Source organism: Lissotriton helveticus, chromosome 2_1 (assembly GCF_964261635.1).
Source record: "Lissotriton helveticus chromosome 2_1, aLisHel1.1, whole genome shotgun sequence".
Lineage (NCBI taxonomy): Eukaryota > Metazoa > Chordata > Amphibia > Caudata > Salamandridae > Lissotriton > Lissotriton helveticus.
In genome coordinates, this window is record NC_136059.1 from 1575856867 (window position 1) to 1575928955 (window position 72089).

The window sequence follows — 72089 nt, forward strand, 5'->3', positions numbered from 1 at the left end:
CCCTCCCTGTAATTTAGCCATGCTGTTGATTAGACACTAGCTTTGTTGTAATTTGCGCTAGTCGTGCGGCTAGAATTTTGGAGTAGATGTTTGAAGCTCCATTAATTAAAATCATTGGGCGGTATGAACCTTGGGGCATATTATCAAGACAGGCGATAAAATTATCACAGTTTTAGCGGCAGAAAACTGCTGCTAAAACAGCGATAATGAGCTTGATAATATGCTCTATGGAATTCCAATTGAAGCCCATGTTTGATGTCCTTCACATTCAATTGGAATTCCATAGAGCATATTATCAAGCCCATTATCACCATTTTAGCGGCAGCTTTCTGCCACTAAAATGGCGATAATTTTATCGCCTGTCTTGATAATATGCCCCCAGTTCTACCGGAGGTTTGGTCTATTTCAGAAAAACAAGAATTTTGGCAGAGGGCCATGACGCTAGGGGGAGCCGTTCCACTGTAGATTTGGTTAAATAGTGCGGGCATATCGTCTTTCATTTGGGGTGCAATAATTCTATAAAATTCTGAAGGAATTGAATTGGCCCCTGCAGTAAAGCCCCTTCCAGAAACTCCCTCTCATCGGTAGGCAGTTTCTGAATAGATCTCCTCCCAGGTTAAAACACCTTCCAGAAATTCTCTCTCATTGGTAGACAGTTTCTTTAAAGATGCTCTTTTCAAAAACTCTTCTGTCTGCATTGCACTATTTTTAATGTTTTCAACTTAGAGGGATTTGTAATACTTCCTAAATGCATCACTACTCTCACTGGGGTCGGAGACTAGCCCGGAACTAGGGTCTCCAATTTGTCACACCTCACTAGTCATGCTTTTCTGTCTTGCTCTTGGCGCCAAATGGTGCCCTACTTGCTCACTACATTCAGATGTTCTTTCCTTCCAAATCGTGAACTTCTCTCCTGCCCTGTTAGCAAAAACTCACATTGATTGCTGCCCTAGCTCCTCTGTCCCTCCTCCCTGTTGCAATATTCTAACCAGATTTTCTTCTGCTGCTGTTAGGATTTCTTGTTGGGCTTGCATGTGTTGCTTCTCCTCCTTCCCTCGATTCAAAGAGAATCTCAATGTCTCCTCCCGTAGGCATGCTTTAAATGTGCCACATACCACATAAATTGACTCGCTGCAGATATTCTCTTTAAAGAATATTGAAATCTACTTACTAACCTGTCTACAGTAATTTCGTTTGCAAGCAGGGCACGCTCAAAACTCCATGTTGTTTTTGTGTCCCCCCCTGATTCCCTGAATTTTTAAAACTAATGGGTTATGGTCTGAAAGAAACAGCGGGTATCGCTCAATTTTACAATCCAATATAAATGCATTTGACACCCCAAAAAATAGTCCAATCCGGCATGTGAGTGATGCAGGGCTGGAAAATAAGTATACCCCTGCTCAAAAAATCTCTTACTACTCCTCATATCAATAAGTCCATGATCCTTACCGACCCCTTCTAGTGCTTGAAATACTTTGGGTTTTTTACCTATATATTTTTTTGATGTGCTCCCATATCCCAGTTAATGGGTAGATTAATATTTATATCCCCATATAACACAATTGGTAAAGGTCGGTGAGTCAGTTTGTTAGATATCTGCTCAAAAACATAGGGATCGTCAAGTATACTGCCATAAACCGTGCACAATGTAAATTTGTCTCCGATAATAAAGTGGCATACTACAATAGCCCATGTGCCTTGAGTATCAGTCCGTTATTGTGAGAACTTTGGCCAATTGCCTCGAGCTAAGATTGCAACCCCCCCGTTCATGCCCCCTGTGACTTCCCACCTATTTGTCTATAACGAAGTGTGTTTAAAACATCTCTCTCTCTGAGCCTTCTATATGTGTCTCTTGCATACAAATAATATCTGCTTTTAAAACCTGTAGACCTATTGAAATTCTAGCTCTTTTCTTAACATCGTTCAATCCGCAAAAAATAATAGAGGCAATGCACACCGTCTGTTTTTCTTCCATTACAGCACTTTACAAACCGGAACATGTCTCTTAATTACTAAGATTGTTTGGGTACAACACCAGGTCATATCCCCCCTCTTAACATTCTTCATGTCTCTTAATTCTTCTCTTATGAGCATGTGGGACCCCTTCTTCCCTCCCCCTTCCTCTCCCATCCCAACCCTATACCAAACAAAAAAAACGCCCATCCCTTCAGAGCCCAGCCCCCCACCCTATCACCCTCTCCTAACATGTGAGCTACCAGGCCTAGCCTACTCAAAGACATCTGTGGTACCAAACTCGCCACCCCTCCCCACCCCACCTCCATTATTCCCACTATTAGTGCCTTTATGACTATCTATCAATATCCTAACAAAGACTACTAATATCTTTTTTTCCTCTTCTTTTTCCAAACTATTCTCCTCCTTGAGCTAATTCCTTTTCCTATAGTTAGCCTTCAAGTTTTCCTTCCCTCTTTGGGGTTTATTGCCTTTAGCCTTAGCTCATGTATCGGAGCCCTCCCCCCCGCAATTCATCTAAATACTCCTTGGCCTGAATCTCAGAAAAAAGCTTTGTGTACGCCCCTTAAAAACAACTTTCAATTTGGCTGGGTTTTGTAGATATACTTCTGCCCTTAATTTCTAAAATGGTGAAAACATTAGTCTTAACTGCCACCTCCGCTCCACTGTGGAGTGAGTAAAGTCTGGTTTTACAAAAAAGGACACCCCCTCAAACTCTCTTTTTGTGTAAGGGTGCACTAGATCATAGACACTCAACAAAAGTTGCCAAATACACCAGTACTGCGCGGGGGTATAGGGTGTTACCAGCTTGCTGCTTTTGAGCATGAGGGGGAATCAATGTGCTCGTTTTAGTTCTTTCCCAAATCCCAGTCTATGAGCTCTGGAAAAGCACCCTTTAGGAGTTTTTTTACTTTATATCCTCTGGAGTTCCCTCCTTTGCTGCCTTCAGGAAGCCCCAAAAGTCTCAAGTTATTTCTCCTCTGCATATGTTCCTGCTCTTCTACTTTCTACATCATATCAGTTAACTTGGGGTCTTGGGATATCCTCTGGTCTTCAGCTCCGCCACCTCCATTTCAAGAGTCATTCTTTCTGGTATCTCTCAGCAGGTTTTATTTATCTTTCATACTGTCCCCTGTAACTTCTTTGAGGTTCGTCGGGCCCCACGACTATCAGTTCTGGCAACTGCCTGCATCTGTTTGATAGAAGCCAAAATAACCGGTGGGGAGGGTACTACCAAATTAGGGGTCTCTGGTCCTCTTGTAGTGCCAGTCGATTCTGCCTAACCTTCGGAGCCCACTTCTTCCAATCTTCCACCTCACTGATCGAGCAGCTGAACTAAAGACTAGTCCCATCTCTATTTTGGAGTAGCTTTCCGGACTGATCTATCCTGTCGGAAGCTCAAGTTTTTACTACTCCATGTGTGTTTTTTTCTATGGCGTGAGGACTTCCCCCACTCCCCTCCGCCAGATCTGCTCTTTCTTCTAGTTGTAAATGCAGATTCTTCCAGGAAGCTCCTGTTGCCCATGTCTGAAAGAGTGGGCCCAAGGATTGAATTTCCGGTATTGAGGAGTCTGACTCATCAGTCAGGGAAAACAATGTTTCCCCCAATTGTTCATGATATTGTGCAATCAACTAAAACTAACACTGACTTACTTCAAGTTGAGGTTGCAGCAATCAGAAGTGATTTCAAGTCCTTATCACTTCGTGTTTCGGCTGCTGAATTGCGAATAAGTGGCGTGGAAGATACGGCGCAGCAGCATTCTAAATCAATGCAACAGATGGAGCGCTCCATGGCTGCGTTGAGGAGAGATCTTACAGAACAGGAAGATCGTAATAGTAGAATCAATCTCCTTATTTTTGGTTTGTCCGAGGATGCGGAGAAATCAGCGCCCTCATTGTTAGACTTTTTATATCAATGGATTCCTTCTGTTTTACAGATTTCCTTTCAGAAAGAACTTGAAATTGAACATGCTCATCGAGTGCCTACCTTTCGGCCCAAATCTTCATCTCACCCTAGGGCAGTGATTTTGAAACCATTGCGGCATCAACACTCTGAACAAATTTTAGCTCAAATGAGGAAGATCAAGGCGGTTACATGGGAGGGACACAGGATTACTATTTCCCAAGTCTTTGCAAGGGATACTGTTATCAGACGGAAAGCTTTCCTTAACCTGCGAAGAAGACTTATCGACATGAACATTACGTTTTCCTTTGCTGGTCCTAAAAGATTTTGTATAACTTTTAGAGGTCGTACCCAACTTTTCTATGAGCCATCGGATCTTTCGACCTTCCTGGATAATCAGATGGAGTCCCAGATGGATTCTTCACCTTCTCCTGGTCCTTCTGGTTCTTGAATATTGTTCTGCAATGTTGTTCTTTCTTGTAACCCTGTTGGATTGTAGGTTTGGATGTAGGCTAATGATATGATCATTAGACTTCTAGTTATGCATATGGTTTATGATGTGTTCCGTGGTTACCATGTTTTTCACCTCTTGCTTTGGAATGGAGGTTCTGTATCTTTTTGTTTTCTTTCTTCTTTTGCCTTTCTGGTTTCTGTTGTTTATTCCCAGATTGTTATTTTTTGCCTAATTGCTGGTGTTTTGTTATTATGTCTCTCACTTCAAGTGTTTCATTTCTTTTTTCATTCTTATGATTGCATTATTACGTACTGGTAGTATTTCATTGTTCATTTTCGATGCTCTCTATGTTGTTCTCTCTTATCTCTTTTTCTTGTCTGTTTATCGTTTGTATTGTAATTTAGTTCTATGTGTGATCTGATGTTTTTCGGTATTATGTTTTTTCCGTTGTTTATATTTGTGGATATTCCTATTTTTCTACAGTGTTTTCTACATTAATTGTTTTTTTTTATATCTGCCTCTATTTATAATGAAGTGAGTGTATCATCAGTTTTCTGTTTCATTTTTATCTTCTCCCTTTTATTTAGGTTCTATATTTATTCTTCTGTATTGCTTAGTGTTTTGGATTAATATATTGAGTTCTGGAATTATTTCACTGTTGCTATTTTTTCTAGGTTTGTGCAATATGCATATTTATCTCTATGTTCATTATTGATCCTATATGTCTGTTTTTATTTGTCTTTCTGTGAGTTTCCCATTTATCTCTGTTTTTTTCTTGCCTTCATTACTCTTATCATTTTGGCTTTATAATTCTTGTTCTTTATCAGCTGTTTCCTCCGTGTTCATATATTGTGATATATGATTAACTGCATTATGCTATTTGTTCAAGGTTTGTGAGATATGAATCAATATCTTTTTAATTCTTCTGATCATTTTCATGAATTTCTATTTATTGTTATTCCTTGTTAAATTTGGTTTATGCTAATACTTTTAATGTTATACATTGCAAATTAGTTTTTATCTGTTCTATACATTTATATCTTTTTGGTTCTCCTGATCATCCTGATGAACTTATATTTATTGCTATTCCTTGTTAAATTTGGTTTAGGCTAATACTTTTAATGTTATACATTGCGAATTGGTTTTTATCTGTTCTATACATTTATCTTGTTTCTCTTTCCACTGTTTGCTGGTCTCTGTTTTGACCGACTCTGCTTTTGACTTTCATATTACTGAATATTCTCATGAATATCTGTATCGTAGGTTTGTTAATCTCTTATGTGATTCTTTCTTATTCTTCCTTTTTCTCTCTTTAATGTATAGAGTAATGGATGTTTCTATCTTTTTTCCTTGTTGGCCTTTCGGCTTCCCTCTCCATATTCCCTCCGCGTATGGCTTTGGTCTCTTTTAGACTTCCCTTGGTGGGTCTCTTTTCTCTTGTCTTCCTGTTTCTTTTTTCTGGTTTTATTTCTTCTCTTTCTCTTTTCCCTCTCTTTCCCTTTCCTCTCTTTCCTTGGATCTCCTGCTGGCGCTTATTATTTGGGGTATCTTTGTTCACGTTGTGTTTATGTTGTTTTGCAATTATTGTTTTTGGAATATCTTCTTTATTATCAGTGTTTAGTGAGTTTTTTGTTCTTCTGTTTTTAGTCCAGGTTTAAATGTATTGTCGCTTAATGTACGTGGTTTGAATCACCCAGTGAAACGGGCAAACATGTTGGATCATTGTAAACATCTCTCTACTGATTTAGTCTTATTACAGGAAACACAAATATCATACAAAGAAGCTTTGCTGTTGAGGAAAGATTGGGTCCTTGATGTGGTATGTTCGGATGCTTTTGGTAAAAAGAATGGAGTGGTAGCTTTGATTTCTAAAAATTCAGGGCTGTCTGTGGTTTCTGCGGAGCATGATTCAGAAGGACGTTGGTTGCTGACCCGTCTTTCTAATGCTTTTCTCAATCTCTATGTTATGAATATTTATGCTCCCACCAGTGATGATCCATCGTTTTGGGTTTTATTACTAAGAAATTGTCCGAGGTTCCTCACAAGGGTAATCTGATAGTAGGTGGAGATTTTAATTTTCCAATGGACCCGATTTTGGATAGACACTCTGCTTTTAAATTTCGTCCCCCTAGAGGACACAAACAGATGGCCAATATGTGTACTCCTTTTAATCTTCAAGATCTGTGGCGACTACACAAATCTACTGGTAGTGACTTCACTTTTTTCTCTTCTCCTCATTCTAGTTTCTCTCATATTGATTATCTTTTGGTCCACTCAGCTCTTTTACAGTTTTCGTCGTCCCCTTACATTCATCCTAACCTTGTCTCCGACCATGCTGCTGTTTCCTTTTTGCTCCTCAATCTTGCCGATAAGAAAGAATCTCGTACCTGGAGGTTGAATACAGTAATTTTGCATGATCATACTCAGGTTGCGGCTTTGAATGAGGAGATTGATCATTTTTTTCCGATAATGAGGATTCGGTCAGTTCTCCAATAGTTTTGTGGGATGCTTTTAAGTGTACGCTTAGAGGACAAATTATTAAACGTATGGCAAAGAGAAATGCTGATGTTAAGAAGGAACTTAATGATCTTTCAGATCAAATCAAGACGCAAGAGTCTCTCTATCGTACTTCTAAAAACAAACAATTATTACAAATTATTAAGAACTTGAAGTATTCCTACAATACTATTGTTACTAAAAGAGGTTCAAGCCCAAAAATCTAAACGTTTACTTTTAAAAAACAGCGCAGGGAAGATTTTAGTGGCGACATTAAAGTTTCAGGACTCTAATATTAGGTCATCCCAGATATCTTGCATTACTGATAGCTCTGGTACTAAGACATTTCAAACTAAGGATATTCTTGAGGTTTTTCGTGAATACTATAGTAAATTGTATACTCCTCTTAATCAAGCTTCATTTGCTCAATGTCAACAATTTTTATCGACGATCCCTATTCAGACTATTTTGGATGCTGATGGTGTGAAGCTGGGTGGTCCGATTACATCTGAAGAGATCGTTCATGCTATTAAAGCCACTCGCTCTGGAAAAGCTCCGGGTCCTGATGGCTTTACCATCATGTTCTATAAGACTTTTCTTCCATCTGTCGTTCCTCGCCTTAAGGTTGTTTTTGATACTTTTATTTCATCAGGTTCCGTTTCGGGACAGCTGCAGAGGCTACTATCATGGTGATTCCGAAAGAAGGTAACGATCACTCGGATCCTAAGAATTTTTGCCCAATATCCCTCCTTAACATGGAAGCGAAACTCTTCGCAAACATTTTGGCCAAGCGTTTGGAATCTTATATTCCACTGCTTAATCATCCATCCCAGACGGGTTTTGTTAAAGGTAGATTAGCTAGAGATAATATCCGTACCTATTGCCACATCATAGGGGAAGCAAAGCTTTCTACCCTTCCGACGGCTGCTCTTGCCCTCGATGCCGAAAAGGCTTTTGACAAGGTCTCCTGACCTTTTTTACATGCCGTACTTTGTGCGCACAATCTTGGTGATTCCTTTGTCAAGATGGTCATGTCCTTATATGCACATCCTAGAGTGAATATTAGAGTTAATGGTGCTACCTCCTCGTTTTTTATTCTTTGTCAAGGTACTAGACAAGGATGTCCGTTGTCACCTCTTTTGTTTTTATTGTCAATTGACCCGCTTCTTCGGTTAATTAATCTTCATCAAGGTATTAAAGGCTTTACTTTTGGTTCACATTGCATCAAAACAGCTGCTTATGCAGATGACGTGCTCAATTTAACTGATGATGTCGCTACAGCAATTCCTGCTATCTCAGATACTATTAATCTTTGTTCTAGGGTTTCTGGATATACCCTTAACAAGGACAAAATGGAGATGTTTCCTCTCAACGCTTATTGTTTTCCAGCACATATGGGAAATGCTGGCTTTAAATGGCAATCAAAACAGATTAAATATTCAGGGATTTGGTTTCATAGTACTTTATATGATACAGTAGCTTTTAATGAAGCTCAAACTTTACTCAAGATTCGTCAACTGTTGGATAAGTGGTCTCCTAAGTATATCTCTTGGTGGGGATGCCTTCAAACTTTTAAAATGATGATTACGCCCATTATTAATTTTGTGTCTTCTATGCTTCCTCTTAGATTGTCTTCGTCTTTTTTTCATGACATTGATTCCCTCACCTCTAAGTTCCTTTAGAGTGATAAGAGAGCTAGAATGTCCTATACATTTTTGAGGAAGCCCTATTATATGGGTGGTTGTAATGTTCCTGATTGGGAGAAATATCAATTAGCTTTCTAAGCCTCTCAGGGGGCCCTTTGGTTCTCTTCAGATCCTTGTCATGTGCCATCTTGGGTGTTGATTGAGCAAGCACTTTCTTTCCCTCTACCTCCCTCCTCTTTCTTAACTACATCTACGTTGTCTACTTCGTTCTCTCGAGCTATCATCTTAGACACCATTGCAGTGGTTAAAACTATTGATAGGAAAGTATCTACTCCAATACATAAGTCTAGGTGGTCCTCTTTATGGCGCAACTCTAAATCAAAATTGTTATTGATTCCAATGACTTACTGGGCTAAAAAAGGAATTACGTTGGTTCATCATCTTTATGATTCCAACAATGATCCATTACCTTGTTCTTCCTTAGCCCAAAAGTTCTCTGTTACTAATTTAGATTTCTATACCTTTTTAAAAATAAAAGTTGCTCTTGCTCAGCTGCGTCTTGATCCAATCTCTCCTACTATATCTCTTTTGCAGATGTGGCTTAGATCTGGGCATGTAGCTTCTAAGATTTATAAAATGTTGTCTTCCAATCCACCTGTCCTAATTACAGTTACTCAACAGAAAGGGTTACATCATTTTGATCCTGATCTTCTCAGACACTTGGCAGCTAATTGGGAGGCTTTCTCTTCGTAACAAAATTGCCCCTTCTTTAAATTAATCTAATTTTTTTTCTCTTAATCTTTTACATTGGACGCCAGTTTGTTTACATTATCTCAATCTTAAAGATGATGTTCTATGTTGGAGTTGTGGCTTATCTGCAGGTACTTATCCACATATGTTTTTTGAGTGCTCCTTACTCCAGCCTTTTTGGGATCTGGTCCATAAACATCTCATGTTAATATTTAAGATTCAATTTCAGCTCTCCTTTGCAATGATTTTGTTGGGTCCATGGGCGTCCCCTATACCATTACCATTGGGCTCCTTAGATTTGCAGTTATTAGACCTGCTACTGATAATTGCGGTGAAGATTATCCTTATGGAATGGAAATCATTTAGATCCAATCCTTATCATACTTGGTGGGCGTGGGTATCTTTTTTAAGAGGAGCGCATACTTCTGTAGATAAGGCCCATCTCTCTCCTTCTATTTCTAGTGGGGTTTGGAGAGCTCTGGATGAATATATGGATTTGGCATCAAATGGGTTGGTGGCACAATATCCCTTTGTGGTGTCTCTCTGATTATTCCATTTCTTTTCTTCGTTTTGTAAATGTTGCAGGAGCTCCTTCCTTCCTTCCCCCCTCCGCTTTTTTCTTTTCCTCCACTCTGTGATTTCTTCTTTTCATCTTTTCTCTTTATGTCTCTTTTCTGTGTTCCTTCTTTCTCTTTTTTCTTTTTCTTTATTTTACTCAATTTTCATCAAAGTGGTGCACTTGACTGTCATTATGGTACCTCTGTATTATTCTTTTCTTTTTGTACTAAGTTTATGAAATTGATTGGAGGAACTGTATGTGTCATATTCACATCTGTTTTTATTGTATTTCTCTTTTTGATCGACTGTATCACTTTCTTATTGTCTTTAACTATTGATATGCCTTTTTGGAAACCAATAAAATAATTGAACAAAAAAAACCCCAGCTATCCGAAAAAAAAAAAAAAGTAAGATATCATTACAATTCCTAAGGATAATCTCACTTTAACCTTACGTTTTCTTTACTGAATTTTCTATCCTTTTTTTTATCATAAAGTAAGGTGTCTATCTCAATGTGTGGCCCTGCTGAGGCACTGCTCTAAATCCCTTTGCTGGTGCCCAATGCCCAAATTTGCATGGCTGAAGGCTCGCTACGTCATAGGAAAATATAAAAGGTGTTAAAGTATGGCAGACCTACTAGCAAACTGCAGCTATAGAACCAATACCAAGAGGGCCCGGCACTACAGCTGCAGGGCATACAGGTTCGGCTAGGAGTGCTTTAAAAAAATGGCAAGTTCTTCTGGGGCCATGGTTTCAATGACTCAGAAGACTTACTGGCCCTCATTTTGAGTGCCCGGCTGGGTAGGCAATCACTATTTTACTTTTTAAACTCCGATACCACAGGGGATCTGAAATTGAAAGGTATGAAAATGATCGCCTATTACAAGTTGTGGCCTTTAACAAATACATACTACATCACTTATAGCGTGTGAAATCCATAACATTCATAACAACACATAACTTCTCAATTTACATTATTTATCACAACACAGTGCAGGGTATATTAGCATGTTATAGTTAGTGTTGTAAGGTTAGCAAGTTGAAAAGTGTGTGTAATGAGGTTTGTATTGGGGAAATATGTTTTTCCAACTATAAATAAGCTTTAACCTTTGTTTTTTTCATTGCATTGCAATGCTTTTAAAATAATTTAATAAAAATGTGTTTCAAATCTTAGATTCCAGTGTCACAAGTGAAGAGTTGTTATGTAGGGTGTCGTACAGTACAGTGGAGGAGAGTGTTGTACTGTCTATTGTCAAAGACTGGAGTACTGTAGATGGAATTGAGTGGAGTAGAGTAGAATGTAGTAGCATATTGTAAAGTGTAGTAAATGATTATATAGGGTAGTGGCATGGTGTCTAATATAGTATAGTCAAGGGATCCAATTCACAAAGGTAAACTTAGACATTTGGTCTAAACTCACACCAAACGTCTAAGTTTACAACTTTGGGAATTCACCAAAGGCATTTTCGAGTACTATATTTATGTCTGCACTTGGGGTGCTGATCCGGCCCAAGTGTGGACATAAAGATAATACTCACAAATACACTTTGTAAATTTGTAAAGTCTTAAACATAGATTTTTGGTCTAAGTTTACCTTTGTGAATTGGACCCACATAACGCAGACTAGAGCAGCAAGTTGTACAGTGGATTGACGTGTCAAACAGTAGAGTAGGGTGTCATAGACTGTCATAGAGTGGAGTAAAGTTTTAGTGTGGAGTAGGGTGAAGTATAGTGTCACAAATTGGAGTATCATCAAGTTGAATGTCACAGAGTACAGTGGAGAAGAGTGTTTTAGAGTGGAGTGGCTTGCCATATAGCGAAATGATGTCTCATTGAAAAAAGCTGATCGGTATATAATTAAGCATCATACAGTGTAGTATAGTGGCATGGAGTGGCTGGTTGTGGAGTGGACTAGTATGGCATAGAGTATAGTAGAGTGCAGTAAAGTGTTGTAGAGTTGCATACAGTGGAGTGGAGTAGAGCATATCACAGTGGTGCAGAGTGGGATAAAGTGTAGCAGAGTAAAGTATAGTGGAGTAGAGAACACTGGAGTGACGTGAGTGTAGAGTGGAGCAACATTTCATAGAGTGGAGTGGTGTGTCATAAACTGAAGTGGCATGGAGTGCAGTAGAGTAGAGTGATATAGTATACAATGGAGCAAAGTGTCACACATTGGAGTACTGTGTTGTACAATAGAGTGTGGTGGGGTGTTGTACAGTATTGGAAAGTAATATAGACTAGAGTAGAGTGGCATACAGTCTAATTGATTTTTATAGAGTGGAGTGGTGTACAGTTCAGTACAGTGTTGTAGAGTGTGGTAGAGTTGATTGTCATACAGTGCTATAGAGTACAAAGGCATGGAGTGGAGTACAGTGGAGTAGTGGAATAGAGTGGAGTACTCTGTCAGAATAGAGTGGAGTAAAGTGGGGGAAGTGGCATACAAATAGTTGCGTACATTGTTGTATAGTGGACAAGAGTATTGTAGAGTGGAGTGGAGTAGAGTGTTGTACATTGGCATTCACTAAAGTACTGTCTAGTACTGTGGAGTGAAGGGGTATGGACAGGAGTAAAGTGTTGGAGAGGGGCATACAATATAGTAGAGTGTTGGAGAGTGCAGCTCATTAGAATACAGTAGTGTGTGAAACAGTGGAGCTGTGTAGAGTGGATTGTTGTATAGTAGCATAGAGTGAGGTAAAGGCTCGAGCAGTGAAGTAGAGTGGATTGTTGTAACGTATTGTGGAGTAAAGTACAATAGAGTGTATTGTTGTATTGTAGGATAGATTGGAGTGAAGTGTACTGGCACAGCAGAGGTAGTAAGCTGTTATAAATTGGAGTGGAGTGCAATGTCGTATTGAAAAGTGTTGCATAGTTGAAAAGAGAGTTGTACATTGGAGTGTACAGACATAGGGCCCGATGTAGGTAGCCCTTTACCGATCGGAATCGGCCGAAAATACCGATTTTCGGCCGTTTCCGATCGGTAAAGGGCTATGGAGATGTAGGGGCACATTTTCGGTAATTTTACCGAATCGTTATCATTACCGAATCGGTAAATTTACCGAGTCGGTAATATTTACAGAATCGGTAATGATAACGATTCGGTAAAATTACCGAAAATGCAATGTAGGTAGCCTATGTACCGGCAGCACATGGCTTACAGAATCGGTATTTTACCATGGAATACAAATCCATGGTAAAAAACCGATTCCTGTGTACATGCACATCTGTGCATGTACACATGTGCCATGTGACAGACAGACGTGCCCTTAGGGCATGTCTGTGTGCCACATTGCACACATGGCCGTTTTGGGGGTGCTAGAGGGTGTCAAAGTGACACCCCCTGCACCCTTGTGAATTCTTTAAATACCGATTCGGTAAATACCAAATCGGTAATGCCTAATCATTCCTATGGGCTTCAAAGCCCATAGGAAAGAATGGGCATTACCGATTCGGTATTTACCGAATCTGTAATTTAAGAATTGTTAAGGATTCGGTAACGAATCCAGATGTTGGGACCTACATCCCATTTACCGATTTTGGAATACCGAATCGGTAGGATTCGGTATTTCAAAATCGGTAAATGGGATTTACCTACATCGGGCCCATAGAGTCTAGTCTAGAGTTGGACAGTGTAGTGTACATAGATAGAGTGGAGTAGAATGTCGTAGAGTGCCATGAAGTGCAGTAGACATTTATAGACTGGAATTATATAGAGTAGAGGAGAGTGTCATAAAATAGAGTGGAGTTGCAAACAGTGTAGTGGCGTAGAGTGGATTACTGTAAAGTAGTTTAGCATACAGTTGAACACTGTAAAGTTGAGTATAGAAGAGTGAAGTGGCTTAGAGTGGAATCGCATAGAGTGGAGTGGTATACAGTGGAGTGGCATAGAGTGGAGTAGGGTACAGTGGATTAGCATAGAACGAGGTGGCATAAATTGAAGTGATATAGCGTAGAGTCAAGGAAACTGTTATAAATTGGAGTGGAGTCTCATACAGTAGAGTGTAATGCTGTGTAGTACAGTGTTAGAAACTGTTGTAGTGTAGAGTAGAGTGTTGTATAATAGAGGGTACGGGCATAGAGTTGAATGTACACTGGACAGTGAAGTGTACAGAGATAGAGTGGAGCAAAGTCTAGAAGAGAGGCACAGAGTGAATATTTGAAGAGTAGAGTTATACCGAGTGGAGGAGAGTTCACTTAGTGACATAGATTGGAGTAGAATACAGTGGAGTGGCATAGTGCCATACAGTGGAGTTGGGCAGAGTGTAACAGCGTATATTGTGTAGTATCTTACAGTGCAGTGGGGTAAAGTGTAATAGCCTATAATGTAGTAGCTTACAATGCACTGGCATACAGCGAAGTTGTGTACACTGGAGTGGAATACACTGGAATTGGGTAGAGTGTAATCGCATACAGAGGAGTGGCATACAGTTCAGCAGAGTCCAATGAAATACGTAGGATGGAGTGGGGTAGATATAAGTTGCATAGACTGGAGTGGCATAGAGTGGAGTAGCAAACAGTGGAGTGGCATACTGTGGAATAGCATAGAGTGGAGTAGCATACAGTGGAGTGAAGTAGAGGGGAATAGCATATACTGGAGTAGGATACAGTGGAGTGGCATAAAGGTGAATAGCGTAGAGTGAAGTGGCGTAGATTGGGGTGCCATACAGTGGAGTGGTGCAGAGTGTAATCGGGTATACTGTAATAGCTTACAGTGGAGTGGCATAAAGTGTAATGGCATATAGTAGAGTAGCGTACAGTGCAGTGGTGTACAGAGTTATGTTAGGGGGATTTGCATAGCACCCTAGTGCCACCTAGACACCAGTATAGTGGTTTACACTGGAGTGGCATACACTGGAATGGGGAACAGTGTAATAGCATACAGTGGAGTGGCATACAGTAGAATGGCATCCAATGAAATAGTGAAGAATGGAGTGGGGTAGAGTTCAGTCGCATACCCTGAAGTGGCATAGAGTGGAGTAGCATACAGTGGACTGGCATAAAGTGGAATAGCATAGAATGGAGAAGCCTACAGTGGAATGAAGTTGAGTAGAATAGCATATACTGGAGTAGCATATAGAGGATTAGCATAGAGTGGCACACAGTGGAGTGGCATACACTAAAGCGGCATAGAGTGAAGTTGTTTACAGTGTAATAGTGAAAAGTGGAGAGCCATTGAGTGGAGTGTTGTACTGTGGAGTGGAGTGGAGCAGAGTATAATATTTTATACTTGTGTAGCGTACAGTGGTGTGGTGTATAATGGAATGATGTAAAGTGGAATACAGTGGTATGAGGTAGAGTAGGGGTAGAGTGTAATAGCATACAGTGGAGTGGCATACATTGGAATGGGATCTAATTGAATAGAGTACGATGAAGTGGCATAGAGTGGAGTGCCATAGAGTGGAGTGCCATACACTGGAGTGGCCTCTCGCCCCTGTATTCTGCCTTGTGTGCCCCGCTCACCTTTTGCCGTTTGCCTTTTGTTTCTTGCCTCTGTAGTCCCCTGAAGCCTCTGTACTCCCATTTCCCCCCCTCTGCTGCCCTCCCCCTACCGGCATCCTTTTTCAGCCGCCGGACGACCCAGCCGCCGCTGAGCCGCCCTCTGCCCTCTTTCCCGCCACTGTCCTCCGGCGACTCCGCCCCCCCCTGCCCACTGGCCGCCCCGCTCCCGCCACCCAGCTGACCCGCCCTCCCGGCTCCTTACTTATGACGCCCCGAGAGCAACCGTGCAGCGGACGCGCGCAGCGGGAGCACCGATTGAGCGCCGAAGGTGCGCCAAAGGTAAGCCCGTCTGCGCCCGTCCGCGCCTGGACCGCGCCCAGCGCCAGAACCCCTGGCCCACCCGCCGGACCTACAACTCCACCGAACTCAATGCACTCAATGCCGGCCGATTCCCGGGATGCTACCGTGCCAACCCGAGATGCACCCACGGACCCTTCAGCTGCCACTCCTGCAAGTACACCTGCAACCGGACCTACACCACACCAGCACCCACCAAGCCGAACACCAGCAGCAACCACCTCAAGTGCATCCTGCTCAATACCCGCTCCGTCCACAGGCACGCCATCGAACTTTGGAACCTCCTCGACACCACATCTCCAGACTTCGCCTTCCTCACGGAAACCTGTATGAACGCCTCCTCAGCACCCGACATCGCCATCGCCATCCCGGACGGATACAAGATCACCCGGAGGGACCGCGCCAACCAGACGGGAGGAGGCCTCGCCATCATCCACAGGAACACCATCCGCATCACGACCAACACCGACGACACCCTCACAACCGCCAAACACCTGCACTTCCAGATCCACACCGACCCCAAGACCACCCTCAGAGGCACCCTCATCTACAGACCCCCTGGACCACGCACACAATTCAGCGAAGACATTGCCGACTTCATCAGCCCGCACGCCCTCCCCTCCGCCGACTACATCCTCCTCGGGGACCTCCACTTCCACCTGGAGAACATGAAACGACCGCAACACCACCACCGTGCTGGACAACCTCACCAACCTCGGTCTCAAGCAGCTGGTGACCACCCCCACCCACTACACCGGACACACACTCGACGCCGTCTTCTCTTCCAGCAAGGACATCGTCTTCAGCCACGCCACCGGACTCCACTGGACGGACCACAGCTGCGTCCACTTCGGCTTCAGAAGAACCACGACCCACCACCACCAGCAACAGGTTGCACGCAGAAGCTGGAACAAGATCACAGCCAACCAGCTCACCGCATCCCTGAGCCAGGACCCACCCACCAGCTCAGCGAACCCCAGCCAGGCCGCCAACAACCTCACGAAGTGGATCAGCAACTGCTCAAACGACCTCGCCCCACTGAGGACCCCGCCTAGCTAACCCGGCAGCAAGAGAGCATCCTGGTTCACCGACGAACTCAAGAGCTCCAAGAAGAACTGCCGATCCCCCGAGAAAGCATGGCGCAGAGACCCGACACCAGACAACATGACCGCCCTCAAGCTCGCCACCCGAAAACACCACCAACTGATCCACACCACCAAGAGAACTGCTTTCAAGGTACGACTGGACAACAATGCACACAACAGCAAGGAACTCTTCACCATCGTCAAAGAGCTCTCCAACCCCAGCGCCGGAAACAACGACATCACCCCATCGCAAGACCTCTGCAACTCCCTCGCCTCCTACTTCCACAACAAGATCGCAGACATACACAACAGATTCAGCACACAACCAACGCACCCCACTACCGCACCGACGCCCCCCACCACCACCATCCGCGCCTGGACCCCGATCACCACCGAAGACACCATCCACACGATGAATTCCATCCACTCCGGATCCCCTACCGACCCCTGCCCTCACCACATCTTCAACAAAGCCAACGCTGTCATCGCACCCCATCTGCGAGACATCATCGACACCTCCTTTGACACAGCCACCTTCCCGGAGAGCTGGAAGCACGCCGAACTCAGCTCTCTACTGAAAAAACCAACAGCGGACCCCACCGAACTCAAAAACTACCGCCCCATCTCGCTCCTTCCGTTTCCGGCCAAAGTCATCGAGAAGACCGTCAACAAGCTGCTGGCCGCCTTCCTCAAGACGAACGGATCCCTCGACCTCTCGCAGTCTGGCTTCCGGGCCAACCACAGCACCGAGACCGCCCAAATCGCAGCCACTGACGACATCCGAGCCCTGCTCGACAACGGAGAAACAGCGGCCCTCATCCTCCTGGACCTCTCCGCGGCGTTCGACACTGTCTGCCACCGCACCCTAGTGCAGCGTCTCAGCAACGTCGGAATCCAGGAGAAGGCACTAGAATGGATCATCTCCCTCCTCGCCGTAAGAACACGGAGAGTCCGCCTACCACCGTTCAGATCAGAAGCCACCGAAGTCATCTGCGGCGTTCCTCAGGGCTCTTCGCTCAGTCCCACCCTCTTCAATGTCTACATGAGCCCCCTGGCAGCCATCGCACGCCAACACAACCTCAACATCATCTCCTACGCCGACGACACCCAGCTGATCCTCTCCCTCACCAACGACCCCGCCACCGCCAGAGCCAACCTACACGAAGGGATGAAAGACGTAGCCGAGTGGATGATGGACAGCCGTCTGAAACTGAACTCAGACAAGATGGAAGTTCTCATCCTGGTCTCCTCACCCTCTGCCTGGGACGACTCCTGGTGGCCCCCCACCCTGGGCAGCGCACCCAAACCAAAAGACCACGCATGCAACCTGGGCTTCATCTTGGACTCCTCCCTCTCCTTGACCAGACAAGTCAACGCCGTCTCCTCGTCATGCTTCAACATCCTGCGCATGCTGCGTAGGATCTTCCGCTGGATCCCCACCGAGACCAGGAAGACGGTCACCCAGGCCCTGGTCACCAGCCGACTGGACTACGGTAACGCCCTCTATGCCGGAACCACCGCCAAGCTCCAGAAGAGACTCCAGCGGATCCAGAACGCTTCAGCAAGACTCATCCTCGACATCCCCCGTCACAGCCACATCTCCGGACACATGAGAGACCTGCACTGGCTCCCGGTCAACAAGAGAATCACCTTCCGCCTCCTCACCCACGCACACAAAGCCCTACACAACCAAGGCCCAAGATACCTCAAAAGCCGCCTCAACTTCTACACTCCCACTCGTCAGCTCCGATCGACCAGCAACGCCCTCGCCGCCGTCCCCCGCATCCGAAGAGCCACCACAGGAGGAAGGTCCTTCTCCTACCTGGCCGCCAAGACTTGGAACTCCCTCCCGACCAACCTCTGCATGACCCAGGACCACCTCGCCTTCAGGAAGCAGCTCAAGACCTGGCTGTTCGAGCAGTAGCGGACCCCCCCCCCAAGCGCCTTGAGACCCTCCGGGTGAGTAGTGCGCTATATAAATGTTCTGATTGATTGATTGATAGAGTTGAGTAGCATATATTGGAATGAGAGTGAGGTGGCATTTAGTTGAATAGAGTAGAGTGTAGTGGTGTACAGTAGAATGATGTAGAGTGGAATTGTTATAGTAGAGTAGAATCCAGTGGAGTAGCATACAGTGGAGTGATGTAGACTGGAGCTGTGTACAGTGGCATTGCTTACAGTCTAATGGCGTAGAGTGGAGTGATGTAAAGTGGAGTCTTGTAGAGTGAAGAGGCATACAGTGGAATGGCGTAGAGTGGAATAGAAAATAGTGGAGTGGCTAACGTGGTTTTCAGATGTATGTGAAATGTAGCAGCAATGTAGATAATTGTGTGCAGAGTAACTCAAAACAGCGAATTAGGCTGCCTTGCATTTCTCCAGATATACCAATGAACGCAGGGCCACGAATGATGGCCTTGCATTCCTTTGGCCATGCAATACCATATGTGATGCAAGGGTACTGCAATCCCAAAATATAGCTAAGCCTTAGTTTTATTTTGGGCCTTGGTATACCGTGATAACTTTGCAATATACTGTGGTACATGGTGATGACAAGCCAGTATATCATTGGGAAATGGCTGTGAGAACCAGAGGGCAGCCATGTTGTTTTTTCTACACTTTGGCTGTGTTCAGTGATAGGTCCTTAGATATAGGCAGGTAGTAGGTCCCTACCTATTACCACTTCATTAAAGTGAAAGACGTGGCCATTAGGGGCCACGCGGGTTACTTACAACCACCTGCTATGCCTTCCCAAAATGAAGAGTCGGTCAGACAGTGGAGAATACAAGCAGCTAGTTTATTAGCAACACTCTGCAGAGGAGTCCATCATGACCAGCACCCTGAGATGTCTGCCAAAGGGCTGTCCTCCCAACAGTCTACAGTGTATATTCATTCCTCTCGTGAAGCCCCCAATCATGCCCACAATGAAGAAATACCAGCCTGAGCATGAACAAAGAGGCACAGTAGGATGATCTAACACTTGCCAGATGGGTACACGTTATCAAGACTCCAAGAGCAAGGTGCTAGGTCTCAGCATCTCCTAACGTGGGAGCAGAAGCTACACATTCAGATAGGCATGCAATGGCAGAATAACCTATTCATTAGCAAGTCGAGAAAACAGCCTTGAATAAAAGAGAAAATATTAACTAAATACAGTGTTCTGCTGAGGCAAGCAATACGTCAGTGAGGCCTATCTCAGGAACAGTCTAAGTAGCCTAATGGGGGTTATGAAATGCAAAACGGAGTCACACTTTCTAACTGAACCCTGCAAATTATGGGGATACCTCAGTGGGTTGCATAACATGAGCACTAATGTCGTCTATTTAGCCATGCACTGCTAACCTAATGTATCCTGAAACTAGTGCATTGCGGGGGTGGGGATTTCAAACCTAACAGACCCTCCTTTTAGCAGAAGTGGCTTAATGCTTTATTTGGCTATCCGGTACGGTCTTTACAATTTTAAGGGAAAAGAAAATGCATAGGTACCCATGTAGCAATGAAATAATGATAGGAAAGAAGGTAACACACTCATTATGATATTTCAACTAATATTCAAAAATTCCCTCATCTATAAGCATGAGGTCCTGGATACCCTGCATCATCATAGTAGAGACTTTATTATAACGTCTTGGAAGCCTCGGAGTAGGGGTCAGCTTGCTCACACAATGAGTGCAACATGCTGGAAGGCAATAAATACACAAACAACTTGTAAAGATGACACCTGCGATAGCTACTAGGACTATTAGAATCTTCCAACCCCATGATGTCAATAGACTCCAGAGCCACCCCAAGAAAGACTATTATCCTGATGGATTTCTAAGGCAAGTCTGTGTAATGTCTGTAGCGCAGACTATATTGTAGGGGCGCTATCAGGGATGTGTGCATAACAACTACTGCCAATGATGCAACAGGGTCCACCCCTATCAGCCAAACCATTTGATTTTGAAGCGCAATGAGGCTCGTAGCCTGAAGCTCGACTGTAATATTGGTCAATATACTTAGAGTAGTAATAATGGCTCCCTCAACCACTCTGTCCAAGCGCCGGATATTACAGCTATTAAACATGAGACCCCCAAAAGGATAGAATCCCCTTCATTATGTCAGTGATTTGCTGTAAAGAGGTATCTGTCTGATCAATATCGTCTGCAATGACTACTCTCCTGAACCGGGGTGCCAAGATACTCCTTCACTGTAGACTGTGAGTCTTGTGGTAAATGGGAGGGTCTATATAGATTTGGGGAAGGAGGTAACAGAGCTAGCACCTCCCAGACCACCCTTCAGGGAGCCACACATAATCACGATCACCACAAACAAAATAAACATTAAGGTGGTGGGATCAGGGGCGGACTTTTGGGCATCCTCAACATGGAAGTGGTGTTGCATCTACTGTCCCCCACCTCTATGTCTCCCATCCCATGGACACAAAAAGGAACCGGTACATCCACCAATGCCAAAGGTTTAGGCTTATCTTCGGTGACATTGCAGGCTTGGAAGGATTGGTAATATTCTGCTACATTGAACTGCGAAAACGTGTCTCAATGCATCTCTGCTCTGTTTGCCTTTCTACCATTGTCTGCGGCCCTGAGACAGGAATTTAAGAACACTCAATCAAACCGTCCATCTCCAGGGGAAACACCAGGTGGAGACCTATGATGAGAGTACACATTGATTGTCAAAGAACGGGAACTAGTACTTCGTTTGTCCAGGGAGTCAGCTTGCAATTTGGGGCAGATCAAACTAAGTAAAGTGAACCATCCCTCCCAACTATGATCATAGGATAAGGGCATACGTGGCAAGTTCTCACTTCGATGTGTGACAGAAGGTAATAACCCCGACCCAACATTCCATTGTATTATAAATAGCATGCGTTAGGTGCCACGCTTGAATAAAAACATTATCGTTGTAGGACTTTTGGTGTTCCTCTATGTGAGGCAATAAGGTACCAAATATGTGTTCAGGAGTTTGAGTTTGAGTTTTAAATTATTTATAAAGCGCGCGTACACCTGACAGTTCCATGGCGCTACAGTATGTTGAGTCCTTGAGAAGCAAGAATGACAGGGGGGACTTGTGAGGGATTATTGGGGGAAGGCTTTGGAGAATAGAAAGGTTTTTAAAGCCTTTCTGAAGAGCGTGTATTGGGTGGAACATCTGAGTTGGGCTGGGAGGGAGTTCCAGAAGATGGGGGCAAGGGTGGAGAACTTAGAGCCTCCCCATTTATTTCGGCGGAAACGGGGGACCATCAGCAGATGTTGAGAGGAGGAACGGAGTTCTCTGGCGGGGGCATAGGGTTTGATCTCTGAAGAGATAAAGGCAGGAGAAGAGCCTAGCTGGGCCTGGAAGACGAGGCAGCCCACCTTGAACTGGGAGCGTTCGCGAATGGGGAGCCAATGCAAGGATTTTAAAAGGGGAGTGACGTGGTGGGACTTGGTGAGGTTGTAAACCAAGCGGGCAGCTTGGTTCTGAACCAGCTGTAGTCGTCGTACATTGTAGGCAGGCATGCCGTGGTAGAGGGCATTGGCATAATCCAAGCGAGAGACGACCATGGCGAGTACAATGAGTTTTAGGGCCGTGAAGGAGAAGAAGCGGGAAACCTTGCGGATAGTGCGGAGAGATAAGAAAGAGGAGGAGACCACCGAACTCACCTGGGAGTGCAAAGTGAGTTGATCATTGATTTTGATACCGAGGGTTTTAACAGAGGAAGAGGGGGGTGGAGGGGGCCCAAGGGAAGGGGGCCAGAAGAGAGGGGACCAGGGACTGGAGCAACCACCTGTCAAAACCAGCTCTGTTTTATCAGGGTTTAGTTTCAGGTGGTTGTGATTCATCCAGTCCCGGATAAAGATCATTGTAGATTGGAAGTTAGATTTAGAGTCAGGAGAACGAGAGAGAGAAAATATGAGCTGGAGGTCATCCGCATAGTTATATACGGAGACCTCCATTTGTTGAAGAGCGAAGATGAGGGGAGCTATGTATAGATTGAAAAGTAAAGGGGAAAGAGAGGAGCCCTGGGGAACTCCACATAACACCTTCCGAGGTTCAGCCGAGAAATCGCCAAGGCGGACCGCTTGGGTGCGATCACTTAGGAAGGAGGACAACCAGACCAGGGCCGAGCCACCGATCCCCGCCGCCCCGACACGGGAGAGTAAGATGGAATGGTCCACCGTGTCAAAGGCGGCGGAGAGATCGAGTAGCACCAAGGCCTGGGGGATGTTACTGTTCAGTCCCTCTCTAAGGTTGTCAAGTACTGAGATCACGACTGACTCGGTGGAGTGAGCCGGGCGAAATCTGGCTTGGCTGGGAGCCAATATACGGTTTTCTTCCACGTAGGTGGTGAGTGCTCTGGGGACATGACGTTCCAGGACTTTCCCTAAGAAGGGGAGCAGGAGGTGTTGGCGTAGCACTTATCCAAGCATACAAAGGATATTTCTCATCTAAGAAGAACAGTGGCCCAAATTCAATCAGCAGGGAGATCTAAATTATCACCACAAACACTATCTTGCTCTTGGTGGACCAAGAGGACCAAACAGGCCCATCTGAAGTGGGACATGGAGCTGTAAAGGGCTGCTACTCATCCGGGATAGGACAACCATAGTGATACATTTTGAAAACTTCAAGGGCCACTTATATGTGTCACAAGGGAAAATAAATATTCACCGGCTATAGCTACTATTGCAACCACAACACTAGAGGGGCAAATGTCTTCCAGTGTCCTTCTAGATCCTCACTGGCAGGCTCCGTTCATCAACCATGCTGTTATGAAGTACTCCCATGGGGGAGCAGCGCAGTTGCAGCCCTTGCTGGAAAAACAAATTCTCTTCTTTCAGGATAGGGCCCTATCCCTCCTTGGCTAGTACCCACAACTATCCTACCCAGTGTCTAGGGCAGTGCACCAGTACTGTTCACCCTAGTCTAATACAGGCACCATAGGCACAGCACCTATTCCCTAATCTCAAGTCCTTCCCTAACTCCTAGACTCCTCGGCTGGTGAACCGTCCTTCTTTCGGGCCTTAAATTGTATTTGGTCACTCCAGGCACTGTTTCATCAACAAAAAGGGGCAGAAACTCAGAATCAGCTGGGCATCACGACTCAGAGTCGGGTGTATTGGAGGCAGCCCTTATCTCCGGGGGGATTGCCTCAAACTGGGCTGCGTCACTCTCCTCGTCTCTCTGCGTCCACCTCAATTGGGCGTCAGAGAAGGGAACAAAGCTTGGCACCCATTCAAACTCCTGATCGGCGATGCTGTTGTTAACCCAGCAGTCATACGGGAGCGGGAGAGGCACCCTCTTCAAATGAGAGGCATGGATTCAGTGTCTCCTGCCATCTACCTTGACTGCTGTACGGGTGACGAGTAAAACGATGGCAGGCCCTTTCCACCTCTGCTCCAGACAGTTTTTTCAAATGAGAACATAATCCCTGGGTTGTATGCAGTGCCCGGGCCCCTCTGGTACTGGCTACATCACAGCATGCACCTGTTGGTGAAGAGAATGGAGATCTTTACACAACTCGTATGAATAGTCCACAAGCAGAGGGTACTCTATCTCGGAGAAGCGCTTGGGTATTTGGACACCCTAGACATTAGCAGGGCATCCAAAGACCACTTTGTATGGTGACAACCCTGTTCTAGAGTGCACTGCCACTCTGGTAGATAACAAGGCTTAGGATAACGCATCTGGCTATCGCAATCCTGTGCTCTCTTTAATCTTTGCTAGTTTCAGCTTGAGAGTACCATTAAACTTCTCAACTAGGCCCGCTGACTGGGAGTGATTCGCTGCATGAAACCTCTGCTTAATATGCAAGCCGTTGCACATCAATTTGATGACTTTTGAATTGAAGTGACTCCCTTTGTCACTCCAAAGCACACGTAGCAATCCATACCGCGGGTAGAACTTTTAAAAGTGCCTTCGCCATCGCCATAGCTGTATTCTCTGAAGTGGGATAAGCCTTAATCCATTTACTGAATGCACAAATCACTACCAGCACATACTTCAAGTTATTCACTCGTTCCATTTCAATGAAATCCATCTGGAGAGCATCAAAAGGGAAGGAAGGCGGTGCAAAGTTACCAGGCGCTGTGTGGGAGTACCTTTTCCTGGATTAAGCTTCAAACAAATGATACAATGCTTCACTAGGTGTGTGGCTACCTTAGCGATATTATCATTCTGCCATACTGGGTCTAATAGCTTGCATATACCTTTGTCACTGATATGCGCTGGGCAATGGGCCATAGTCACAACAGGGAGCACATATGCATTAGGAAACAACCATTGCTGCTTACAGAGAAGTCAGCCCAACACCCATCCTCATCCAAATGACCTGTTCTCTCCTCCCACACTGCAAATTCATCCACAGTTGCCTCGGCCTGAATTTCCCTGACATTTTCCAAAGTGATCTCGAACATTCCATTGTCTGGGACCCACCTAGCTGGACCTGCTACAAACATCTTTTTCATGTTTGATCGAACTGTCGCCTTGGCTGTCTGGTTCGCAAAAGGCATTCCCTCTCCCAACATCATCTGTGATGGCTTTATGAGTACTAACTTATCAGGAAGTGTCAATGCTGACAGCAATCTGTGCAGAAGTGGGCCATTCTGTATTCGCAGTCCGTGCAACATCAAGAACTCTGTCTCCGCCCAGAGGTGGCCAAAATTATGGGCCACCCTAAAGGCATACTGGCTGTCAGTGTAGATATTAACAGCCAGTCCCTCACTTAACTCACAAGCCCTGAGGAGAGCGACCAACTCTGCAGCTTGGGCCGATTGGTATGGGATACGGGATGCCTCAACTACAGTGTGTAACGTTATGATTGCATAGGCTGCAGTGGTGGTGAAATCTGGTAGTTTGAAAAAAGAGCCATCAAAATATAGTTCCCCTAGGGGGTCAGATAAGCGAACATCAGTCAGGTCTACTCATCCTTTCGTTTCTTCCTCAGTCTGAAATAAGCAATCATGGACATCATTGTCCATTTCTTCCAAAGCGAGGGGTAGTAACGTGGCTGGGTTCAGAGTGGCACATTGTTTGATGGTAATGTGCGGAGCAAACAAAGTCAGCTCATATACAGTAAGACATACACTAGTAAGGCGCTATGTCTTTGTCTTGTTCAAAAGCGTATCCACAGCATGAGGTACCATTACTGTGAGATCATTAGCATGGATGAGCCCTGCTGATTGCCTGATAGAAATTGCCCCTACCGCGGCAGCTCTCAGACAGCTTGGGAGAGCTCTAGCGATGTTATCAAGCATGGCAAAGAAGTAGGTGCAGGGTCAATGCTTACCACCAAAACCCTGTGTTAGAGCAGAAAGCGCGCAACCGTTCGCCTCATGCACTTAGAGCACAAAAGGCTTCTGGAAATCAGGAGTACCAAGCACAGGAGCAGAGCAAAGTGCAACCTTTAATTGCTCAAAAGCTTGCTGGCATGCAGGTGTTCAAGACAAGGGTTCATGCACATCTTTGGTGGCAAGGTAAAGAAGGGGTTTTGTTAGTAGGGAGTAGTTAGGGATCCTATGGCAACAATATAAAGTTATCCCAATAAACGTGCGTACCTCGGGTTGGTTCGTAGGAACAAGTATATTAGTAATAGCAGCTATGCGTTCAGGTGTTAGTCTGCGACCCTCCTTCGACAGTAGGTAACCTAAGTAGGTGACCCCCTGTCGACAATATTGACATTTTGAAAGTGACACCTTGTGTTCATGATGAGACAAATGCAACAATAATTTAACTGTGGCTTCTTTGCAACCATCCTCAGTGTTCGAAGCCACAAGGAGGTCGTCAACGTACTGCAACAGCACATTACCAGGAGGAAACTCCAAGGAGTCCAATTGAGCCTTCAAAGCTTGGCTATAGATGCTAGGACTTTCTGTATATCTTTGTAGAGCATGGCAAAATCAAAAGCTCCGACCGACTTTTGCTAAACCGAACAAATATCGGCTATCTGTGTGGATTGTTATGCTGAAAAAAGCATTCTTTAGGTCAAACACAGAAAAGAATTTGGCGGATGGAGGAATCATTGTAAGTATTGTGGTATTGTCTGGCACCACAGGCTACTGGGGAATCACTGTTTCATTGACCTCTTTGAGGTCTGTTACAAAACGGTAAATGTCAGGGTGGATATCAGAAGAGCCAAGGGGGACTTTTTAAGAATAGGAAGAATAGGGCTATTACACACATTCACCACTGTCTCTTCATCGGCACCAGACAATCAAATCCTGAATTATTTGTAATAAGGCTTTTTCTCCTGCCTGCGAGATTTTGTACTGGGGAATGCGTGGCAATTTGGCATTGTCCTTAATCTGGATGGAGACCGGTGGGATCTGAATCAATCCCACAATTGTGTCCCCTGTAGCCCACAATGTGCGCAGCACATCTTTGAACTCTGTAGGGAGGGGAGCATCTTTTGCAAAGCATTGCTTTGCACAGGCCAACTGTGGTCCAATAGTCATGTACACACCATCAGGGGAACAAAATATTGTCGCATATAATCTTTTTAACAAATCCAGTCCCAACTAATTCTCCCCACAATTGGACGTCAATAGAAATGGTGAAACAACTGTGAAGGGACCAATAGTCAAGGCAAGAGGTTTGGAAATGGGGCTATTTTATTTATTTTATTATAAAGGTTTTATATAGCGCTGGCTAGACCCGGAAGTATCAGAGCGCTTTACATGAGTATTCAGATCAGAATTGCAGGTTACATTGTTACAAAGGTTACATTGTTACAAAAGTTACATAGTTATTCAGTCCATAATTGCAGGTAACATTGTTACAAAGGTTACATAGTTATAAGAGCCTGGCAAAATAGTGACAAGTAAGGGCGAGACAAACAATAAGGACATATACGTGAGGGAAAAAGCAGGGGAGAGATTCAGGGCAGGAGGGGGTAAGAGCAGGGGAAAAAGACAGAGAAAGGAGGAGGGAAGAGGAGGGGAGAGTGAGAGACACAGCATGGGAAAAAGAGGGGGGTGACGCGGACACAAACCGGTAGACGAGTCAGAGCTGCATCCAAATTGCAGTAAGCTGTGATCCCAGGGGAAGTGGTATCATTTCCCCATTTCTGTTGCGAGAGGTTCCCTATATGCAGTGGACTCTCTCAGAGTGGTCTCTGAGACTCCAAGGCCTACATACTGGATCCTTCCCCAAAAAGGGGAGAGGGAGTGCTTTGGCAAGGTGTGCCATACCATACCTCAACTGTGAGTGGCTCCCTAGGCGCTGTGGAGCCTCTCAGCGGGTTCGGTGAGACTCTAGAATATAAATATTGGATCTTTCCCCAACAAGGGGAGAAGGAGTGCTTAGTCAAAGGGCACAAAAGGGCAGGGGGCTAGGTGGTGTAGTGGGCAAGGGGATAGATTCAGGTGAGAGGGGATAGGAGCAAAGGAAGTAAGACAAAGAAAGAAAGAGTGCTAAATGGGAACAGGTAGCTAGATAGGAGACAAGGAAAAAGCAGAGTTACAGAAATACGAGGAGAGGGGGGTGGGCGAGACAGGGAGATGGGGAGAAAAACTGTGCCCAAAGTCCGGCTGGGTAGGTGACGGTCAGGGGATGAACCAAGGCCAATCTCCTCAATAGCTGAACCGAGCAGCTCCACCGGGCGTCGGACATAGTGCTCGGACTCCTCTGTCAGGAAGGAGATCATGAGTACTCAAAGATTGTCATATTTGGAGGAGGGGACCATGAACCAAATGAAATCCAGATGCCATATAGAGGTCAGGCACAGGGAGACGGCACCCTGCTTTAAAGGGATAAGTTCCAGTCCTCGTTCACGTGGGATTCCCTTGACGTGGTGGACTCTCTCAGCAGGCTCGCTGAGACTCCAGGGCATAGATGCGGGATTCCTCCCCAACAAGGGAAGAGGAGTGCTTTGGACATGGGCACACTCAGAAGACTGCAGGAGGGAAGAGGGGGTAGAAAATCTTGTGTGAATACAGTGTCAGACATCCAGTAGGGTAGGATATGGTTCCCAGTTGAAAGTGATCAATCCTGGTCCTCCACTATGGGTGATACCCTTATCACTGTGGACTCTCTCAGAGGGGTCTCTGAGACTCCAGGGCAAAGATGCTGGATTCATCCCCAATAAGGGGAGTAGGAGTGCTTTGGACAAGGGCATATTTAGGTAGATAGTTGACGAGACCCAGAGGAAACAGAGTGCTTGACATAAGAGATTACACATGTAACATGCGTAGATGCAGATTGCATTGAACAAGAAAAACGTCGGAAATGAGGTGGAGCAAGGTGTAAACAATAGGAAAAAGTAGCAGTAGAGAAGAGGGGGGGATAGGGCAGAAGCAATCATAATTTTAAATTAATATCAAATTCCGCAGATCAACAGTTACAAAGTTACATCAGTTATTAGAGAATAAAACATAGCATAAAGAAAACCAAGTTATAAAATTACATCTGTAGCTAGTACATTAATTAAAAAACAGAGAGCAAGTCCTGTAGAGCATGGATGGGGGTGGGAGGATAGTAAAGGGGCTTTTCAAGAAGATTCTTATTACAGGGGGCATCAAAGAAAAAGAACTGAATATGAGAGTCTACATACCGGAAGGGTACAGGTAATAAAACAACAACTAATGTCATACATCCTCGCTGCATCATGTCAGAAAATAAATGGCGTGGATCGGAACGGGTCACAAGGGTGATTCACTATGACCAAAACAAGTAGTGAAGAGCCATTAAGGAGGGGTTGTAAAGGTTGTGGTCAAGGCGGAGACCAACGGCAAGAATCCAAGTCATGAGCCCCAAATAAATGTGAACAAAATTGCGGGAGAGACAGAGATCAGAACACAAAAACCATTACAGTGAAACCCAAAGTCACTAAGGAAATATACCCCAGGAGCAGGGCTGAAATGTGGAAGGCAGCTACTTATAATTGCTATGGCTGCAGACTACGGAGTGCTCCACTGGTATGCCCACCGAGGAGGGCGAAATGCGCCCTGCTACTAGCGCGGAGGAACTGCCTGTTGTGAGGTCCAGAGTCATTATGAGGCCTGCCATCCGCTGTGGGCGCCATGTTGGGGTCAGGCACCGCTGATTCTCAAATTCACATAAGGGGTTAATTGTGAATTTCTGCTAAAAAAATGAGAACCCTCTCCAGTTGGCATCTCTCACTGCAGCGATTACAGCTTACACAATACGGCCGCCTCTAATCTCCTCCGAACACCCTGCTCGTCTCTCCATTCCGTGCTGTGCTGCTGGGAAATGGTGGCCGCCGCGTCTCCCATCTCACGCTGGGCGCGAGGACCAGGAAACTGCGGGCCCGTGGGTGGAACTCGTCGGGTTTCTCGTCCCAGTCGGTGATGGGTCGCACGCCACTCTTGGCCTCTCGTCCGATCCACGGTGTGATCTTGACCAGCCGGCCCAGGAGGTCGTCCCGGGAGCCCTTGATCAGCGCGTCCACCTGGTCCTGCTGGCGGTAGACATCAGTTCTTAATCTCACAGAGAGAGTGAAATCTCCAGGGTTGCTTTTACTGAGTTCCAAGAAGCTAGCATGTCCTAGCTGTGAGACAACCCGGTCACCTCGTCCATGTCATAGTCATCGCGGTAGTACTGTTGGCTCCAAGGGTCTTCAAAATAATTCCCACTCTGCCTATTGTACGATGTATCCGCTGATTGCATCCCCCTTGGGCCTCCTCCTCCTCTTCCATGTCCTCTAAACTCTCGACCTCTCAGAGCCTCTCCTTTCTGCAACAACTCTGGACACTCATTCTGCCAGTGTCCCTCCTTCTTACAGTATGCACATTGGTTAAGCCCAAGGGGCGCACTTGATGCACCACCCCTGTTGGACCTGGGTAACCGCTGAGCCGAACACGAGCCCCTACCTCTGTGCCTCGCAAACCTGCTTTATCAACACCCTTGTCTTCAAATCGGTTGACTTTTTCTCCATCCTCTCTTTTCCTCATTCTCTCTATGCTTGTAGTACTGAGGCATACTCAAGATCACGGATGGAGATGATGTTGTCCAAGTACTCTCCGAAGCCTGCAACCTTGTTGCAATCTCAGGAAGCAGATTAGTGACAAATCTGTTAACAAACAACCGAACATCACCCACCACAGTCCTGACCACTAAATTCTTGGAACACCCCTTTGAATCTAGTAAAGAAATCTGACACACTTTTATGCTTCTACTGGTGACACGCAGTCAACTTATCCCAATCCACTCTTTTGGTAGGATAAGGGAATGTATATAAGTGATAATACGCCCTGGTGAAGCTAGGAGCTCCGCTTTCGTCTAATCGCCAGTCTTACGCTCATTATACCATGCCTTGATCTCATCCCCTGTGCTACCTAACTCCAATGCATGATCCTGCATATTGTACCTACCTCCATATATCCACCAGTACCAACAAACCAAAGAACAATTAAATATCAGCTAACGTCATCACTGTGGAGGAGGCCGCCTCCGACAGTTCCTTTTAATATGCAGTGAGATTTTTCCGGGGGTCTGGCAACTAACTCTTCAGGGATAGTACCTCACTCCTCTTCCAAGGAGTATAGATCCACTGTTCCTGAAACCGAGCATCAACCCGTGGTCTAATTACCATGTCCGTGGAGTCACGCAGTTCTGCAATTTCAGGATGATAAATGAGATGGATTTCCCTCATAGGGTACTGTGTCCCTATTGTCGGAACCTTTTGGAGAAGTCTGCCACGGTACCCCACCAGCATTGATTCATTGGCAAAAACCTGATTAGGAGCCATACTTGTAGCATATACCCTGTCCTGTATGTCGTTTATTATGTGTGGTGCACCACCCTGAAAAGACTGTTCTCAGTCCTATTAGCGTGGCTGACATGTGCTTTAGAGCATGTTGTTGTACAAAGGACTCATAATCTTTCATTACACTCCACACATCTTCCACACTATAGATCAGATTTTGAGCCCACTCAGTTGCCTGATTCGCCACCATTCGCTTTTTTTCATCACCCACAGTAGAACGCACCAACACTTTCTCCATGCGATCTCCATCTGCTGCCCCATCTGCTCATGCATCCCACGCACAGGTGTCTCAGCATAGGACAGTGTTTAGGGGGTCGTATCCATGGGTGAAAGAGCAGAGGCAGAGACAGGTATCATCATGTAGGGATACAGGGTTGGAGGGGTGAAAGGGGGCATAGCAGTCGAAATTGGACTGATAGACAGGACCGGGGAGCTCACGTCTCCGGTCCCAGTGACTGGTGCAGGCATAGAGGAAGTAAGTGGGGTCAGGGCAGAAGCAGTAGTGCCAGAATGGGAAACACTATAGATAGTGGCACCAGGGGCCGAAGACTGGGACGTCGGGACTCTTGGGTATATCCGTTCAGGGGCATAAGGAGGAGGAGGAGGACAATACCAATAGCTCTTCAACAAAGTCATCACCTTCCTCTCTGGTGTCATAACATTTACCAGTCTGTAATCAGAACTTTCTAACTGCACATTCTATACCTTTCTCTACCCTTTCCCTCTCATAAGCCACTGCTTTCTGTGTTACAGTTTGCATTTGTGTCCTTCGGGCCTCCTTATTTGCTCTCATACTGTGCTGCTTTGCTTCTTTCTGCCACACTCTTAGAGAATCAAACATTGATTGCCTTCTCTTCTTAGCAAACATATTAACCTGCAAGAAATTCAATTTTTGTTCATCAAACGAGCCAGTAAGCGGCCACTGTTACTCAGCATCGTCCCTCGTATACTTATGCCACAACGTGCTAAACATAATAGGGCCAATGCCGTGTTTGACATATACGTCAAAATTTGGAGAACCCTCCGGAGGCACAGGCTGACTCTCTTCCATTTGAACATCCACATCCAAATCATCCAAACTTACTTAAACAAGGCAAAAACAAGGTATATCCTGAGCTAATAGCAATAATCAATAAAGTTCTTTAATAAGTCACGGTCAAGACGGTCTTCTTATCTTCATTTATTGTATTGTAGTTCTTCATAGCAAATCTATCCACCAACACGTGTTTCATCTTTAGTGGTATAAGCCACAGACTTCTTCGGGGCTATTGCTAACGTAATGTTTCTTTATTGAGAAAGAAATCCTTAAAATATCTATGTAGTAAATTATCAAGATTATGATATCTGGAGGCTCTTGAAAGAGTAGAACAACCGTTCAAACAAATCTTCAGAATAACGATAGAGCCCCAGCAGACCTCAGACGCAGTGTCGTCCCACAAGAATATCCAAAAGTGGCAACATGCCACTTATGGATATTCGTGTCGGACATTACATAGATATTTTAAGGATTTCTGTCTCATTTTCTGTTCTGGGGATTTACATATAACACTTGGGGCATACTTGAAAGGGAAGAGAACAGGATGCCAATATAATTCTTGTGGATCAACTATCTGGTTGCAGAATAATTCTGTCTTTGGGTTTATTGTTGGTACAGTAACAGCCTCAAACTGGATTTCAATATTATATGTGGAACACTAGGGTTACCATAGTACACTTGCCACACACACATCCCAGCCCTCAGAGAACATTTTTAGTGTTACCGGAGATTTTCACTATCTTGAAAATGCAGGAAACTGAGAAGGGTTGGCACCTGTAACTTTTACACGACTGGGTAGGGCATGCCCCAGAGTTATGCTCACCCAGTAGCTATTGCCAGGAATAAATGTGCCACCTCCAGGCACCTGCTTCTGAACACCGTCTGGGCCTGCAGAAGATCATAAGAGTACTGCATCTGCTGTCTGTGACCCGAGAGGAGTCCTAAAGGACTGGACTTTGTATCTCCTGTACCAAAGACAAAGAAGTGGACTCCCATGGATCATGAGGCTGATCTGCTGTTCAATATTTAGGGATACAACAAGCTTACAATGTATGAAACTCAAAGAGTTTCAGATAGTGATTCCCAAGTGTTCACAAATCGAGCAACCTCATTAATATTAATGAGGCAGATAGCAATTTGCGACCCCCTAGAAATCGCAAAAATCATGGGGATGATGGCCTGCTGAGGTCAGCAGACCACCATGTCCGTGATTGTTTTTAAATAAAGCAATCATTATTTTTGTAAAGCATCCCGTTTTCCTTAAAGGAAAACGAGATGCTTTACAAAAAGTAAAATGTAAAGATTTCTTTTCATTTTTTAAGAGTAGAAAGTGGTTCGTGGGACAGCTGCCTGCTCTTAAAAAACGCTGTAATAAACATTCACAAAGGGGAAGGGGTCTATTGGGAACTCCTTCCAATTTGCAAATGGTTACCACCTACTTAAAGTAGGTGGTAAAATGTGAATGTTTACAACCACATTTCGGTCACAAAATATTCCTACTTTCCGATGGGGTTTGGTATTAAGGAAGGGATGCCCTAAACACGCCCCTTCCTAATAGCGAATCTCAAACCCATTCTGCTGTTAAAGGGCTCCCGTGAGCCCCCAAGTTGACGAGCTTTTGGAGATGCACCTGCGCGCCTAAGAGGCATCGAGGCCTGTGACGGTTGTTCGGCGGCCTTCTCATTCACCCCTGAACTTTTCTCTACTAATGAGGGATACTATCCCGAAACACGAGCCATATCTCGTGTCTAGAGATGCTGGAAATTCAAGTACTTACTTGCACCAACTTTGGTGAATCACACACAAACTTTTTCCGATACTCTTCAAGTTGGACGCACTGCATATACCATAATGCAGAGGGGCGATCTGGAGGAGAGGCCAGCAGTGTGCTCCCATCGTGTTTTCCTGTTAAAGGGCTCCCGTGAGTCCCCAAGCTGACGAGCTTTTGGAGATGCACCTGCGCGCCTAAGAGGCATCGAGGCCTGTGACGGTTGTTTGGCGGCCTTCTCATCCACCCCTGAACTTTTCTCTACTGATGAGGGATACTATCCCGAAACACGAGCCATGTCTCGTGTCTAGAGATTCTGGAAATTCAAGTACTTACTTGCACCAACTTTGGTGAATCACACACAAACTTTTTTCGATACTCTTCAAGTTGTACGCACTTCATATACCATAATGCAGAGGGGCGATCCAGAGGAGAGGCTAGCAGTGTGCTCCCATCGTGTTTTCCTGTTAAAGGGCTCCCGTGAGTCCCCAAGCTGACGAGCTTTTGGAGATGCACCTGCGCGCCTAAGAGGCATCGAGGCCTGTGACGGTTGTTTGGCGGCCTTCTCATCCACCCCTGAACTTTTCTCTACTGATGAGGGATACTATCCCGAAACACGAGCCATGTCTCGTGTCTAGAGATTCTGGAAATTCAAGTACTTACTTGCACCAACTTTGGTGAATCACACACAAACTTTTTTCGATACTCTTCAAGTTGTACGCACTGCATATACCATAATGCAGAGGGGCGATCCGGAGGAGAGGCTCGCAGTGTGCTCCTATCGTGTTTTCCTCAAACCCATTTTGCGATTTGTTAACAGGTTACATAATTGCAAAATAGGGTTTGCTGCATCTTTGATGAATTGAGCCAGTTGCAAAGGCTAAAATGCTCGATGCGTGTTCCCCTATGTTTCTGCTGATGTGCACATTGAGTATAGGCAGAATACTGTCACTCGCAGTGGGGGGAGTGTTATGTTTGGGGATGTGGATCATCCCAAGTGTGAAGTAATGTAAGGGGGAGTGACTCTGCTAGACCCCGTCATGTATGATCCACATAGTAGCGGCCATGAGGTGTTTGGGGGAGGTAATAAAAGGCATGGGGCCCTGGATCTTGTGGTCATAGACAATCACTTTACCCTGGTGTCCATGTGCCTTCAATTCTGCACAGAACCTCACACACAGCAGGCTTCCACATACACAACAGATTGGCGATGAGCGGGAGTCCATTACCTGCCCGTGTACCCCGGGCCCATCTCGCTGGGCATTCCTGGCTGTGTGGTGAGTCCAGTGCTGATGGAGATGCAATCTGACCTCTAACCTGTCACTGTGGTACATCTCCTACTGCTCCAAGTCTTGTGGCTCCTGCGGTTGTGCAGCTGCTCACACCCCGTATGGCAAGCTTCCTGACTGGGCCCTGTCCCTGTGGTGGGTTGGCTGCAACTATGTGGCTTGACCAGGTCGCTCTTTCGTGCCTGTTTTGGTCACGGTCAGCAGCTGCTCATGCCTGCGAAGGTAGGCTGCTCATCCGTGAACCAGGCCATTTGGAGGCGTGGCTTGTTTTCCTGTCGGCCTGCCCATGCTGAATTCTCACGGCCCGTCACTCTGTGTGTACTGGAGAGGCATTTTTCATGCTATCTGCTGCTGGAGGGGTTTGTTCCTTCCTGTGTGACTCCTCACTTCCTGTGGACAGAAAACTCAACTTCCTGTCCAAGGTGTGTGCTTTCCACCTGGTGGTTTGCTCTACGATGCTTCTTCTTCCTTCTCTTTGGCAGCCAGGCTGTATAAGTGAAAGCTTCACACATGGAAGTGGTGCTACAATGACAAGTAAAGACAGAACCTATAAATGGGATGTATGACATTACAACGCATGCTTTTACATCGCATGCTTTTACATCGCAGTTTTTACAACGCATACCATTACAACGCATAGCGCTTTGGGGTGCTGGATAGTGAATAGTTTAATTTACTATTCCAACTCCAGTCCCCGTGGATAGTAGGGAAGGTGTTGGATAGTAAATTAAATCTATTCCCTATCCTAGAGCGCCCCCCAGCGCAATGCGTTGTAATGGTGTGCGTTGTAAAAGTTGCGATGTAAAAGCACTGCGTGGTAAAAGTTGCCTTGTAAAGGATGTTTCCCTATAAATGTGGTGGCAGCCGTGAGGGTAGAAAAAAAGAAGTCCTGCCCCAAACCCATACCACATTCCACAGTGTGTTACACTTGCGGCGGACGCTACCCTCATCAGTTGTCTTGGCCCGCCAAGCGAAAGAGTTGTTCTGCCTGCAACAAACTAAATCATTTAACCAAAGAATGCCCCTCGACCACATCACAAGGCCCAGAAACGGAGGTCTGTCAATTCCATTCAAATGCCGGTGACTCACAATGATGAGATGGATGTGGATGATGGCGATGTGGAAGGGGTGGGGCATGTCACACATGCCATGCTGCCTGGACAACATCCCCTATGGCGCATCCCAAAGTGCATTGTGCTTCAATAAACATTCTTGCCCAGTATGTACTTAACACTCTCCCATTACAGCTTGTCCTGCACCTTAGTGCCACTCAAGTGTATGACTATGGGTCATCAACACCACTCCCATTGGCAGGGGTGTTTACAACAGAGATTTCACATGACTCCAATTCTACGTGTGCCAAGGTGTACGTCACCAAGAATGGCTCGGAGATGCTGCTGAGCTGCTGGGTGATGGAACAACTTCATCTAGTGTTGTTTGCTTTCAGTACACTCCTAAGGTGTGTAGATGATCTATTGCCTGAATTCTCACCATTATTTTATGACATTGGGTGCCTTAAGGGCCATCTGATCCACCTCCACATAGACAAGTAAATCCAGCCAGTCGCTGTGCGACATCGGCAAGTGGTTCCATCTGCACCTGAAGGTGGAAGAGGAACTGAAAAAACTAGAGCAGGAGAATATCATTGAGTGGGTTAAAGACCCTAAACCTGGAACCTCCCCAATTGTGGTTGCTCGCAAGCCTAAACAACCCGGTGAAGTCAGGATTTGCATGCACATGTGTCTCCCCAACATGGCCATTAGGCACGAATGCCACCTGATGCCCAACGTGGATGCAATTGGGGCTGGCGTGAGCGGCTCAAGATGGTCCTCCAAGATAAATCACCAAGCAGGATACCATAAACTGCTACTGGATCCAGAGTCAAGGGCCATAACTACTTTCTCCACCGATGTCAGCCTGGGAAGGTACAGAAGCCTCAGTTTTAGGTTGTAAATTGCAACGTAAGTTTTTCAAGATGCGATCAAGGGTGTATTTTAGGTGACCTGGAAGGAGTTATCAATGTCAGTGACTACATCCTGGTGCATGTCCCGACCATCAAACAAAATCTTGACAAGCTGACGGCCACATTCACACAATTACAGGACAGTAGTCTTACTCTACATCGTGAAAAGTGTGCATTCCTCTAAAGAGAGATTACCTTCTTCAGATTTCGCTTCTCTGAAACTGGGGTCATGCCAGATCCCGCAAAAGTTCAAGAAATCCCATCAGGCCCGTGACCACCAGCATTACAGGAATCTGCAGCTTCTTGGGGAGGGTCACATACTGTCTCCGATTTATTCCAAAATGATAAGTCTCACGGTCCCACTTTGAGAACGTATCAAAATGCATGTGGGTTGAGACTGGGGGCCAGCCCAAGAGGAGGCATTTCAAGCGACCAAATGACAAATTATAGTACTTGGCCCAAATTACCCCGCATAACCTCGGCTAATCCATATACAAATGAAAAAGTGGTATAATGCGGGAACAAATTAGTATCTTGTTAGTTGCCCAATGATTACACTAATTAATCATTTGCACTTTCTGCACGATTTCCACAAACTGATTTTAACAATCAGTTAGGCTTAAAATCGTTCACTCCTACCGTGAGTACCTGGGTTGTCCAGTGTTGTCAAACATTTTAAACATACACAAAGAAACCAAATAGGCAAAACGTATATCAGGGACAGCATCCACAAAAAGTAATCCTTCCAGGTCAAGATCCAAATCAAAGTGACCAGCACATGAAGAAAGCACTGGGAGGAGCCTGCTGGACAGGAACAGGAAGTTGGAGACTGTGGGGCAATTCCTTCCTCCCCCCCCCCCCAAATGGACTCCTTGCAAAGAAAAAGTGCAGGCAAATGTCAACCTGAGGAGTTATTCTGATAAAAATCATAATTTTCAAGGTTTATGCTGCCTGCTGGTGGATTTCTTGTGCAATTGCGAGATTGTCGCTGCCCGCCGCATCTACGTGTTCGCAAGTGTTTACTCCCGCGAAATTGTATAGTATTCTAGTTGGCAAGTGCGACCAAGCAAAAAATCCGCTTCGCACAGATTTTACAAATTTTCGGCAAGTTTGCGAGAGTTCGCGGATTGCGAATTTGCCAAAAATCCACAAAATCCGCGAACGGAACGGATTTTACGCTCATGCTTACATAAAACATATATCGAAAATCAAAAGCCTCAACACCGAATGTACCACCTAGGAAGTTATTGTCTTCAGTCTTCCCATTGCCTTTCTTGAATATGCTTGTGTTCTTTACTTTTTACACTTTACATAATAGAGACAATCTGTGGGTTATACACGGATGAGGAATAGTGTTCTCCTCTCTATTCTTACATTTGCTCAGAAATTTCAGGCCTCTTCAGGACAGAAGAAAGACGAGGTACTGTTAGTTCCATTGGTGGGTTAGATGCTGTCCATGGAGTCATAAGATACCATGGAGTGCTCGCTGTATGCCTTCCTTTGTGAGTACCGCCTCACTCCACATGCCACAGCCGGCGTGTCCCCCAGCACTCTGTGTATGAATCAGATGGTGGGTCTCACTATTCATCATATTGAGAACTCTTCCACACTTCAGAAGAAGGCAGCAGCACCGTTGCAGCAGCGTCAGGAAAAGAATGATAGCATGTCGAGGAAAAGAGGGGCCAAGACATTTTCAAGTTGGTGATTTGGAGCACGTCAAGAACTGCCATTAGGGCAGCAAGTTTTTGTTGCCATTTGAGATTGAACCATGTAGAGTGACAACTATGAAGGGAACTATGATCACTGCCTAAAAACATGGGGAGACAGTCAAGAGGAATGTATCCTGTTTCAAACTATATTGGCAGCCAGAGTCTGAGCCCTTGCTCTCCATCTCCAGTGGTTGGACTCAAGGTTGGTAATGGCAATGTGAGTTTTCCCCAAAGGTTTCTGTGCCCTTCCCCTCTGCCAACTGAGGATGGGTGTGATGATCACCACAGGTCATTTGAGCCCGCTGAGCTCCTGGGGCATAGGGGGAGCAGTTCCAGTTGTACCAACCTCCGTGGGAGGGTCCCTCAACATCAGGGTGATCTAGAAGGCTGTACGACTGGTCCCAGTTGGCAAGGAATGGGGAGATATGACCTACGCCATCGACCTATGGTCTCCATGAAGTTGAAGGATTTTGTGCTAGATTAGCATGTGACACATTTTCCATTTAGAAGTCAAGGTGCATTTGCTGGGTCTGTATGTGTTTTTGCCAGTTCGCGAAATGATGAATGAATCATTAATAGAAGGCTTATTTGTTGTATATGCTGTTTTCATTTTTGCAAATCTTTAGTTTTACATGAAAGATGAGTATACCCCTTCTTTTGGTTTTGGTTTGTTTGGGTGAAGGAGGAATGTTACTTTTGGGGATGTGGATCAGCCACTAGCGGTTCCTGGAGGTAGTGCTGCCGGGGGGTGACGCAGGGCGGGGGACGGGCAGGGTGGGGGGTAGTAAACTCCGGATCATGGCCGAACGGAGGTAAGTATACAAATAAATAAATAAAAAAGAATTTCATTTCGCGCGCTGCATCGCATTTGGCGATGCAGGGCGCGCAATGAAATTAGTTTCAATAGTATGTTTATGAATTTAAAAGCAGTGCAGGTGGAAACAAACCCCTGTAGTAAATGCATTACTTGTTCTTCTTTAAGGTACTAAAAGTTCCAGCAGGCTCAAGTGGCTTCATTCTATTTTTGGAATCAGTTTATGCAATCCCTTGGGTAAACATAGAGGAAAGGTCGCTTTCTCTACAGTTTGTAGTTTATTGGTTCTATAAACAACGCAGTATCAAGGCGAACGCTTACCATCTGCTTTCTGTAAGCAATAGACCTGACATAAGCTAACCTTTATCCAATATTTACAGCCAACTGAGTTAAATATTTAGTAAATGCCTCCCATCCTTGCAAGGTCACTGACCTCCACCACAAGACTATAAAAAATAAATAATATGAAGCACTTTTTTGTAGGGGCCCATGTTTGCCTGGAGGGCATTACAAATAATTTTTACGGTTTAAATGTTTTACTTAGTTTTTGTAATAGACATACTGTAGCCTACAACTTTCTGGTCAGCAGGAGCTTGTAAGTTTGATTTCCTCACCAAACGAAGAGAAGTAAATATAGGATGAAAACTTCTCCCATTATCTATCTCCTGCCCCTCACCCCCCACCTCAGACGACGGAAATGACTGGATGATTTTAAAGTAGTGTGGGAATGTTAGATGTATGTGATATAGATTGTCACGCACTTACAATAAGTGCGTTTCCCCAAAGAATTATAAATTTATTTAGGGGGCGAGATCTTCATATCTGCTCGCCCTATTCATGCAGTCCATCATACAAGTGCAGGGTATTTTTACTAAAATCGAGTGTCCAGTCCCTGAAAAGCAATGTGAAGTATACATATAAGATCACTACTCTAGGCCCTATCAGTGATCTTATATTTGCATGAATAGGGTGAGCAGATATGAGACGAGTTTGAGTAATTAGGATATATGGAAGTCTATTGAATGATCCTTTTTTGAGTTAATAACTAGGGTTTTGATGCACTTTTAGGGAGTTGGGCGCTTACATGTTTGGAGATCCCTTGATTAAAAGCCGAGTCTCAAATTACTTTACATTAGGTAAGCAGGCACTAGAATGATAGCTTGCAAAGTGGTGGTTAATCTATAGACTTTCTTTTCTATCTTTGGGCACATTTATACTTTACTGGTTTCTTTGTCTTCTTGGTTTTTTAACGGAATGTGCCATTGGCATATAGATGTATTGCGATGATAAGGATACAATGCTACAATGTATTTTCTGATACTCCACGATAATGTGATCTCTTGCACAACATAGTGATCTGACCAAATTGGTTTGGGTGACGTCATTTGCAACCATGTTTACGTTTGGGATGACTGAAAGTCCTATTTATTTGTTATTGTAGCCCTGACGAAGTATGCTGCTATACCCCACCTCCATATATTGGGAAAACGAACCAGCAAATCAATATCCGCATCACACAACACAGATCGCGCATCAAAAACAAGGTTTTGTCTGCACCTATGGTCCAACATTTCATTGATCAGGGCCACTTGGAAACGGATTTCAAATGGACAGTCTTGTATACAATAGGGCACAATAAAAGAGTCCAGGATGTGGATGATGCCTTACTGAAAAAAGAAGCTTATCTGATTTTACGATTCAATAGCCTACAGACTGGGTTGAACTCCATGTCAGAGATTTCGAGACTGTAAGATGTCCCAAAAACGTCCTTTGTTCTATAAACGGATGTGGACTACATGTCCCATAAGCCCCGCACCATATGATACACCTAAGTAGCACGCCCCCTTCCAAAATGGCGCATTGATGCAAATCGATTGTTAGTGAGAAGTGAAGCCTTGAGCAGCAGATACTAGGTAGGTGAACCCCCAAGTTTCATGGACTAGCGTAGATGCGCTATAACCGGCAAGCTGTTTGTAACTGGATGCTTGTCTGCCCACCAGGTAACGGAGCGCTCGCATTAAACAACAAACAAACCCCGCCTTCAGAGGCTAGAAGGAACAACGCCGAGCGGCGTGAGCAGGTACTTTGTGTGTATGAGCAATGGGTACTGGCACCACTAGGAAACTGTGTTTTTAGGACTTGTGACAAAAAACAATCTTTTTGTTCAGGCAGGCACACAGGACCCACAGGGGCGCCCCTGACAAGAAGCGGGACGACTGATTAAACTCCGCATTCAAGGATTGGATTTCACAAACATCGATTAAGGTATGAGAATGGAATGCGTGTTCTCCCTTTGGCATCAGGTGACGGGCTCTCCCCTTTAACTGATTCCATTATTTTGGTTTATTCTCCCCAATTTCAGAAAAATTGCAACAGGGATCTCCGCATAGAATAATTGAACCCTACCTAACTGCGAGAACCTTTTGAAGGTATGCATTGGGCAGCTAAATTTAAAGTGATAATAAGAGGCATGAGAACCTAAAATAGGACCTGATGGATTCTTCATTCATATTTTGCACAAACCATGCAGGAAAAAGTCACAAAGCCCTGATGAGAACACGCGAATTAAAATAGCGAGTTCGAAACGCGTCGGCCAACTGGAGACAAGGATTGGAACAGCTAGGAATAATGTATTCCTTTAATGACTGAAATGTTGATTAAGTCTTTCAGCTTCACCAATATTGTTTATGATATTGATGTTTTTTCTCCATTTGATTTTTCTTCTTTGTGAATACACTTTATTCAAAGAAAGATAGTGCAAATAATGAATATTGCTGTTGTAGCACAAATCATTGTGCTAATGTATATATGATATGTTGTCATTTATGTTTTGTTGTTCATATTTGATAGTATTGTGATTAAGTATATGTGGATTTATGTGAAATACACGTGGCATGTCTTTTTCGAACAAATCAATTTTCTAATTCCTAAAAAATAAAAATTCAAAGGTATAAATAAAATACCAGACAAATTTTGAATCAGAGTAGATTTGTCACTCCAAATGAGGAGAAGCCAGAAGCTTGCTGTATGGTCAGCATTTGTTTTCTTATAATAAGCTATACCCCACGGCATACACGAAAATTGTGCTGGCAAAGGCAACGAAAAGTACATAATACTTGGAAAATAATAAAAGAGATAGATCAATAACAACGTAATTCTATGTGAATTAATTTGAGAGCGCTGGGAAAACTTTACTTGTCTGAAGCTTATGTTGCAGCACACAGCCTCTGCTATCAGAGCTCCTTCGCATGATCCAGTGGGCCCTCAGGGCAGCAATCGGGTTCTACCATCCTATTGCTTTTGTGATGGTGATATGGATGTACTTCAGCCAAAATAACAGCTGATGCAACCCCCGGTCAGGGCCAGACTGGCCATATCAGGCACTGGGCATTTTCCCGGTGAACCAGAAAGGTGGGAGCTGTTTTTAGATATATGGGGCAGTTTTGATACTGGGGGCAGTTTTGCAGCAGCGCTGGAATATCAGGCCCCTGTAACAAAAGTGGTAGCGGTGCTTCTCAATACTATCCCCCAGCCCCGGGCAGGACACGAGGAGCACTCCAGAGGCAAAGCTTTGTGATGGATGCTGTCCACAGACCCAAACTTCTTTATCCTGCTCTGCAGTTGCTGTTAACCCTCCGCCCAGTCTGGCACTGCCAGGGCATATCCAAGAGGGGTTTATGAAGGAAAGTTCCACGAGAAAGGAGCGAAGCCTCTGCAGATTGGGGAATAGCAGTTTACCTGCATGTACCTAGAAATCACTCCTAATGGTATACATTTTTTGTGGGCTCATTTTATGTAATTTCACCAAGGAGTGTTTGGTGTATTACTCGCACCTTAGTTGCCAGACAGTGGGGAGGCCATGAAGATCCACCTTCTGTGAGCCGGTGAGACTGCCACACTACATACAAAGTATTACAGGGCACCAATGGAAAGAAGACCTCTACCAGTCAAAATCAGCCAGGCACATGCCTGGCAACAAGTATGTGAGACAGAGGTGCGGCTTGGGAGGTTATGTCACCTGGGTTGTCAGTAAATACCATGAGGTCTAGTGGCATTGCACTGTTCATAAAGGGCTAAAATGGACTGCCTTGCTGTGCCTTAAGTGCCAGTTCATTGTGCTCTGTGCTCCAACTTCACCTCAAACAGTTTGACTCTTACCTGACAGATTGTGTGATTTTGGATTTGGGATGATGAACTACTTGTTTCCACCCTATGCACTTACCTAAGCAAGGACAGCCACTGAGAGTATATGCTGTGTTTCTTTCAAAATGCAGCTTAGCTTTCAGTGAGCAGGGCTTCGTCACCTTCGCCTACAACCAAAAACGTAGAAAGCCTTTTTCCTGGGTCTGTGCCTGCAGGGAAAATCGTGGACTAAACATTTGAAGACTCAATATGAAACAAAGTCATGTAAATTATTTACACTGAAATAATCCAGACAGTTTGTAAACACCCCTATAAACGTTTCTACCACACATTGGAGAGCTGTTAGAAATTTTGCTTGAGATATGTTGAGGAGTAATGGGCAGTAGAGATGCCTAGATATCTGTTTGAATGCAAATGTTAGTGAGGATACCTTTTGCTGTATGGCCTCTAAATTGGCTACATGATTTCCTCCAGTGGAATAGAAAGGTGGGTGTCTGCTCGAGGTGGCACGAGTTTTTGGGGTGGCGTACTCCCTTCCTTACCTGCGGCTTTCGCTGCAAAAACAGGAATTGCCAGTACCCCCACCCCTACATTCGGCCGCCACAGGCGGCAAACGCAGGACCGCCACGGGTGGCACAAAGCTTAGCTACGCCACTGATTTCCTCGTGGTGGCTTAGTGGACTAATGCGTCTACTGAAGGGGCCTCTGTTCAAACTCAAGGTCACAGGTTCAAATCTCAGTGGGTCCACTCAGCCTTTCATCTATCTGAGGTTGATAAAATGAGTACCATTGAGTTGGGAACAATACACATATGTTATTCAGTGCCAAGATGCCTACTTTTGAACGTGCTCTTTACAAATACAGTTTAAGATGTTCTGCTTATTTTGGCATTGTCCATACCCAGACTTTTAGCTTTTGGAGCCACTTAGTAGATACTATCACATTTGACTTTGTATGAATTATGACAAGGAACGTCTTGCAATGTATTCCCAATGTACTCAGATCGATCCTAGTATGAACTATCAGGACACTTTTGTCTGCAAATTGCAAGATATTCATCGGGGTGGACAGACATAATATCGAGGGGCATATTATCAAGGGATTTATGTCTGCTTTTTTGGCTTTAGAAGCCAAGAAAGCGGAGATAAAATGATCTCCCTATTACCTAGCTGTCGCTAACACCAGTTAGCGACAGCTAGTAGGAGATAGCGACCATCTTGGGCCCAGCTTTGTATGTCAGAGAAATTTATCACTAATGACATGCAAAGTGGGCGTGCCAAGATGTTAGCGACTGGAAACAGTCGCTAACATCGCTATCTCCTATTACCAAATTTTGGAGATATTCACGCAAAGCGCGAATATCTCCAAAAGCTAACACCTGCCCTGAGCAGTTCTTAGCCATGTTATCCAATGGGAGGAGGATAACATGGTTAAGAGCATTCGCTCGGTAATGCATGAATATCGCTGACTTTACAGCGATATTCATGCATTTCTGCCGATTTCTATCATTTCAGAGATAAACCTTGCTAATAGCAAGGTTTATCTGCGATAAAAATCGTCGAAGCTCGGCGATACATTTTTATCACTAACCAAGCAATAGCGATAATTATCGCTATTGCTTGGTAATATGCCCCCGAGTTTTTATTTTTGAAGTACAAAAATATCAAGTTGGAAATATCGAAGGTAGAGAATATCCACATCAAGCGTATCGGTGACCAGAATATCGACATGAAAGTAAGAAATATCGTTTTTGTTAATATCGAAGTCAGTAATATTGTTTGTGAAAATGTTGTTGTTAAAAATATCGATGTTTATATCAGTGTTATGTATTTTAGTATGTATTTTAAATGTATGTGTTCTATATTTTTGGTTAAGTATTGTATTTTTTTAATATATGTATTCAATTTTTATAAGTTATTAAATTTTTTTTAAAGTACATTTTGCGTTTTAGTTTCGTAGCGGATTTATAGGGGAATAGGTTGGGAAGTAATTTCATTATAGTAAATGTAATAATAATGTTTAGTAAGTATTAATTATATTTAATTATATTTTGCATTTTTATTCCGTAGCGGGTCGCGGGTTTATAGGGAAATAGGGTGGGAAGTAATTTAATTATAATTAATTAATTAATTAATTAATATTTTAATTAATTTATATTTATATATTTAATATTATATATTGTTAATTGTGATAATTAATGTATTATCAATTACTTATTAATTGGTTGTTAATTAATGATAAATATTTTGTAAATATCTTAATTGTGTTACTTTTTAGGAGCGGGTTGTGGGTTCATGGGGTAATAGGGTGGAAAGTAATTTGATTATAAATATCTAATCTAATTAATTAATAATTGTAATTAAATAAAAATTAAATAATTATTATTTTATATTGGTAATTGTAGTAAATAATGTATTTATTAATTAGTTATTGATTGTTTAGTTATTGATAAATAATTGGTAAATATGTAAATTGTGTTCTTTTTTTAGGAGTGTGGGTGGGAAGTAATGTAATAATAATTAATTTATTTTTATTTTTTAAATATTTAATATTTATGTATTTAAAAATGTATATTGTAAATTGTGGTAAATAATACATTGTTAATTATCTATTAATTGGTTATTAATACATATTAATTCATTATTTATTATGTTATTTGTGTGATTTTTTTAAGAGCAGGTTGTGTGTTGATAGGCTGGGAAGTAATTTAATTTCTATATTTTTGCTGAAAAAATGATTATAAAATGTATATTAAATTGATTTATTCTGCTAATTGTGTGAATGAAATTACTATTCTTTGTTTTTAAATTGTTTGTTAATTTTACATAACTAATTATTAATTAATTATGTTAATAGTGTTATATCTTACAACATTGGTGGTGTCATTTATAGGGGAATATGGTGGGAGGATTTTATTTTTTAATTAATTAATTGTTTGTTACTTATTTTGAATTATTTTACTGAAGTTGGTATAGTAAATTATTCCTCTCCGCTATCCATCACTTTCCCTACTGTTGCACTTGTAGAAGTTGAAATAAGAAATAATAAATGATTCCACACATACGACTCTCTGTCTCTGAAAGCAAAGTTTATTGGAGACCAACAAACAGCAGATTAACGTGCAGCACGGCGACATCAGCAAAGTCACTGAATGTCCAAAGAGGTGACGTGCCTGACAGTTTTTATAGGCCCGAACCGCAAAGAATGCAGCATCATAACATACGTATCACAAATTAAGCATAGTTCATTTGACCAATTAGCAAGGATCTAAACAGTAGTATACCTTTTAAGGTCCGAACCATACTGTTGCCGACCACGTGACCCAAGTGGGCCGCTTCTGGGGCTTTCCACTTTAATGTAAGATATAAATCTGGTGCTTTTCCAGTTAATAATTGCAACATAATAGTAATGACCAGAAACATATTGTGAAATGGGATATGCTGAAATGTACATGTACGTGCCTAAGCGAGCATCTTCCCTTGTGCCACGTAACTCGTTTTCGAGCAAGCCTTGCATTACTAAAGCTGTTTCTCTGAAGCTAGGAACAAGTGAAAGCATCTTGTGCAATGTTTATTATGTCAACAAGGCGAAGAAGCGTACTGAAGCTTACTTCATATGCGATCATAAAGAAAATGGCTTCTACATTGCTCCATCTTATACTAAATCACTATCACCTAACCCGTCACCTCCATCTCCTCTCCTTCATCATCATCATTGGTATGGTGTTTATGCGGTCCATGCCATTTGTTATGGGGCATACAACGTGCACAGCAGGATACAAAGGCTGTGCAGCATGCTGGGCAAACCTGGATCATCACGCACAGTGTAATTAATACAGTGATTAGTACAATAATCACTTCCAATATCCATGATCCCCAGCTTGCTAGCCATACCATGAAGTCTTCCCACATGCTCCCTGTATGTATTGCATGTGCTTTGTCCCTAATATCTATAATTTTTTGTATTGCATCATCTACATTGCGGCTGCTGTCAGGTATAAACGAACAGCACACCTGATGGATGACGTGGCAGACTCCACCCTCTTTGGCCAGAATGATGTCTAAGGCAACTCTGTTCTGCATCACTATGGCCCTCATGGCTGTCAGTTCCTCAGTTATATTTCCCATCCCTGCTGCTGTTGAGTCAGCTAGATCTTCAATCATTCTTGCTAACTGATGTATTCTCTGTGTGGTGTAGATAATCCCTGTACAGGGACCATCATCCCAAGGCCTGTCAGTATGTTAGCTGCCCATTCTGGTGTCCTCCTAATTCTCCTTGGCCATGGGCCTTGGCGTGTGATCTGTACTATGTCAGAAAAATGTGTCATTTGTGGTATGATGGAGGCAAGATAACAACTGCCATCCCATCCTGGTGGAAGGTACAAAATATGCCCACTGGCCGCATACAAAGAATAGTCCCTTGTATCCTACTAGTCCGGGTGAGGATCTCTGGTTATTGTTCCTGATCCGTGATTGCCTTGTTGTGTGTGTGCAGTTACTCCCGCCCACAAAAATTTGTTCCACGTTCGCTTCCTCCTTAATTCCCTTTATTTTGGTTACCCTGTCTTCACAATCTAGCAGTCCTTTTTCCCTTGTGCCATTTCTGCTATAGTGCATCCAAATGAAACGCAATCTTTCCATGAGTCTTTCTGCAGTAACTGTTGTATTGAGCAGCTTTTTACCTCCTGTGGCAACTTAGGTATTCTTTTTGGAAGTACCACCTGGTTATTCTGAATACAGGAAGGGGCAGAAGGAAGTTGTGCTATTTTAAATCTGGGTATCTTCAACTCTCCTCCCTTCTTTGTCCCCAAGTTGTTCCACCCTGCCCTTCCTTTCCATCCTTCATTTCTAGAAGTCTTATCAAATGTGTCTAATATTTCCTTATCCCTTCTTGCTGGTTGCATATTCATGCATGGCATTCTCTTCCTCCAAGGTACTTCCCCACCCTGTTTAGTTGCAGTTCTGCTACTCTCTGGTGGTGCAACTGCCACTGACATGTTATGCTGGTTGAGGAGCAAATCTCGCATTAATATGCATCCCACATATTTGGGAACCGGCAGCACATTGTAGCTCATGCTGTTCTCTGTGTCTGTTGGCAAGCGTGTGCAAACATAACATCCAGATATGTTCATTATGCGTGCATACATTTTTAGCATTTCAACATATTGGTTTGCATTATATTAGTCCCACAATTCCCTTTCTCTCCTGCTTTAATGTCAACCCTCCCCAAAGTGTCTTCATTTTCAAAATCTATTAGTCTTTCATCATTAGTTACATTGTGGTCCCCCTCCTTTCCTAGCTGACCATTGATGAATGGTATTTCAATGTCTTTTGCAAATATTATTAACAGCGCAGTCACTTTTATCCCTGGGACTGGTGTCAATATGGCTCCTATCACTGATGGCCATTTTCTGTCCGGTCTTTTCGTTCTTGGAATTGTTCCTTACTTTCACTTGCTCAGTTAATGTCCCTGATAAGACCCGATCCTATGTCTTCTATTGCATAGATCACGCCATCCAAAATGTCAAGGCGTATGTCTGCAATATCTTGTGCTGTTGTTTGAAGTCTAAAAGTGGGGAATGAAATGTCTTGCAAGATCAGGTCTCTCAACCCACTCACGAGCGGGGGATTTGGCACAGTCAGTTCCAGCACACTATTTTAGTCTATTCCAGGACACAACAGCCTTATATGAATTATTAGTTGTGACTCTTCTACTCTCACCTGTATAGACCTAAGCCTTCCAGATCTGTTTGCTGGTATTTGTCGTAAATGTGGTCTACTTAGGTGTTGGCATATCCTTAACCAAGCATTCAATTCAATTCTTTGATGTTCCAAGTCTTGTCTATGATATGTAACTAGCAGGTGATGCACCGCTATGTGTCTTATTGGAGCATCACCAGCAACTCTAACTAGCGGGCTCTGCACCTCCTAGGGGTCTATTGGTGCAGACACCAGTCAACTATTTGGAAGAAAATGTTGGTGCCTTGATGGTGTACCGTCAGAGGTTACTAGCACATGACAGTTGACACTCCCTTGGAAGACAGCTGGTACATACGTCTTTTGGAGGGGTGATACCCAGGGGCCTGGACCTGGACTTGTTGTGCGCAGTAGGTGACTGCCTCTGGTGTCTTCTGTCTTCTGTTGGAGGCCTAGCCTGCCCCGAGCAGGTGTCTGCCTCTGGTGTCTTCTGTCTTCTATTGGAGGACTAGCCTGCCCCGAGCAGGTATCTGCCTCTTACTTCCCGTTGGTCTTGTCTTGCGTGGTGGATCAAACGTTGTACCTGCGTGATGCTTCAGATGTTGCTGGTGGTGCTGGTGGAGCTGATTCTCTGCTGTCTGGTCCTTCTGCTTTCTTGGTGTGGGAACTGTGGATCCAGGATGTCAGCCCTTGGCACTTGACTGCTGTTGCTGTGCTGAGAATAATCTGGTGGAGTCCCTTCCACCTTGGCTGGAGGCAGTGCCGTCGGGTGTGGGCCTTTACCCAGATCCAGTTACTAGGCTGCAGGTCATGTGGCTGTGGAGTTATTGATTCTGGAAGAGCCTGCAGAACCTGGCTGTGAAGATAACGTAAAGTCTCTGTTAATTTCTTACAATAACATAAAAGCAGATCATCTGTTACTGATAATGGGGCCGTGGACATATGGTCTGCAATGTTCATGGGGTGGCCAAATACTATTTCGTGGGGTCTGAGTTTTGTTACCCTATCTGGTGTGCTCCTCATTGCCAGCAGGGCTAGTGGTAGTGCATCTACCCATGAAAGTTCAGTTGATGCACACATTTTTTCCAATCTTATATTTCAACACCCCATTCTTTCTTTGCACCGCGCCCGCTGCGGGTGGGTGATAGGCACAGTGTAGTTTCTGTGTGACCCCAAGTCCTTTACATATTCCCCCTATGACATGGGAAATGAATGCTGGCCCATTGTCGGAGCTCAGAAGGGCTGGTATCCCAAAGCGTGTGATAAGTTCCTGTAGGAGGCATTTAGCAACCGTATGTGCATCACAGTTTTTTGTTGGGTATGCTTCGGTCCACTTACTGAACATGCACACAATTACCAACACAGGTTTGTACTTGTGGGTGGGGGCATGTCAATGAAATCCAGCTGGAGGCTCTCAAGTGGTTTGTGGGGCGGTGGAAAGTGGCCAGGTGAAGTTTGTGTACCTTTCCCAGTATTGTACGCAAACGCTGCACTGCCTGCAAAGTCTTTCTGCTATTTGGCAAAACTTGCATTTGTACCAGCATTGGGAAAATAACCCGATCATCCCATCCCTGCCAACATGTGAGGGTCCATGAAAAAGGCGTGCCATGGAGGGGAGCATGGATGAACGTAGGCATATTTTTCCATTTGGCCCTGTCCATAATCCCTTATTTGTTTGCACACACCCTCTCTTTACCCACTCTTCCTTTTCTTCTTTCTCCACTTTGCTCTGAATGTGTATTGGGTCAAAGTGTAGGGAATCATTGGTGGCCTCTGTGTTATTGCTGATGCTTATCATCACCATAGCTAGCTGACAGCCCGTCATTGCTATTCTCTTTGCTTCCCCATCAATGAATGCATTTCCTTTTGACACATAGTCTTTTGCTGAAGTGGGTGTTGCACATCTGATGATAGCCACCTTTGATGGTAGTAGCAGGGCATGGAGGAGGTCACTTATCAATTGAGCGTGGTGGATTTGTTTGCCTGCTGATGTGAGGAATCCCCTCATTGACCACAGCTGGCCAAAGTCATGGACCACTCCTAAGGCATACTGGCTGTCTGTATATATATTTGCTCTTTTTCCTTTAGCCAATGTGCATGCCCTCATTAGTGCCACGAGTTCAGCTGCTTTTGTACTATTGGCATTTGCCAGCCTTCCCCCTTCCAGTAATTTATTAGCTGTGCCCAATGCATAGGAGGCCTGCAAAGTTCCTTCGTCATCCCGAAGACATGACCCATCTACAAACATGTCCCCTTGTGCATCGGGAAGTGGTGTGTCTTTCAAGTCTGGGTGCACCTTCGTGTGTCTGTCAATGGCTAATACACAATCATGAAATGCATCGTCTGATTCTAGGTCATCCAACTCATGCTTTGTTGGCAAAAGGCCTGCTGGGTTCAACGTGGTGCCCCTCCTGATGGCAATGTGTGGTGCTAGCAGTATCAGTTCATACCTAGTAAGACGTGCATTGGTAGGGTGTCCACCGCATGGGGAACGTGCAAAATCATGGTGTGTGCCAGCACTATGCTCTCTGATTGTTCTACTGCTAGTGCGGCTGCAGCTACGGCTCAGAGGCAAGGTGGAAGCGTGGAGGCCACTGGGTCTAGTGTGGCTGAGTAATATGGGCGGTAGTAAGATCTGTGCTTTTGACTCAGTACCCCAGTGCGCACCCTCCCTTGTCATGGTAGAACAGGTGGAAATCTTAGCTGTAATCTGGGAGGCCTGGTGCTGGTGCTCTGCTCAGTACGCTTTTGAGTCTGTTGAATGCCTTGTCACGATCTGGTGGCCAAGGTACCACGTCTGGGACCTCTTTGTGTGTCAGGGCTTGTAATGGTTTTGCAATGAGGGGGAAATTTGGGATCCAGTGAAAACAGTATCCCGCCACCCCCAGAAATGCCCGAACCTCTTTTTTTGTGCGTGGTCAGGGAAAGTGAGTGATAGTTGATATCCTGTCAGGTAGTATTCTCCTGGTCCCTTCGGACAGTTCATGGCCTAGATACCTCACAGCAGTGAGGCAAAACTGTAATTTCTTTGGGGAAACCTTGCAACCTTTCATTGCTAGATGGCACAGGACGGCAATAGTGTCCTGAATGCAAGCCTCCCTTGAAGGCGAGGCCAGTAGTAAATCATCTATGTACTGGACAGGAGTTGAGCCACCCTTCAGCACTAGGGAGTCAAGATCTATCTTCAGTGCATTCGTAAAGATGGAGGGTGATTCTGTGAACCCTTGAGGAAGCCTACACCAGGTGAAACTTTTACCTTTGAAACAGAACAAGAAATATGATTGGCTGTCAGGGTGCAGGGGGATGGTAAAGTAGGCGGAGCTCAAATCCAGTACTGTGAAGTGTGTGGCTGTGACTGGAATATTAGACAATATTGTTGCTGGGTTTGGAACTACTGGGAAGGAAGGTATCACTATTTTGTTCAATTCTCTCAGGTCTTGTGTAAAACGGTATACAGGGGCCCAATCTGGGCCCTTGGATGCTTTCTTTACAGGTAGTATGGGTGTATTGCATTGGGTAGAGCGTATGTCCCTTATTATTCCCTGCTTCAGGAGGTCCTGTTTTACTGGTGCTATGCCCTCCACCCTTTCTTTTGAAATGTTGTACTGTGGTACTCTCGGGAGTGGGGCTTCTGGCTTCAATGTAATCTGTACTGGTGAGTAATTCAAGACTTGCCCTACATTACTTGCACTGGTAGCCCAGACTTGGGGTGGCACGCAGTCACACAGCTCTGAGGGTATGACGGGGTCAGTGCAGGTCATGAAGGCCTGTAGCATCAGACCATTAGGTCTGCTTTCCAGGAAGACCCCTGTTGGTGAGCAATGTATGGTGCATTGTAATTTACAAAGCAAGTCCTTCCCTAGCAAGTTCACATGGCAGAATCTGCTGAGGATAAACTGGTGGTTGACAGTTATGGTGCCTACCCTTAATTGCAATGGCTGGGTTAGATATTCATCTATTGGTTGTCCTGTCATTCCAACTGCCGTTACCTTTATTCCCGAAAGTGGTGCCTCCGGCGCCACTGATGCTTTTAGCGGTGATCTTTGAGCTCCTGTGTCTATCAAGAAGGTTAACATTTTTCCCAAAACGGTCCCCTGTACATATAGACCTGATAGATCCACTGCTATGGCTGGAGCTATTAGGCAGTCTTCCACTTTCAGGCATCCCTAGAATAAATCTTGGGGTGGCGGTAGGAAGCTATTTTCTTGCTGTCCCCACCCGTCCCTCCCTGCCCAGTCCTGTTGTGTTGAAGGCATATCGTTGGACATGTGCCCCTGCTTTTAATTGTTTCTATACTCTGTGCGCTGGGTATTATGCTGGTATTGTTGTTTGTCCTGTTCCCTATTCTGTGTGTACCCGCCTTCCACATTTTTCTTTTTTAATATGGGGCAGTCTGCTTTCCAGTGCCTGGGGTCCTTACAGTAGAAGCAAGCTGAACCTGGTGGCGGTAGAGAAGCTGACCTGTTATTCTGTTGCCTTCCCGTACCCTTTCCCCTACCTCGGCCCCTCCCTTGCTGGCTTGTGTAGAACATTTCTTGCGCTACCATTAGTCTGACCTTTTCCTTCTTTATTTTCTCTGCTTCCATGATCTGTACATTGGACTGATAGTCAGAGCAGTTCCTTGATGCTGCCAGCAGCTTTTCTATTGGCTCCTGCTACCAGCAAACAAAAGAGGTTTGCAGATGTGTTTTAATAGCGGTCTCAGGCCTTGGACGAAAGTCGTGACAAAGGCTGGCATGGCTTCTCCCATTGGATTTTTTAGCCCACTGTTCTGCTGATAGACTTGCAGAATGCGGTCAAAATACAAGTTCACACTCTCATCCTTTTCTTGTTTAGTATGTGTAATCTTGTTCCAATCTACCTTGTCTTCTAGTATTTTGTCTTTTAAGTATTTCACTACTTCTTTGTACTTCTCGTCTACTTCATCTCCTGGTGCTCCTCCCCCCTTCCTGGCTACCCTTTTGGACAATCCACTTTCCTTTTACAATCTTCCCCCACATCCTTTGGAACTATTATATTAAATAAAGTGTAAAAATTTCGCCTTAACAGTCCTCCCAAAACTGCCATCCTGTCTAGCTCAGTGTACCATTTCCTTGGCTCTTCTCTGAGCTTCAGAAAGTACTTCGTGAAACACATAATGTCTTGTCTAGACCAAGGGACTTGGACATATGCTAATTCGTCATCCTTACTACCTGGTATTTCTCTAAGGGGCATCATTAGTATTGGTGGGGTGGCCGGTGGTAGTGCTGTGGTTCCTGCGTGAGGGCTGAGGGTCTGAACTACTTCCAACACTGCAAATGTGGGCACGACATGTACGTGCCTAAGCGAGCATCTTATCTTGTGCCACGTATCTCGTTTTCGAGCAAACCTTGCTTTACTAAAGCTGTTTCTCTAAAGCTAGGAAAAAGTGCAAGCATCTTGTGCAGTGTTTATTATGTCAACTTAACAGGGCCTAGAAGCTTACTGAAGCTCACTGCATTTGGTATCATAAAGAAAACGGCTTCTACACCCTCTCTGGAGTGGGAATAGTAATTTTTCCCCTATGCTATCTAATACTTTACCTACTGTTGCACTCTCTGGAGTGGGAATAGTAATTTTTACCTCTATGCTATCCAACACTTTTCCTACTGTTGCACTCACTGGAGTGGGAATAGTAATTTTTACCCCTCCGCTTTCCAACACTTTCCCTACTGTTGCACTCTGTGGAGTTGGAATAGTAATTGTTATCCCTCCGCTATTCACATGTTTCCTACTGTTGCACTCACTGGAGTGGGAATAGTAATTTTCATCTCTCTGCTATCCAACACTTTCCCTACTTTTGCACTCTGTGGGGTGGGAATAGTAGTTTTTAATCTTACGCTATCCAACACGTTCCCTACTGTTGCATTCTTGGAGTGGGAATAGTGATTTTAACCCCTACGCTATCCAACACTTTCCCTACTGTTGCACTCTCGGGAGTGGGAAAAGTAATTTTTTTCCCCTCTGCTATCCAACACTTTTCCTACTGTTGCACTCACTGAAGTGTGAATAGTATTTGTTACCCATACGCTATCCAACACTTTCCCTACTGTTACACTCACTGGCGTGGGAATAATAATTTTTACCCCTCAACTATCCACACTTTCCCTACTGTTGCACTCACTGGAGTGGGAATAGTAATTTTTACCACTACACTATCCAACACATTCCCTACTGTTGCACTCACTGGAGTGTGAATAGTATTTGTTACGCATACGCTATCCAACACGTTCCCTACTGTTACACTCACTGCAGTGGGAATAGTAATTTTTACCCCTCCACTATCCAATATTTTCTCTAATGTTTTAGTTAATGTAGTGTAGAATGTATTTAAAAAAGATTACAAATATTTTAATATTTTTTTAATATATATATATTATTTTTATTTTTATATTATTGGTGTATGCGTATATATATATATATATATATATATATATATATTTGTAATTTTTAATATATTTCAACCATTTATAATTTATTAAAATAATTATTTAATAATATGATTAAGTAAATATATATTATATTTTGTGTATATGTATGTTTCATTCAATGTTCTATAAGATATACACGAAAATGTAAAATTTAAAAGTGATAAAAGAATATAGAATAAAAATGCATAAAAACATTAGGCCCCCAGAACAATTATAAAGTGCATATGTGCAAAGCAGCAACATTTTATGGCACAAATTGAAGTGCTTAGAGTTCCTACAACTTAAAAAAATATGTTTTTTTAAATTGATACATTCTGGTTTAACAAGGCTTTAGACAGTGCGGTGTCTCAGCTACATAATTTTCTACACCTAATCCAAAGGGCATACCAGAATCTAGCAAGACCAAATACAATAGGTTGTCTAGTGTCAGTAAACAGAAGTCTTAGGACCTCTGGGTAATGCCCCTGGCCCACTAAGGATCAGCGACTGATAGGTCGAACAAAAGAAGAGTAAAAGGACTATAGATTCAGAACTAGCTTGGCAAGTGGGACACAAAACAACCAAATTGTTGCTGCTGGACCATTTTAAACAAAACAATTTGGTAGGAAGTGTTTTATAGCGAAACTGCAGAAAAAGTTTCTGTGCCATCGGTGGAACAATAGTTGTCTCAAAGAGCGGAGAACATTTAGACTTGAGAAAGGCTTCAGTCAGACTGGATACAGGAGCTAAAAGAAATTATTTTGAAGTAAAATCCCAAAACACTTCTTTCATTTTTTCTATGGAGGTTTGCCTCATAGTTTCTGGGTTTGTCCAGTAGACATCCGTATCCAATTTTGCCAGAGATTTCCGTAGGGTAATAAACCAGTTGATTGATGAAGTCTTAGGAGATCTCAGAAGATCTGTCAGGGTCTCTTGATAAGTCTCCAGCTCTTCTACAGTCCATAGTCTAAACCAGATCATTATCAATCTGTACATTGCCTTGTGTTTCAATTGTTTATGTGCCAGATCCATATACAAGAGTTTCAGAGGGGTGCTAGCGGAGAGGTCAACTAGAGATCTAAGAAAAAGATTTTCCACAGCTATTAAGACAATATATTTCCTGTCCCCCACAACTCTATACCGTACATTAAGCTCCCCAAAGCCTTAGAGTTATAGATTTCAAGTACAGGAGTGATCTGCTGTGACAATCTTTTTCTGTGTAATTTACTGATGTGATAACATTGGAATATTTGGTGTAACTTAGCCTTCTCCACGTATTCCTAGGTAATCAAACACGTCAATTTATTCAAGTAGGTGCTACCTGCACAAATAGATCTCCTGGAAGGTTTTGTCCCCCTTTTGTTAAAAATCATATATTTAGTGTTTCCCTTGTTTAAGGACAACACCCTATTGTTACAAAACTGTATAAAATCATTTAAAAGTTGTTGAAGGCCCTGGCGGGGATTTAGGAATTAAAATGGTATCATCTGCAAATAACAAAGCTGGCACTCTTCTGTAATTTATTTTGGGGCATCGCAACCATCTCTGTCCAAAGAATCAATAACCCCATTTATAAAAAGAGTAAACAGAGTGGGCGCCAGCAAACATCCCTGCCTCACTCCTCAGTTTACAGGAAATGCTTCTGTTACTTCATTTCTTGGGCCCCACCAGCCCTGGGCTGTGTTTGAGGCGTGTAATTTAATTAAGATGTCTAGGAGGTTTGCTGGGATGGCCAATTCTCTCAGTACTCTCCACAGCTTTTCCTGGGGCACTGAATCAAAAGCTGTAATCAAGTCAACAAAGGCCACATATAATTTACCCCCTTTAAGGTCCACTTCCTTTGAATAAATGCAGAGGAAGCGATACACCTGATCTAGGGTGCTAACAACTAAAGCCGGCCTGAAGGTCACTTAAAATGTGGGATTCCATCATCCGGTCATGGAGCCTCCCCAGGACTTGTTTACAGAAGAACTTTTGGAGAGAATCTATTAGGCTTATTGGCCTATAGTTTGATGGCTTTGTTTTGTCTCCTTTCTTATAAAGGGGCACGATTTTCGCAACCTGCCACGATTGCGGAATAGGTGCTCCAGACAGAATCAGGTTGGATAACATATTTATGTACCGACCCCAAAGGCATTTGTCTTCTTTATACAGATCATTGGGGATTCTGTCTGGACCTAGAGCATGCGCTGGTTCACATGAAGAGATTGCTACATGGGTTTCTTTTATGGAAAAGATCAGGGGCTCAAAATCCCCACTCAAACCCTCCCTGGTGACTCACCCATCTCACCACTACCATCGCTCTCATTGGCATAGAAAGACCCAAAGTAGGCTGTCCATTCATCTGGCTATATGTTGTATTCCAACTCTGGTTTTTCTCCTTTGAGCCAATGAGTTGTCTCTCTCCAGAAGGACCTTTGATCTTTACCAATTAGTGCTGCATGTAAAACTAGCCATAGTGAGCTCTCCTTCTCCTTTTTGGCACTGTCAATGGCCCGCCTATACTTGGCTCTAGCAGTCACAATTTCAGGATGAAGCTTACGTTTTATAGCACAGATAAGGTCCTTCTTTGACCTACTGCAGTCCTGATTAAACCATTTACTTTTATAGTTGTGCCTAATACTAGTGCAATGGACATCGCTTCCCCTTGTTTTGGCAGGCCGGCTTAGCAGTTCCCTAGCCTCTTCGAAAAGGTGCAAGTGGCATAGATATAAACTCTTAACGGCATCTTCACTAGAGATTTTAGTTAAGGACTCCATTAGATTTATGGTTTTTGTTTTGACAAGATCCAGTGCCTCCGGGGGTCTTCTCTACCCAGCCCGACTTGACTGATCGCTGATTATTTGAGGGTGAGAGCACTCCCAGGTCAGGAAGTCCATTTTAGGTTGGCTGTGCAGTACCTGGGATACTTAGTGAAAGCTCAAGTGGGTTATGATCACTATTGTGTCTGTTTATCACGATCATGTCATCTGATACAGGCCATAATCTATTCGACTTGTATAATTAGGTCTGTTAAAGGTATGGGCACCAATGGGGTCTGACCGAGTTCTCCCATTTGTTGTTCGAAGGTCGTACTGGAGTGTTAGTGCAAACAGCTGACCACTTCTCTTTGTCCATTTAACCTTTGGTAAGCTTTATGAGGGAAAAGACCAATCCCTGTCTTAATCCTCTGTCAAGTCTGGGCCAACTACAGCTAAAGGCTCGAAAGTACAGTTGAAATCGCTAGCACCTATTGCTGGGGTGTTATCCAAGTACTTGGTTAAGGCATCGTCCAATGTACGACGGGTCACTGTTTCTTCCCCAGCAGAGTCCACCCTATTATAAACATTAAAAAATGTCCCCTTCCAACAACTAGGCAGGGACAGTTTGAAAGCCAAGATATCCTGGGAGTCCACATGGAGGTGCTTGATTTTATTCCCTAAAGAATTCTTTATCAAAACCACCAAACCTCCCGCAGGACGACCCTGTTTTTTCCTAGACGCATCAATGGCAAAGGGTTCTAGATATAGCGCACTGTAGGCCTCACTGTCAAGGGTAAAGGACTGGGGTGGCACCACCTAACAGGGCAGACTCACAGCTTGCAGAGTGCAGGTGCAGCTGCAGGTGGTTTCTGTCTTTTTTTAGCCCTGAAACCTGAGAACAGAAGGGAAGCCCTTGGAGTCACTCTGGTTTCAAGTGATGAAGGTCTAGTCCATCTCAACCACACAGGAGAACAGCAGGGCAGCAAGGCAAGGCAAGAGCACAGCATGGCAGAGTCCAGTAAAGCAGCAGCCCAGCAGAATAGCAGTTCTTTCAATAGCACAGCAGCTCTTTTTCCTGGCAGAGTAGTCACAAGTCCAGAAGTGTACTGAAGTTATGGTGTCAGAGGTCCCGTTTTAATACCCAGTGGTGCCTTTGAAGTGGGGGAGACTTCAAAGAAAAGCTTTGAAGTGCAGAGAGTCACTGCCCTTCCTTAACTGGATCCATGCTCTTTAAAGGGCGGTATGCAACCCTTTGTGTGGGGTTAGGTTACAGAACTTTCAGGTGTAAATGTCAGCTCCTCCCTCCTATCCTGCTTAAGATGGCCCATCAGCATGCATATGGCCACTCATCAAACCTACCTTACCTTTATGCGTGGCTGTCTAGAGGAAATGCAGGGAGCCAGGTGCCACCCGCCCTGGGTGGTAATTGCAAACACAACAGTGATGGACAGAATGTGGATCAATGTCACACATTCACCCCAGTCCAAAGATCTGGGCCCAAATCCATCGTTTTCCACTCCACACCACCCTGGGTTAGACAATGGTGATATGCAAATCAGCGCTGACCCTATGCCCCATGGGAACAGTCCAGTCCGAACTACAAAAGCCATGTCCTTCCGAGAACGGAATCAAGCATCCGAGGACCGGCCCGGTTTCGAGGTAACACCTCTCATCAGCCCGGCTAGCTTGACTCCAGTGGTGTGGAGTGCCTGGGACTCACGTCTGAGCATCCCCAGTACACTTAGAGCGGTAATTGCAAACACAACAGTGATGGACAGAATGTGGATCAATGTCACACATTCACCCCAGTCCAAATATCTGGGCCCAAATCCATCGTTTTTCCACTCCACACCACCCTGGGTTAGACAATGGCGATATGCAAATCAGCGCTGACCCTGTGCCCCATGGGAACAGTCCAGTCCGAACTACAAAAGCCATGTCCTTCCCAGAACGGAATCAAGCATCCGAGGACCGGCCCGGTTTCGAGGTAACACCTCTCATCAGCCCGGCTAGCTTGACTCCAGTGGTGTGGAGTGCCTGGGACTCACGTCTGAGCATCCCCAGTACACTTAGAGGGTAATTGCAAACACAACAGTGATGGACAGAATGTGGATCAATGTCACACATTCACCCCAGTCCAAAGATCTGGGCCTAAATCCATCGTTTTTCCACTCCACACCACCCTGGGTTAGACAATGGCGATATGCAAATCAGCGCTGACCCTGTGCCCCATGGGAACAGTCCAGTCCGAACTACAAAAGCCATGTCCTTCCCAGAACGGAATCAAGCATCCGAGGACCGGCCCGGTTTCGAGGTAACACCTCTCATCAGCCCGGCTAGCTTGACTCCAGAGGTGTGGAGTGCCTGGGACTCACGTCTGAGCATCCCCAGTACACTTAGAGCGGTAATTGCAAACACAACAGTGATGGACAAAAGCTACAAAACTACAAAAGCCATGTCCTTCCCAGAACGGAATCAAGCATCCGAGGACCGGCTCGAGGTTTGTAGTTCGGACTGGACTGTTCCCATGGGGCACAGGGTCAGCGCTGATTTGCATATCGCCATTGTCTAACCCAGGGTGGTGTGGAGTGGAAAAATGATGGATTTGGGCCCAGATCTTTGGACTGGGGTGAATGTGTGACATTGATCCACATTCTGTCCATCACTGTTGTGTTTGCAATTACCGCTCTAAGTGTACTGGGGATGCTCAGACGTGAGTCCCAGGCACTCCACACCACTGGAGTCAAGCTAGCCGGGCTGATGAGAGGTGTTACCTCGAAACCGGGCCGGTCCTCGGATGCTTGATTCCGTTCTGGGAAGGACATGGCTTTTGTAGTTCGGACTGGACTGTTCCCATGGGGCACAGGGTCAGCGCTGATTTGCATATCGCCATTGTCTAACCCAGGGTGGTGTGGAGTGGAAAAACAATGGATTTGGGCCCAGATCTTTGGACTGGGGTGAATGTGTGACATTGATCCACATTCTGTCCATCACTGTTGTGTTTGCAATTACCGCTCTAAGTGTACTGGGGATGCTCAGAGGTGAGTCCCAGGCACTCCACACCACTGGAGTCAAGCTAGCCGGGCTGATGAGAGGTGTTACCTCAAAACCGGGCCGGTCCTCGGATGCTTGATTCCGTTCTGGGAAGGACATGGCTTTTGTAGTTCGGACTGGACTGTTCCCATGGGGCACAGGGTCAGCGCTGATTTGCATATCGCCATTGTCGAACCCAGGGTGGTGTGGAGTGGAAAAACGATGGATTTGGGCCCAGATCTTTGGACTGGGGTGAATGTGTGACATTGATCCACATTCTGTCCATCACTGTTGTGTTTGCAATTACCCACCCTGGGTGTGCATTTCGAGATAGGCAGAAGGTACCAAATGATTAAAGTAAGTAAATGCCAATTTTCTAAAAGTCGCATTTGCTAAACGGGAACTTAAAACCCAACTTCACATAAGTTGTGATTTTAAGTTGTGTGTTTACAATGACTCCAAACTTGAAACGTCAATCTCTTCACAACTGAGATTTACACTTAAAAGAGGTAATAAGGTAATCAAATGCTATCCTATGAGAGAGATAGGCCTTGCAGTAGTAAAAAACGAAGTTGGTCGTTTTTCAACCCCAGGACAACTTTAAAGTGCATGCCCTGCATTTTAAATACATGGCACCCTGACCTGTGGGTTAGACAAGGCCTACTTTAGGGGCATGCCACTCCATCAAAAAGGACCTCAGTTGAAAAGGGGTCAAAGAAGTGAAAATGTGCTAGTAACTTCAGCATTGGTTAATGAATCTGCATGACATTTGCCAGGTTGTGAGCAAGGTATGACTTAGGTAGGTAGACAGACAGACTGCCTGACAGACAGACAGACAGACAGACAGACAGACAGACAGACAGACAGACAGACAGACAGACAGACAGACAGATAGATAGATAGATAGATAGATAGATAGATAGATAGATAGATAGATAGATAGATAGATAGATAGATAGTAGACGGATAGACAGACAGATAGACAGATAGATAGATAGATAGATAGATAGATAGATAGATAGATAGATAGATAGATAGATAGATAGATAGATAGATAGATAGACAGATAGATAGATAGGTAGATAGATAACCTAACCCAAATACCCTCCTATTAATTACTTATCCCTGTGATGTTTTGGCATTCAAAGTTAGGGGATCTGAAATGATGGAAAAGCTGTCATTTTGGACTTGAAATAATTGTATTATGAAATTGTGGATCCAGCATTACGCAACAATCTGTTTTCCTCTCACTTGCTCTGCATGTTAGGTTAAAGCATTGTAATGTGTCTCTGTTTTCATACTTCACATTCATTCATTTATGATGCTGGGAACCACAATCATCCCTGACAAAACTTTAAAACCAGCCCACCACTTTAAGAGACCACAATGACCAAGTCAGAATGAGGCTATGAGACTTGGTTGGGTCATGGCAACATGTTTCTCTGAAAGAAGCCCTAGCCTGCAGTCTACCTGGGATATTCCACGCAGCAGGATGGTTAATCTGGCCCTGGACGTTTTATGACAATAACCTCCTCCTCTATTTGGTTCTACATTCATTAGCTTGCTAGTACCTTCACATATGTTTTTCTCATGTTGGATGCTGTGAGCGACTGTGTGGCTGTGTCAGGTGGATCTGATCCCTGACCAAATGTAATTACACCTAAAACTGCATTCTGCTACAGGCCGGTCTGGTACTTTTACCAGAAGTCTCCATGCCATGAACAGCAGGATGTTCAATTCTTTCTATTTACTAATCACTGTTTTCAGGTGTGTAAGTACAATAAATAGGCTCAGTTGAATAGAGAATACACAACAACTCACATAATGACTTTGTTGACAAAGGAAGGACGAGAACATCAATATGGTTTAACCGCTGGCACTGAGTTAACTGGTAACTTTGTTAGTTAGAGAACAGCTCCCAGCAGTTACCAATGGTAAGTTCCACAACTCCAAGCATTATCGTTGCGGGTCCGAACAATCACAAACCATGCACAGACAATACACATAGTAAAATAACATCACTACACCCTGTCATTGTGATAGATTGGAAGGAGCATCTGACACTTGGAGAGGGCTCACGTTAGAATAAAGTGTCTGCTCATCAGCTTTCAATTCCTTATTCAAATAGTCTCTGTGTTTACTTGCAATCGAGACATGCACAATAATGCTTCCACAATGTAACGTTTTATTTCCTTAGGGCCCATGAATACCTAACACACTCGCCCTTTTCAGTTTTGTGTTCTCATTTGTCATTGTAGAGTTTTTCAATAGAAATCGATGTTACAACCACCCCGACATGGGTGACTCCGTTTCCAACTTTTTGGGGGATATGTACAATGAAGTGGTGTAGCGGGTCGTTAGCCTCCTGGGCTTGACGACAAGCCCGCCACTTCGGAAACGCAAGGCTGCATACTATTTACAAGAATAGGGTGCAGCCTTGCATTTCCCCCTGCGATTTTAACAACTTAGCGCCAATGCAGGCACCCTTGCACCAGAGTGCAAGGATGTCTGTGTGCAGGGGAGGATTGGTTATGTGTAGGAAGGTGTCCCTTCCTGCACATAAACTATCCTAAAATGCATTTTGTAACTTTCATGTGTGATGCTTCATGCCGCACACATGAAAGTTACAAAATGGCATTTTTTAAAAGGTTTATGCACAGGAAGGGGCACCTTCCTCTACATAAACATTCCATGGCATAAACAATCCATGGCATTTTGTTTGTGAGATGCACAAGGCAGCACACATGAAAAAAGCAAAAACAAGGAGAAAGAATGCATTTCTCCTCGTTTCGCCTTCGATTTTCCTGGTCTTAATTTTGGCGCTGCCTCCTATGTACGCCAAACTTGTACATAGGGGGCAGCGTCAAATGCAATGAGGGTAGTGTGAAATGGTGTCTTATGTACAACGCTAATACCACCACTGGGTCTGGGCACCCAACAGCACAGCTTGCCACAAGCTACTGATAAACAAAACGGAGTGCACGTGCTGCTACAATTTCTCTTTTGCCTGAACTATTTTGGCTAAAACATCTGACTTGAAACCAATGTTTCTTGTGCAAATAGTCACTTTTTATTTTGATTTTCTTTGAGTCAATTATTCATTTTCGATTTTTTTTTTTTTTTTTGGGAAAATTATTTAAATCAACATTTTCATTTTTTAGACCTTATGTACAACACAAACATGTATTTACAATGTTATATAACCACTTTTCATCATTCAAACAACAAGCATACCTCTTTCATACAATGCACTATATACAACACTTAAAAGAACAGACAAACAAAGGAGAAAATATATCAATTATTTTCAGTTGAAACAAACGAAATGTTACAACAAAAGCCTTATCAAAATTAAACACAGTGATGATAATTTCTACAATTTGTTGTCACTTTGGATTTTTTGGGGGCTTTTCCAGTCTACGCGTTTCGAACTTGTGTCTCTATCGAGTTCTCATCAGGACCGTAGTCTGTAGGAGAAAAAAGAAGTGGGTTTCAAATCTATTCTTAATGTGATGCTGCCCTCACCTCCACTACAAGCCTCCTCCTCTTACCTCTCTGTTTTCAAGAGACCATTATGGGTTCAAATGTTTCCGTCGAAAAAAGTGGACCTAGAAAAATATGTTGGAATGTTTTAGCCTCACATCCATATCTACTTCTCGCAGAAACCCATTCAGTCACCATTCAACTGTGACTTACTTGTTGGATGGACCTTTTAATGTGTGTTGTTGTATTGGTTGATCAATTTCTTCACTCCTCTGAAACAAAACGGGCGAGTGGGGGCAAATTAATATGCTGTCAAGTTTTGTTTCCCACTGTTTTGCAATAGGTGCTCCGGGACTGAGCTTACCTTATGTGAAGGGCTGGCTTGGCGGGCCGTGGGGTTCTGGGCCTTCGACCTCCTAAACAAAAGGACAAGCGCGGATTACTGGGTGCGCTTTTTTATGTGCCGGCACGTTATCTAGTTTGTAATTATTGCAACAAGATTCTTACTTGGATCGGGCGAGGCCGGTGTGTTGTACCGTCTTCCTCGTTCACTGCCGTTTTGCTCGATCTGCGCGTTTCCTGGTCCGCAAAGGATCATGGGCTGTGTAGTTTCATCGCCCCTTTCATATGTGCTTGCGAGCCGAATGTGAATCCATTTGTGCATTTCAAATGGTGTAATTTGAAAGATCTGTGTGTTTTTGTCTTTTGTTTTTGGCGCAAGACGTTGGTATGTTCAAGATCTTATTGTGTTTGAGAGATAGGCTTTTACCGGCCCGGTAGGCATTTATGTTGCATTCTGGTAATTGTTGGTCATATTGTGAATGACACTGCTGAATTGCTGTTAACATTATTGGGGCAATAGCTGGGGGGTGCACAACTGATATTGTCCTGAGTCTGTTTCTGGGGTGGTCATGAACAGTGTATTCTGAAGTTGATGAAAAATTGGATTGCTAACTGTCTGTAATTAGGGCATTCTGGTCCCGGTAGTGGTTTGTTCTGAGGTCACTCTTTTTAGGGGAAACACTGGGTGCTCATTCAGAGATTGAATATCTCGGATAGTTCATTAAGTCCAGATACTGCAGTGTCAAATTTTAAGATTAGCATAGCCTCCATTCTGGTTAGTTTAGCGTCCAAATCACCTCCTCTTGCATCATTCTCCACTTTCGCTATTACCGTCCAGGTGAGGTAATTTTCCTTGTGTTGCTTTTCCCGCCAGTGGTTGACCAGTGGCGCTGTTATGACATTATTCCTAATTCGGGATTTGTGTTGTTGTATTCTTACACGTATTTCTTGGTTGGTTTTGCCGATGTAGACTAAGTCGCATGGGCATTGAATGCCATATACCACATTCCGTGATTTGCAATTCGAGAATCGCTCGTGTTTCCAACTGATCTGCTTATGGGAGAACACAGACCCTTCTTTCGTAGTGTCACAGCATGAGCAAGTGCCACATCTGTGGTGGCCTTGAATCGGTGGTAATTGGAGCATGGTCCGTAAGTTGGAATTTTGTTCCTGTGGTAGCGCTGCCCGTACTAGCTGATTGGCCAAACAACAATTTTTCTTGAACGCAAAAAGTGGTTCGTTTTTGAATGCCTGATCTAAATTGCGTAGCAGGTGCCAATTTTGCTTGACGATCTTTTTTAAAGCGTTAGAGTTGGGACAGAAGGTAGATACGAAGACCATCCTGTCATTTTCCTTTTTCGTTCTTCTTTCCAATAGGGTGTCCCGTGGAGTCCACCACGCTCTTTTCCTTGATTTATTGAGTAGTTTTTTCGGGTATCCACGTTGTTGTAGGTTTGATGTCAAAATGCTCGCATGTCGCTGATATTCTTCTTTAGTTTGACAATTACGTTTTATTCTTAGAAATTGCCCGTAAGGGAGATTCTCCTTCAGGCTGCGCGGATGATTACTTCGAAAATGCAATGCCTTGTTGCGGTCTGTAGGTTTTTTATATAGTGTGGTTATTAGTCCCCCTTCAGATGGATACACTTCGACATCCAGAAATGGCATTTTCTTTTGTGAGTGATCCATGCTGAAGGTAATTGCTGGGAGTCTGTTGTTAATCCAGTCATGGAACTTAATCAACTCGTCTTCTGGACCTGACCACACGAAGAAAATGTCGTCGATGAACCGACACCAGTGGGATATCCATTGAATGTAAGGATTGTTGGTATATACAAACATTTCTTCATATTTCGACATGAAAAGTATGGCAAATTCGGGAGCAAAAGGACAACCCATAGCCACTCCTCCTACTTGAAAGAAGAATTCCCCATTGAAAGAGAAATAATTCTTTTTAAGGGCGAACGAGGCCAACTGAAGGATGAAATTTGTTGGTATCTTATGTGGTCTCGGTCTTTCGTTGAGAAAGAGTTCTAAGACATTGATGCCTTCGTCTTGTGGGATCTGCGTGTATAGGGATGTGATATCCATGGTTACCATCCAGTCTGAATCTTTATTAAATGTGATCGTTGTTAATTTGTTAATGAAGTCCGTCGTGTCTTGTATGTAGGACTTAACTTGCTGGACTAGTGGTTTTAGAAAAAAGTCCACAAACTTGGAGATGGGTTCCAGTAGGGATTCGCACCCTGAAACTATTGGTCTTCCCGGGGGAGTTTTTTCGTTTTTATGAACTTTCGGAAGTACATAAAAGAGAGGTATTCTCGGGTGTTGTGTCTTTAGATATTCAGTTTCCTTTTTTCCAAGGAAGCCCTGTTCTGATCCCTCATCGATTATTTTGTGTAATTCATTTTTAAGATCTGGTGTTGGATCTTTCTTGATTTTGCGGTAGCAGGATTCGTCGTTTAATTGTCTTTTAACTTCTGCGATGTAAAGTTCTTTGTCCCAAATGATTATTGAGCCACCCTTGTCCGCCTGTTTAATGATGACCGAGGGGTCTGATTTTAAATTTGTTAGTGCTTGTGCCTCTCCTTTGGATAGATTATGTTTAATCCATTTTTTATTTTTTTCCCTTTCCGTCACTGCAGATAAGATGGAACGTTCAAAGGTAATGACCTCTTTCGGGATTTTATTAGCTGGTGGGCAGAAGGATGATTTTTTTCGCAGTCCGGTGGTTTCTACTGTGGGTTGGTACATATTCTCAGCAAAAAAGGTTTTTAGCCTGACTTTACGACAGAATTCGATGACTTCTGTTTTGAGTTTCACAAAATCTGTGTTTTTAGTGGGGACGAATGAAAGTCCTTTTTCCAACACCTTCCTTTCTTCCAATGTTAAAATCTTTTTCGATAGATTGAATATAGGTGAGGGGGCTAATTCTTGTAGTTGTTTCGTCGTGTCGACATTTCCCATGGTTGTGGTGCAAATCTGGTCTTTCCACGCGGTTTTGGTTGGCCTCTCCCTAAAAAACCACCCTGTTGTTGTTGTTGAAAACCCTGGGCTGGTTGAAAACCGCCTCTTCTATTGTTGTTCCTTTGGGGTGCTGGATTTTCCCCGTCACTTCCACTCCCGGATGATGACGTATCCGAGAAAGTGATAAATTTGTTAAAGGACCGGCCTTGATAATCTTGCAAATACTTCCTAGAGTCCGATCTTGTATAGAAATCAGGTTGGAGAAAAGGGTATACTTTGTCAAGGTTGAAATTCCTTTTGTCTTTCTCAAATTGTGATGGTTTTTGGTTTATTGTATAATCCTTGAATTCCCCTATATCCTTCTGTACTTTTTCTAATAGTGATTTGGCATCGGTAATCAACTGGTTTGTAGAGATGGCTGTTTCCAGGGCCTCAATTTCTTCTAATTGTGTTTTGGAAAGTCTCTGGGCTGTTTCTATTGTTAGCACCATTAGGTCGCGACTACATTTCGTTTCTATGAAACTGTATCCTTTTTTATAAATTTGATCTTCCGTGAAGATTACAGGTACGTTTTTGATCTGTAATCCAACTGGTATAGTACCTCCTCTTAAATGCTGAAGCAAGAAGTGACCGTGGAGGTCTGTACGTATTTGCTTTTTCTTTAGTCTTGTTAATTTGTCTACCTCGTTCTGGTTCTGTGCAGAGACACTCAGAGATGCAGAGGCGAATAGAGGGGGGTCAGCAAGCAAATTCTTAATGTGTTCCTCACTGTACGCAAATGTATCTTCTTCACTCATACTCTCTCAACTTATACACACACAGGGTCTCTCTCAACGTGAAACACTTGCCGACGCAGAACCTTAGTTACTGTGTGACAACAATACAATAAACAAGAATCCTTGTATATCCTCTGGGGATAGGAAGACCACACAGGCAGCCGCCTGCAAATAAACCACTAATACCACCACTGGGTCTGGGCACCCAACAGCACAGCTTGCCACAAGCTACTGATAAACAAAACGGAGTGCACGTGCTGCTACAATTTCTCTTTTGCCTGAACTATTTTGGCTAAAACATCTGACTTGAAACCAATGTTTCTTGTGCAAATAGTCACTTTTTATTTTTATTTTCTTTGAGTCGATTATTCATTTTCGACTTTTTTTTTTTTTTTTTTGGAAAATTATTTAAATCAACATTTTCATTTTTTAGACCTTATGTACAACACAAACATGTATTTACAATGTTATATAACCACTTTTCATCATTCAAACAACAAGCATACCTCTTTCATACAATGCACTATATACAACACTTAAAAGAACAGACAAACAAAGGAGAAAATATATCAATTATTTTCAGTTGAAACAAACGAAATATTACAACAAAAGCCTTATCAAAATTAAACACAGTGATGATAATTTCTACAATTTGTTGTCACTTTGGATTTTTTGGGGGCTTTTCCAGTCTACGCGTTTCGAACTCGTGTCTCTATCGAGTTCTCATCAGGACCGTAGTCTGTAGGAGAAAAAAGAAGTGGGTTTCAAATCTATTCTTAATGTGATGCTGCCCTCACCTCCACTACAAGCCTCCTCCTCTTACCTCTCTGTTTTCAAGAGACCATTATGGGTTCAAATGTTCCCGTCGAAAAAAGTGGACCTAGAAAAATATGTTGGAATGTTTTAGCCTCACATCCATATCTACTTCTCGCAGAAACCCATTCAGTCACCATTCAACTGTGACTTACTTGTTGGACGGACCTTTTAATGTGTGTTGTTGTATTGGTTGATCAATTTCTTCACTCCTCTGAAACAAAACGGGCGAGTGGGGGCAAATTAATATGCTGTCAAGTTTTGTTTCCCACTGTTTTGCAATAGGTGCTCTGGGACTGAGCTTACCTTATGTGAAGGGCTGGCTTGGCGGGCCGTGGGGTTCTGGGCCTTCGTCCTCCTAAACAAAAGGACAAGCGCGGATTACTGGGTGCGCTTTTTTATGTGCCGGCACGTTATCTAGTTTGTAATTATTGCAACAAGATTCTTACTTGGATCGGGCGAGGCCGGTGTGTTGTACCGTCTTCCTCGTTCACTGCCGTTTTGCTCGATCTGCGCGTTTCCTGGTCCGCAAAGGATCATGGGCTGTGTAGTTTCATCGCCCCTTTCATATGTGCTTGCGAGCCGAATGTGAATCCATTTGTGCATTTCAAATGGTGTAATTTGAAAGATCTGTGTGTTTTTGTCTTTTGTTTTTGGCGCAAGACGTTGGTATGTTCAAGATCTTATTGTGTTTGAGAGATAGGCTTTTACCGGCCCGGTAGGCATTTATGTTGCATTCTGGTAATTGTTGGTCATATTGTGAATGACACTGCTGAATTGCTGTTAACATTATTGGGGCAATAGCTGGGGGGTGCACAACTGATATTGTCCTGAGTCTGTTTCTGGGGTGGTCATGAACAGTGTATTCTGAAGTTGATGAAAAATTGGATTGCTAACTGTCTGTAATTAGGGCATTCTGGTCCCGGTAGTGGTTTGTTCTGAGGTCACTCTTTTTAGGGGAAACACTGGGTGCTCATTCAGAGATTGAATATCTCGGATAGTTCATTAAGTCCAGATACTGCAGTGTCAAATTTTAAGATTAGCATAGCCTCCATTCTGGTTAGTTTAGCGTCCAAATCACCTCCTCTTGCATCATTCTCCACTTTCGCTATTACCGTCCAGGTGAGGTCATTTTCCTTGTGTTGCTTTTCCCGCCAGTGGCTGACCAGTGGCGCTGTTATGACATTATTCCTAATTCGGGATTTGTGTTGTTGTATTCTTACACGTATTTCTTGGTTGGTTTTGCCGATGTAGACTAAGTCGCATGGGCATTGAATGCCATATACCACATTCCGTGATTTGCAATTCGAGAATCGCTCGTGTTTCCAACTGATCTGCTTATGGGAGAACACAGACCCTTCTTTCGTAGTGTCACAGCATGAGCAAGTGCCACATCTGTGGTGGCCTTGAATCGGTGGTAATTGGAGCATGGTCCGTAAGTTGGAATTTTGTTCCTGTGGTAGCGCTGCCCGTACTAGCTGATGGCCAAACTACAATTTTTCTTGAACGCAAAAAGTGGTTCGTTTTTGAATGCCTGATCTAAATTGCGTAGCAGGTGCCAATTTTGCTTGACGATCTTTTTTAAAGCGTTAGAGTTGGGACAGAAGGTAGATACGAAGACCATCCTGTCATTTTCCTTTTTCGTTCTTCTTTCCAATAGGGTGTCCCGTGGAGTCCACCACGCTCTTTTCCTTGATTTATTGAGTAGTTTTTTCAGGTATCCACGTT